This window comes from Protopterus annectens, chromosome 2.part1 (assembly GCF_019279795.1).
Source record: "Protopterus annectens isolate FY-2018-M chromosome 2.part1, PAN1.0, whole genome shotgun sequence".
Taxonomy (NCBI): Eukaryota; Metazoa; Chordata; order Ceratodontiformes; family Protopteridae; genus Protopterus; species Protopterus annectens.
In genome coordinates this window covers 1527528431-1527600519 of record NC_056729.1, presented here as the reverse complement: position 1 = coordinate 1527600519, position 72089 = coordinate 1527528431, and positions in this window count along the sequence as shown.

The window sequence follows — 72089 nt, the reverse complement described above, 5'->3', positions numbered from 1 at the left end:
ATTTACCTACCCAATTTTTTCCCGTCTCCCTGTAACCAGAGAGAGAGAGAGGATACTCCATTCTCTAGATGTCCACAGCCAACTGAGATTTTACCTGGGTAAGACTAAAGGCATTAGGAAATCCAAACAACTCTTTGTATCTTTCCACCCTGTGCATTGGGCAAAGTAGTCACCAAACAGACCATTGCATCCTGGATTAGAATGGCAGTTGTTTTCTGCTACTCACACCATGGAAAAAACCCTCCAGTTGGGGTTAAGGCACACTCCACAAGAGCAGTGGCCACTTCCAAGGCCTTCCAAAAAGGCATGGACACAGCTTCTGTTATGGAAGCAGCTACATGGTCCACTATACACACTTTCACCAGACATTACAAACTGGACCAAATTTCTAAAGCATGAGCAGGATTTGCCAGGGCAATCCTACAAGGCTTTGTGGCATCATCTTCTGCATCCCCCACCCTTTCATGAAGCTAAGCTGTGGTACTCTCCCTCACCAAGAATACTGCAACATAGGAATAGAAGGACATAGAATAGTTGTGTAAAATCTTACCATAACCATAGATGTCCTTCTCTTCCATGTTGCAGTACTCCTTCCCACCCACAATTCCCCCTCAGACACTACTAGTCTTATCTGCTCCCTGATGCCCCTCTCCATTACAGAACACACCCAGGACATTATTCATGTCACCTTTGGCAGCCTATCCTGTTGGGCCGTCTACTTTACCTGCTTAGCTTCAAGTTCTGAGGATTGTGCATGCAGACATCACACACAGGTTCCCTGGTTTAGGGCCCTATGTGTGATGTCCCATGCAGCTGCAACAGCCAAGCTGAATCTTTTGTATAGGAGCCGCCGTACGGGTCGCCTGAAGGCAGGAAGTCCCACACGAAGAATACTGCAACATGGAAGAGAAGGACATCTATGGTTATGGTAAGATTTTACAAAACTATTCTTTACAATGCCATGGAGGCTTCTGCCAGGGCAGCAGCATTAAATGATTTTAAAGCCAGGCTCATAGATGTACCTTTAGACAAGGCTGTATTTGCTCTGCAGCTGATGAGCTCTGTAAAGCCCTTCAGGAAAAGGGAATGAGCTACAAGACCTTGGGCACAGTTTTGATGTCATTCAAGAATGCAACTGCAGTCATAACATATGGGTTGTCCTGCCTCAGGCAGCCCTCGGTCGGCCGGATTCCAAAGTCTGGGTCCGATGTCGGCTGATGTCGCATTTCTCTCTGACGTCAGAGTGGCAGGAGTACATAAGCATCAGCCGACGCCATCTTCTTCAGTCTTTCTTGCCGCGCGGTGCCCGAAGCAGAAGCAGTTCGCAAGTGCCGGTCGGTCAGCTACTGCTTCGAATTCGAAGTCATCAAAAAAGGTAAGTACCCCGTTGGGGAACCTTTTCTTGCCTCAGCCGATGTCAGAAATTACTGAAAAAGTAAATAATTGTTTGTCTTGTGGTAAACAAATACCTCATAAGGATTTCCACTCTTACTGCCTCCCTTGCCTTGGCCCAGACCACGACGTCTCGGCCTGTGCCGCCTGTGCTCGCTTTAACAAGTGCACTCGGGCGCCGGGCGGAGTTCGCTGAAGACTTTTTCGGCGATAAATTTGATTATAAGATGCCGTCGGAACAACCGACAACGCAGACTCCTAAGAAATGAAAAGACCGGGACCGACATCCTCGGCCCGCGTCTTCCACCGACACCACACCAAAATTAACCGCGAGTGCTCCGGTTCCCTCTGAGCCGGTTATTTCACCGCTCCGAACCGAAGACACCGCATTACCGATACCGGAGGCCACTCCGACGCCAGTTATTGACTTTCCTCCGGACACTGAAACCGAGGAAATGCCCGAGACCATTGCTGTGGATAAGGTCACTCCTGCACGTGGAGCGGCTAGGCCTCCCATGTCCATGTCTATCAAGGCCTACACATGGGCCAAGGCAGCCAGCAAGTCCAAGCATCTTTCTGCTAAGACCTTACCTCAGCCTACTCCTGAAACTCAAGTCATGGCTATGGCCGCAGATTTAATTTCCTTGATCAGAGGTTCCCAGGCGCACCCTGAGAGAGGATCCCAGACTCCTCCTGACAAGAGGCCTAGGGTTGAACCCCCTGACCCTCTCCCCACAGATGAAGATTCTGAGGACTCTGTTCACTCCGAAAGCCAGGAAGAGCCCTTTCAGACCTATGAGGATTCCGATGCAGAGGACTGTATCCCCTTGGCTTCTCCTCCTGAGGATATGTCTTTTGGGGAAGTTCTGCATTCCATGAGGGAGCATTTTAAGTGGCAAGGCCAGGAATATTCAGATTCCAGAAAACGCCTTCGAACCTTCCTTAAAAAGCCCCAACACAGACCCTTAGCTATACCTCCTGTGCTTGATGTTTTGGATGATTTATACTCTGACTCCAGTGTTACCCCTGATACTCTACCTCCTGCTCTTGTCAAGCCTGACGGATACTATAGAGTTCCAGAAACCCATTCTCATTTCTTTAGGGCCCATGCTGTTGATTTAGAAACAATTTCCCAGGGGCCTAAAGGGGTTTCAGCTACCACCTCCAAAAACCCTTTGCCCTCCGACAGGGAAGCAAGGTCCTTATAGAGATGGGGGAAGAAGGTCTACACCTCCACTACTTTATCTATGAGAGCTCTCAATTGTCTCTTTCACATGTTTCAATATCAGGATTTCCTGTTAGATGATTTACAGAAAAGATTGGCCTCCCCTGAACCTTTAGATAGGAAGTCTTTGCAGGAGGCTGTACACAATTCTCAGCAAGTTAGCAATCACTTTCTACAGTGTGGATATGATGCATTGGAAGCTTCATGTAGGGCAGCTATGACAGGGGCGGTCATTCGTAGACATGCATGGTTAAAAGATCAACCTTTACCAGATCATGTTAAGGCAAAGCTTCTTGATGCACCCTTGGAAAAGAACAAGTTTTTGGTGCTAATGCTAAAGATGTGTTAAAGTCCATTGAGGAAAAAGCCAAGTCAGTTCAGACAGTCAAAGATTTCCTCCAGGTTCAGCCACCTAGATTCAGTAGGAATTGGCCTTCTAAAAACTGGTCCTTTCCTACTCCTGAAAGATTTCAAAGGGGCAAAAGCAGGCGTGCCCGAGGAAGAGGTCAATACAGAGGATCCTACAGGGGACGACAATGGCAACCAGGAAACCAAAGAAGTGACACAGGGGTTTCTCCCGCCCCACAGGGACATTCTCAATGACTTTCCTCTAGGTCCGCTGACCAAGGAGCAAGCAGAAGCTCCTTTGGGCGGAAAATTATCTCTGTTTACAAGAAATTGGCACAAACTGACAAAGGACAAATGGATTTTGGACATTATAGACCACGGTTACAGGTTCCATTTTCATACCTTGCCAAGAAAACTGAGTATGCCAAACCTGCCACAAAACCAGAGGGCAGAGGCTATCAAGCAAATTTCTCTGCTTGCTCAGATCAAAGCAATAGAAAAAGTTCCACAACAAGAACAAGGTCCGGGATTTTACTCAAGACTGTTCCTGGTTCCAAGAAAAGAAACTCAAGGGAGACCAATACTGGACTTGTCTGCTTTAAACACCTTTCTCATAGTACCAAAGTTCAAAATGCTGACTCTACAGCAACTCCTTCCCATGCTGGGCAAGGGGTTTTGGCTGATTACTCTGGACCTCAAGGAGGCATACCTGCATGTCCCTATCAGACACAGCTGCAGAAGATACCTCAGATTTCTTGCAGGGCCAGAGCATTATCAATTCTCAGCATTGCCATTTGGCTTATCTACTGCGCCCAGAGTATTCACGAAATGCCTGGCTTCAGTAATTGCTCATTGCAGGCTCCAGGGGATTCAAATCTACCCGTACCTGGACGATTGCCTCATACAAGCGGACGACAAACTAACTTTGACAAAAAACTTGAATTATGTCATACAATTGCTACAGGCTCTGGGATACACAGTCAACTTTCAAAAGTCAAGACTTCAGCCATCCCAGCAAATTACCTTCCTAGGAGCCAAACTAGACACAGCCTCTCAAATGGCTTACCTGACAGAAGACAAGCAAAAGAAGCTAACTCTTTACTTCAAAACGTTAGCAAAGCTCACCCAGATGACTGCAAGGAGATTCCTACAGGCCCTGGGTTACATGGCATCCTGCATTCTCCTGGTACCACTAGCAAGACTACACATGAGAAAGCTTCAATGGTACCTAAAAAGCTTATGGTCTCAACACAACAACAACCTAGAAGCAACCATACCACTCATTCCATGTCTTCAAAAGGAATTTCTATGGTGGGCCTCAGTAAGCCAGTCAAACACAGGTATGTCATTAAAAAAACCTCAGATAACACAGACCATGACCACAGATGCCTCAGACCTTGGATGGGGGGGGGCGCACATGGAGGGCAGATGTATTCAAGGACAATGGTCTCCAAAGGAAACACATCTGCACATCAACCAAAAAGAAATGCTGGCAGTAATGCATGCCATCGAGGCCTTCGGACAACAACTACAACTAGGCCACCTACTAATACGGACAGACAACACCACTGTGATATGGTACATAAACAAGCAGGGGGGCACTCATTCTTACTCCCTTTGCAGACTGACAATGAATATTTGGGAAAAATCACTGAGCCTAAACATACAGTTGCAATCCCAGTTTGTTCCAGGCAAAGACAATGTTCTGGCGGACAGTCTAAGCCGGAATTTCCTAGACCCCCACGAATGGAGGTTACATCCAGAAATCTTTATACGACTCACTTCGACATGGGGCAGGCCGGACATAGACCTATTTGCCTCCCACCTCAATCATCAAATACAGAAGTTTTGTTCAAGGACATATCATCCAAAAGCATGGAAAATAGATGCTCTCTCATTCAACTGGAGCTCCTTAAAAATCTATGCATTTCCACCTCTGCCACTGATGACCACAGTGTTACTAAAGATCAAAGCAGAGCAGCCCAAGGGGATCCTAATAGCTCCAGACTGGCCAAGACAGCACTGGTACCCACTACTACGGAGCATATGTCACAACAAAACATGGGCCCTCCCTCAATGGCCCCAACTTTTGACTCAACACAACTTCAGGACAGTGCATCCCAACATCCAGACTCTACAGCTAACAGCTTGGGAGATCCCATGAATAACCTTAACCTACCTCTTTCCAAAGAAGTTCAGCGGATACTGACAGAAGCCCGCCGACCATCCACCAGAAAGGTTTACTCAGCCAAATGGAAGAGATTCAGCATTTGGAATACCCCCAAGGGCCATGATGCATCACTTTTGAGCATCCCACTCATCCTGGAATATTTGGCAGATATGCTACATAATGGACTCTCCTACTCTATAAAAATACATGCTTCAGCTATCTCAGCTAGTTACAACACTGATCCACCTGTGTTTTCACATCCTTTGTTAAGGCAATTTCTTAGAGGAATCAAGAATGTAAAGCCCCCAAGAAAGGCACCAGTACCAGCTTGGGACCTCAACTTTGTCCTAGAAAAATTGACTTTACCTCCCTTCGAGCCAGCAGCTTCTGTGGATTTACAATTTCTCTCTTGGAAGACAGCATTCCTGTTGGCCATTACCTCAGCAAGAAGGGTTTCGGAATTACAGGCCCTAATGGCTATACCACCATTCATAACTTTTCACAGAGACAGGGTTTCTTTACGAACCAACCCTACCTTTCTCCCAAAAGTGGTATCTAGGGTCTCTTTAAATCAAGCAATTCACCTGCCTACCTTCTTTCCCAATCCTGAGAACAAAGGGGAAAGACTGTTGCATACCTTGGATATTCACAGACAGCTTCGCTACTACCTGGACAGAACCAAGACCAGTAGGAAGCCTGATCAGCTTTTGTAGCTTACGCCCCTGGAGTACAAGGAAAAGCAATTTCAAAACAGACAATTTCTAAATGGATTGGACATTGCATCAGATTCTGTTATTCCTTCCATGGAAAGAGTGTGCCAGCCAATGTCAGACCACACTCCACCAGAGCTACAGCCACCTCTACAGCATTCTTAAGAGGGGTGCCTACAAAAGACATTCTAGAAGCTGCTACATGGAGCTCCGTGCATACATTTTCCAAACACTACAACCTTCCTCTATATTCCAGATCCAGAGCAGGCTTTGCTTCTGCAGTCCTGCAGGGATTGATAGCTACACCATCCTTTTCTTAGAGCATTCCACCTCCCCCAGCTAAGCTATGGTATTCAACCCATATGTTATGACTGCAGTTGCATTCTTGAAGGACATAGTGCCGTTTTGTACCTACCATAAATGTAGATGTCCGATAGATATGCAACTGCAGTCGGGTTTTCCCTCCCTCCTTCCCCTCTATGCCTTGGGTCCACTCCTATCCCTGTTACCCTTAGCTGGGGATATCTGTTATGGTGTATCTGTTTATTGCTTATTTATTTGTCTGGAAATCTGTTTTATCTTCCAATTTGATTACAGCCTTCCTTGGAGGGCACCTGGCATCTGGGGCAAGAAACACTGAAGAAGATGGCGTCGGCTGATGCTTATGTACTCCAGCCGCTCTGACGTCGGAGAGAAATGCGACATCAGCCGACGTCGGACCCAGACTTTGGAATCCATCCGACCGAGGGCTGCCTGAGGCAGGACAACCCATATGTTATGACTGCAGTTGCATATCTATCGGACATCTACATTTATGGTAGGTACAAAACTGTACTTTTTTTCCTGTTCCCCGTTTCCAAAGGAATTACCCGTCCAGGACAACCTTTGTGAGAAAGGCCTCTTAAGTACCACTCTCCCAAAGAGAAAAAAAAGATACCAGAAAACAGGCCCCCTCTAGGTCTTCCACCTCCACACCTTCCCAAAAGCAGTCCTTTCAGGCCAACCTCGTAGTCTGTGACTGCCAGTCCCTAAACCCATCTTACCCCTCTCTTTTCGCCTATCCCTGTCCCTCCTAGCTTGGAAATAGATTACCCAGTACTCTTGGGTCCTTACCAATATCAAACAAGGCTATTTCATGGTTTGGTAATCCAGGTCAACCTTTAGAGGTATCCCACAACACCCCCCCCCCCCGAGACCAAATGGCTTTCTTTCCCCCAGATGTTCGTGTTTCACTTGCAGTCATTACTCTTGGGTTATCCTGTTGGCAGGCTACCCGCAGTTGGCCTGAATTCCAAAGTCCTGTTCCGGTGTTGGTTGCTGTCACCTCTTCCCTGACGTCAATGCGCCAGGGGTATAAAAGATGCAGCTGATGCCATTTTCTTCAGTCTTTCTTGCCGCGTGATGCCTGAAGCAAAAGGAGTTCGCAAGTGCTGGTCGGCCAACTCCTGAGATTTTCAAATCCGAATTTTAGAACCGAAGTCTTCATTAAAGCTAAGTACCCCGTTGGGGAAACTTTTTTTTTCTTGCTCCAGACCGATGTCAGAAAAAGGTAACAATTGTATTTCTTGTGGGAAGCAAATATCTCAAAGATTTTCACTCTTGCTGTATTCCTTGCCGTAGGCCCTGATCACAACGCTGCTAGCTGTCGGTTTTGTGCTAGATTTAACCAACACACTATTAAGCGTCGGTTCGATTTTGCATTTCATTACTTTTGCCGAAGATTTGATTATATAACGCCGTCGGAACAGCCAACGACCGGAGTTTCCAAAAAACGCAAGGACAAGGAAAAAGATAGGCATCTGAGGTCCGAAACCGACGAGGAGGCCTCCGCTAGGCCAGTCGCCAGTTTGCCGGTTCTCAGTGAGGCACTTTTGCAGCCCCTGGTGCCAGCTACCTCAGAGCCACAGGCCGCTTCTGACTCCCACGTGGAGCCGACTGGGCTTCTGGATACTCGCGGTATTGGACACACTGAAATCATTCCCTCATGGGTCTGGAGCCGCTGAGCAGGCATTGGCTTCTGAGGGTGTCTTCAGACCTACACAGTTATATGTTAAACCATCTTCAGCTTTAAAGACAAAGACTAAAGCAGCTCTAAAGACAAAGAAACAAGTGCAGCATTCTCCTACTCAAACTACCATGCCTAAAAAACAGATGCTTAAAATGGCCGAAGACCTAATTAGTTTTATCAGGAGTTCCCATCCCTCTCCTGATAAGAGGCCTAGGCAAGAGACAGAATATGATTCTTCTGATCAGGTTTCTATTTTCTCTGATTCCTCTTCTGAACAGGATTATTCTATTCCTCCCTATGAGGACTCTTGATGCTGAAGAATCCATTCCTTCAGCCTCTCCTCCTGAGGATTATTCTTTTGGGTAAACCCTGCAAACCATGAGGGAGCATTTCCACTGGGAGAGCCAAGATTACTCTGAATCTAAGAAAAGGCTCAGAGACTTTCTGCTACTTCCTCAGCACAGACCCTCTGCTTTTCTACCTGTTCTATACATTGTAGTTCATTTTCAGAGTCCAGCCTGTCCCCTGACAATCTACCCCCTGTACCTGCTAAGCCAGATAGATACTACAGGGTCCCGGATTCTCATAAATTAACAAACAGTCAAAAATGAGCAAACAAACTTGTAAAAATGTGTAGAAACAGGCAACCTGATGTCCAGATAGTCAATACTAACCACAGGAAACAAAGTCCAAGTTTCTTCTTTAACGTAAAAGTATTTTATTTTTCAAAGACAACGCAGCCGTGACCCTGTCACAGCTTCCTCAGAAGAAGACAAGTAAAACAGCTAAACTGGTCTGTTCAAATACTCAGTTAACAGGAAGTGACAAATAATTGCACTTCCTGCACTAATTTGACTCAATAAAAATAATGAATAAAATCATGAATAATCATAAAACTCCATTGAATTATCTATAAATATTGTATGATAAAAAACAACATAAAAATATTCTTACTAGTGCATTTTCATTAACATTGAAAAAATTATGCATTAAACCCACAAAATAATGTGCATATAGGCATTACCTAAAGTAGCTGTTGTTTTTTATCATACAATATTTATAGATAATTCAATGGAGTTTTATGATTATTCATGATTTTATTCATTATTTTTATTGAGTCAAATTAGTGCAGGAAGTGCAATTATTTGTCACTTCCTGTTAACTGAGTATTTGAACAGACCAGTTTAGCTGTTTTACTTGTCTTCTTCTGAGGAAGCTGTGACAGGGTCACGCTTAAAACGTGTCTTTGAAAAATAAAATACTTTTACGTTAAAGAAGAAACTTGGACTTTGTTTCCTGTGGTTAGTATTGACTATCTGGACATCAGGTTGCCTGTTTCTACACATTTTTACAGGATTCTCATAAATTCCTATATAAAAATCCCGCTGCTGACCCAGAAACTATATCTCAGGGTCCCAAAGGGGTCAAAGCTTCCACTACAAAAAACCCTGTCCCCTCTGATAGGGATTCTAGAGCACTGGACAGATGGGGGAAAAAAGTTTACACTTCCTTTACCTTGGCTTAAGGGCTTTAAATTGTCAGTTTCATATGCTTAAATATTGGCAATACTTAATGTCACTGCTTAAACAGAAAATGTTGACAAATTCTGAATGTTCAGAAAACAAGGAAATGCAGGATTTATTGCATGCAGCTGAACAAGTGGGAAAGCATACTTTGCAATGTGGTTATGATTCACTGGTGGCCTCTTGCAGGGCCGCTGTTACAGGTTCTGTTATTAGAAGGCATGCTTGGTTAAAGGAACAGAATCTGCCTGATCATGTTAAAGCAAACTTATTAGATGCCCCATTACAGCATGATACTTTGTTTGGTGCTAAAGCAGAAGAGGTGTTGAAAATGGAGGATAAAGCCAAATCCATGCAGACAGTTAAGGATTTCTTACAGGTACAGCCACCCAGATTTAGCAGGAACTGGCCTTCTAAAAACTGGTCCTTTCCAGTGTCAGACAGACCACAAAGAGGCAGATACAAACATCCCAGAGGCAGATCTCAGCCCCAAGGCTCATACAGGCCTAAACAAATGGGGCGCTCCTACCTCCAAAAGTGGTGAAGACAAATCACAACCTTACAGGAAACAGTCCCAATGACTTTCCTCTACCAGATCCAAGCACTTTTCTTTTGGCAGCCCCCCTTAGGGGGAAAACTAGCACTTTTTTTCATCAAATTGGCAAATGGTTACCCAAGACAAATGGGTCTTGAACATAGTGGCCCAAGGCTACAGGTTCCATTTTCACAGCCTACCAAGAGCAAAAGGTATACCAGACCTGCCACACAATCAATGGGCAGAGGCACAAAAGCAAATTACAGCCCTCGTGGACATGAGGGACATTCAACAAGTACAACAAGAGCAGGGGCAAGGATTTTACTCCAGACTTTTCTTAGTGCCCAGAAAGGACGAAGCCTGGAGACAAGTACTGGACCTGTCTATACTAAACACATTTCTGGAGGTTCCAAAATTCAAGATGTTGACTCTACAGCAGCTACTGCCCATGCTGGGCAAGAAGGCTTGGCTCGTAACTTTGGACCCAAGAGGCATACCTGCATGTCCCAATCAGACAATGTTGCAGAAGATACCTCAGATTCATAGCTGGCTCAATGCACTACCAATTCTCTGCACTGCCCTTTGGCTTATCTACTGTGCCCAGGGTCTTCACAAAATGCCTGGCACCAGTAATTGCATTTTGCAGACAGAGGAATTCAAATATATCCCTACTTGGACGACTGCCTTATTCAAGCAGAGAACAAAGCCATTCTTCTAAAGCATCTGATGTTTGTAAAAAGATTACTAATTTGCCTAGGGTACACAGTAAATGAAAAGAAATCAAAACTAGTACCCTCTCAAGAGATAATATTCCTGGGTGCAAGCTTAAATACAACTGCCCAGATGGCTTATCTCACGCCAGACAAACACACACAACTGACTTCTTACTTCAAAAAGTTGGCAACAAAGACACAGTTATCTGCAAGGAAAATCCTGCAGGCCTTGGGTTTCATGGCATCCTGCATTCTACTAATTCCATATGCCAGACTGCATATGAGGAAACTACAATGATATCTAAAAAATATTTGGACTCAACATTGCCACAGCCTGGAGACAGTAATTACCCTCATTCCCTGCCTGCAACAGGAGTTTTGATGGTGGGCACAGGCCTGTCACCACAACAAGGGTCTACCATTCACTTTACCTCCAGACAGACACTGACAATGGATGCATCAGATTATGCCTGTGGGGCCCATATGGCAGGAAAATGTATTCAGGGCACATGGCCTACAAGCCAGATGCATCTTCACATCAATCAAAAAGAGATGCTAGCTGTTCAGAATGCCCTGACCGCTTTCAAGGATCTACTTCATCCAGGACAGCTATTGATAAAGACAGACAATACTACGGTCATGTGGTACATAAACAAGCAGGGAGGTACACATTCCTACCCCTTCTGCAGACAAGCAATGACCTTATGGGAAACAGCATTGACTTAGCAAGTTCACCTACCAGGAAGAACAAATACTCTGGCAGACGAACTAAGCAGAAACATCATGGATCCCCCACAAGTGGAAACTGGATCCACAAGTCTTCAGCATAACCAGGAAATGGGGATGCCCAGACATAGATCTGTTTGCCTCCCCTCACAACTGCCAATTACAGAGATTTTGCACAAGGATTTATCACAAACAAGCATAGAGAGTGGACGCTCTGTCCTTCAGCTGGAAAAATCTAACAGTATATGCCTTTCCTCCACTGCCTCTCCTTCCCAGGGTACTCCTAAAGGTCAGACAAGAAAAGCCAAAAATGATACTGATTGCACCAGACTGGCCACGCCAGCGCTGGTACCCAATCCTGAAGAGCTTGTCTCAAGGTCCAGCATGGATATTGCCTCAAAACGTCTCACTTGCTGACCCAACAAAACAATCAGATCCTGCACAGCCAACTCAGGACCTTAAATCTGGCAGCATGGTGGATAATGTAGCCCTTCAGAACACTCCTCTTTCAAAGGCTGTTATGGGTGTTAACTTGGAGGCCAGGAGGCCCAGTACCAGAAAATCTTATGCAGAAAAATGGAAGAGATTCTGTACTTGGAACCAGAAACAAGGCATTGACATGTATGTGCCAAATATCTCTCAGATTTTACAATACCTAACTGAGATGCTGGACAAAGGCCTTTCCTTTTCAGCGGTTAAGATTCATGCCTCTGCCATTTCATTCCATTACAATACGGAACCACCCTTCTTTTCAGCCCATTACAATACGGAACCACCCTTCTTTTCTCATCCTTTAATAAGTGAGTACCTCAGTGGGGCCAAAAACATCAGGCCTCCAAGGAGAGCACCAATTCCAGCATGGGACCTCAATTATGTCTTGAAAAAACTCACACTGCCTCTTTTTGAGCCGGCCTCAACAGCTGATGTAAAATTCTTATCCTGGAAAACAGGCCTGCTCCTAGCAATAACCTCTGCAAGACGAGTCTCGGAGTTGCAAGCACTCATGGCTGTGGAACCTTTTATCATTTTTCATCCAGACAGGGTTTATCTGAGGACAAACGCAACATTTATGCCTAAGGTGGTGTCCAGTGTGGCCCTCAACCAAGCCATTCACTTGCCTACCTTTTATCCAAACCCACAGAACAAGGGTGAGAAAATTCTGCATTCTTTGGATATACACAGGCAACTATGCTTCTACTTGGACAGAACTAAAGCTTTCAGAAAGACTGAGCAACTTTTAGTGTTATATGCTGCAGGATCACAAGGAAAGGCCATCTCAAAACAGACTATTTCTAAATGGATAGGCCATTACATCCGTTTCTGCTATTCTCAGCATGGCAAATCAGTACCTAAGGGCATTAGGCCTCATTCTACCAGAGCAGCAGCCACTTCAGCAGCTTTCCTCAGAGGAGTACCAACCAAAGACATCTTAGAGGCTGCAACTTGGAGTTCAGTGCACACTTTTACAAAGCACTACCACTTACCTCTTTACTCTAAATCCAGAGAAGGCTTTGCCACTATTGTTCTGCAGGGCCTCATAGCCTCTCCTAATCCTATTTAGCCCAGCCACCCATCCTCGGTTTTGGGAATTCAACTCAAGAGTAATGACTGTAACAGTGAAACACGATGAACATAATACAGTTGTGTACCTGCCATAAATGTAGATGTTCGAGTGTATTCACTGTTGCAGTCCAGGTTACCCTCCCTCCGCCCCCCCCTTTCTTTTGCTGGGGTTTATCTGTACTTCTCTATTCTGTACAGCCTATGTGGTGTATTTGCTTGTAGATGAAGGAAATGTTTCTTTACTGCATGTATGTTTATTGGCATAATATATATTTAGCCTACCCTTTTGGGGGCAACTGACATCTGGGGCAAGAAAAACTGAAGAAAATGGCATCGGCTGCATCTTTTATACCCCTGGCGCACTGATGTCAGGGAAGTGGCAACAGCAACCGATGCCAGACCAGGACTTTGGAATTCAGGCCGACTGCGGGTAGCCTGCCAGCAGGATAACCCAAGAGTAATGACTGCAACAGTGAATACACTCGAACATCTACATTTATGGTAGGTACACAGCTGTACTTTCTGCATTCCATGCTATCCCATGGTACCATCCAAGAGGTGCCTTCAAATCAAAAGGGAAAAGGATTTTACTCCAGAATATTTCTAGTCCCCAGGAAAGAAGGCCCCTGGAGGCCTGTTTTAGACTTTTCACATCTAAACACTTTTCCTCAAGGTCCCTTCCTTTCGCATGTTAAATCTGCCTACAGTCCTTCCCCTGACCCTCCCTCAGGCATACATGGTCTCATTGGACATAAAGGATGCCTACCTGCACATTCCCATCCAGCCACACTTCAGAAAAGTCCTACAGTTCTATGGATTCTTCTAACTTTCAGTTATGTGCTTTGCCATTTGGTCTTTCTATGGCCCCCAGAGTATTCACAAAATGGTTGGCCCCAGTCATAGCCTTCTGCAGAATGCAGGGTATTCATTTCCTTACCTGGACAACCTCATCCAGGTTTCATCCCTAAAGTAGGTGCAGAAGCACGTGGACTACACCATGTCCTTTCTGAAGGGTCTGGGGTTTACCATAAACCTTCAAAAATCTTCTCTGACCCCCTCCCAAGACCATGTCTTACTGGGCTGCAGAATACTACCGGTCCAAATGATGGCCTCCCTACCTTCAGAAAAAATCCCGTCTCTCACCACTTCCTTTCATGGGACTAATTCCACTACAGTATTTCAATGCCAGAGAGTTCCCGAGACTCCTGGGATTCATGGCTTCCACCTTCCCCATGGCACCCTTGGCAAGGCTACACATGAGGAAACTTAAGTGGTTCCTGAGGACAGTCTATAGACAACACCTTAGTTTATGGTCCCCTCTTACCCTGCTTAACTAAAGAAATAAAGTGGTGGATTTCACAAGTTACAAAAAAATCCAGGCATTCCCCTCCAACTCCCCCCCCCCCAACCAGAATCCATACATGGATGGGTCAGACACGGGCTGGGTTGCAACCTTCGGGAATTGGGAGGTGAGAGATGCTTGGACCCCTCCTCAATCGGAGCATATCAACATAAAAGAAATGAGGGCTTTGATTTTTGCTGTACAAATTTGCAAGTCCAGAGTCTTGCCAGGAGTGCCGAGATGGTTCGCAGACAATAACACGGTCCTCTGTTACATCAACAAGCAGAGAAGGACAGTCCTACATCCTTTGCAGATTGGCTCTGTATGCGTGGAGAACTGCTCAACAGAGCCAGGTTTCTCTACAAGCCATCTACATCCCTTCAGTTCAGAATGTGATGACAAGATTCACTAAGCAGATCCATGACTCAGTCTCACAAATGGATGTTAAACAGGAATATGTTCATGGACCTGGTCCATTGATGGGGTACTCCACAGGTAGATCTGTTTGCCTCCCCCATGAACAGCCAGCTTCCCACATATTGCACCAGGATGCACACCCTGGGACATGGAAGGTAGATGGTTTTTCCTTTCTTTGGAAGGGGATGTTTGTGTATGCATTTTCCCTCTTCTCTCTTCAGAAAGTTCTGCTGAAGATTCAGAGCAACTAAAAGTCTTGGTGACCCCCTTTTGGCCAAGACCGCACTGGTTTCCCCTTCTTTGTCATCTAGCCAAGGGCAATCACAAGTTACCCCTCAGGATGGACCTACTCACACAGGATAAGGGAACTCTCATACACTCTCAATTATCCACCCTAAACCGAACCCTGTGGGTGATGGGGCTTTGATTCACTTTAGACACCTTTACACTGAGAACGTGCTACAGGTTCTGCAGGAGGCCAGGAAACACACTACCAGAAAATCCTATCTATCCAAATGGAAGAGGTTTTCTGTCTGGTGTCTAAAACACAACTTAGAACCACTGTCTGTGGTACCTCCAGTGGTTGTCTTACATGTGTGAACTGATGAAATGATGCATGTCATATTCTTCCATCAAGGCATATTTGCCTGCCATCTCGGCATGTTTACCTTTCATTCCTCCCTTGGCATCCAGGTTGGAAGTCGAGCTATTCCTGAAAGGAGTTCTACACATCAGACCACCAAGGAAGCGAATCCGTCCCCCTTGGGATCTTAATTTTTTATTAGAAAACATTACCTTAGCTCCTTTTCAGCAAGTAAAGTAAAAAAAAAAAAAAACACATCCACGGAGACTAGCAACGATAGATTACCCTTTATTGTATAAAATTATTGAGCGCTTTCTTCCCTAGAAGCTGTAAACAAATCACTTAAATATCCCACAAACAGTCATGCTTGGTTAATAGTTCCACCAACGATAAAACAGGCTAACAAGCCACTTGTTTCCTTGTGCAAACTCTAACAAACTAGTAAAAAAAAATAAAAGTGGCCCTGCAGAACACAAGTATAAAACTTTTATTATTTTTCAAGTAACAATACCTTCTAGACATAAATGTATTGATGTGAAGTTGTTCTATCTCGCTGTTCATTCTTACAGATGGTTCGGAGTCGATCCTCTGCTCCGAGCTGACCAACAACAAAGCTCGAGGCCTTCAGACAGCTTGAGGTCAAGTCCCTTTCCCATGATGCACCTTTTGTTACCCCAGATCTAGTTTGCCGCTGTAACAGAGGATACTTCACAGCTCGGGTCAGAACAGTTTTTCTTCTAGAGAAATTTTCTCTCTAAATACCTTTATCTTCCCATTTAATAGCGGTTATAAAAAAATAAACTTTTAGAACTAGTTTGTTAGCTACCTTTTATAAGCCTTCCTATAGCTACTTTTGGCTGTCGTTTTATTAGGCCTTTAGCATTTCCCTTCCCTTTTTTGTGGTGTGCCTTTAGTAGTTTAAATCAGTAGATTAGAAGTGTGTTTATTAGGAATTAGTAGTTTTACAGGGGCGTGTTATTAGAAACTTAATAGTTACACTTAATTGTAGAGCCCGTTTTAATTTAGGGGCTTCTTACTGTTTAAATAGTTGAGATATTTTGGATAGTTGTGTTGCTTGATATATTATTGAGAGTTTGAACGGGTTTTTTTCTGGTGTGTGTTATATTCTAATATGGATAAACAAGAGAAAGAAAAACAACCAAAGTCTGGGTTTAAAAAATGTCCAAAGTGTGGACAGAAAATGTCTGTGACTGATGGTCACGTCAACTGTGTTAATGTTTGGGTGCTTTGCACCTACAAAAGAGCTGCTCCATCTGCCATTCTTTCAGTAGCAGAGTTCTACAGGAAAGAAAAAGAAAGTTGATAGAGGGCTATTAAAATCTTCTTTTCAAGAAGCTTTGGACGATCATGATAAAACATCTAAATCCCCAAAATCTACCAAGTTTTCTAAATCCTCATCTCTGAGCACAGAGTTTTGGATAAGACACCATCAAAAAATTATCAACATCGGCTCCATAGCCTTCGAAGCTGAGTGTCGTAACCTTTTGGAGCCGGTCCCCAGTCCGGGAACCGGTCTCCGCAATGTTGAAATCGCCAGTCTTGCAATCTGTGGCATAAGCGATCCATTCATCTCGGTCCTTAAGTCTATCTGATTTGGATGTGGATCGTGTGGTGCAGAAGTTGTAACAGGCACCGGCATTTGCCAAATTATCAGTTGCGACCAAAGTGGTTTGGAACAGACAGCTGTTCCTCTATCTACTTTTCCTCCTCCGAGCCAAACCGGTCCTTCGAGCTGGAGGAGTTGGAGTTGATTGTGGAGCCTTCGGAACCGATGCCTGTTCCAGTGCCATTGCTGCTGACTATTCAGACTTCCTCTGGTACCTATCAAGGGGTCTAGGAGCTGACACTCGCAGCCCGGATCCAGGGAGGACAGTCTGACCGATCTTTCAGCTTCGACTTTGCCTCTTGGGGCTTCGGCGTGGATGAGTTCGGCTCCCCACCTCTGGATCGGAGCCCACTCTTCTAGTGCCAAGGGAATTACCTGTTTCTTCGGACCCAGGGGTTCCTTCGTATCTGAGCAGGGGGTGCCTTTGATGCCATTACGAGAGTAACTACCTCCTCCCCTAAAGCGACAGTCTACTTCTGCCTCACAGATCCCTTTGAAGCGTAGAGACCATGAGCCTCAGGAAGCCCCACTGGGTTGGAGCCTGCTCTTCCGAGACCATACCAGAAGCTCCCACTGATGAGGTTCCCAGGAAGAGAATTTGCAAGAGAAAGAGGATCTAGACTCCCCTCAGGAATCTGTCACCTTAGACACAGACTTGGATGAGTCAGAAGGGTCCCCACGGTCTTCCTCGGAGGATATCTCATTTGCAGATATTTTGGAAATCCTAAAGCACAGGGGTGGCTGGAAGCCCACCAACCCTACTGAGGATGAGTCAGTCCTCCTGAAAGCTTTTGGGTCTCCATCCTCCACCTCTTGGGTGTCTCCGCCCTTCGATGAGCTTATGAAGCTGGTCTCACGAAGGGCTGGGGAGTCTCCAGACACCATGGAGGCCCTCCCTAGGAGGCCTAATAAATTTATTTCTTCTCAGGAAAATACTTTTCTCACAAAGGGAGTGCCTGTTGATGCAATGGTGGTGGCGGCAGCCACCAAAAAATGTCGGAAACTTCATCTGTCCATCCTCCTAAGAGAGATTCTAGGATCATTGAGAGATACGGAAAGCACATGTTCAGTTCAGTGACTTTTGCCATGCGATCACTGAAGTATCTCACATTTCACGAGACTACAAAGAAGTTGCAGACAAGGTTGCTTCCCAGCTTGCTACTCTTAATTCCGTATTAAACTCTTCCATGTGTCTGATATCATATGCAGCTGATGGAACGAGTAAGGCAGCAGGTACAGGAATTGCTCTTAGAAGACTCTCCTGGATGTGCTTGTGTTCCTTTGCGGAGCCCTTTAAGTCATCCTTTGTGAATACCCCTTTTGATGGCTTGTCTCTTCGGGCCCAAAGTAAAGGAAACTTACAGGTGTGAGGAGGAAGGAAAGACTCTGTCTGCAATCGGAGTCTTGTTTTTCCACCCCTACTAAACCCCACCCCAAAGGTCAAAAGGGGGAGGATAGATGCGGTTACGAAAAGCCCAAAGAGCCTTTCAGGACACACATGAACCCCCCCTCCAGGGGCAGAGGAGGGGACAGTAACGGAAGACTCCACCCTCACGGCAGAGGGGGTCCGCAAAATCAGGGCGACTTAGAAATCAGTTCTTTGGGAAGCCCTACCAGCGCTCCTGAAAGGTGGTCTGACCGTCCAACTCTGAAGGCAGTTGGGGGTTGCTTATCTTTGTATCCAGACGCCTGGCTAAAAATAATGAACGACAACTGGGTACAAAGCATAATATTCAGAGGATATTTTATTCCCTTTGCCACTCCACCTCCCTTGATAAAAATCCGGGACATTCCACCCAGTTACAGGGACCAAGCAAATGTAGAGGTCCAAAGGTTGCTAGTAAAGAGTCATCCAACCAGTCCCGGCAGACCAAATAGGATCTGGAACTTACTCAAGATTCTTTTTTGTTCCAAAAAAGACAGGGGACTGGAGACCTATGTTGGACCTCAACAGACTAAACAGATCTGTCAAGAAGATCTGGATGGTCACGCTACAGTCAATACTTTCCTTTCTAAGGAAAGACAATTGGATGTGCTCGATAGAGCTCCAGGATGCGTACTAACACACAAAAATGGCAAGACCATCTAGGGATCATCTGCATTTCCGTTTGGGAGCCAATCAATACCAGTTTCGAGCCCGCCCTTTGGTCTCACTACAGCCCCCAGGGTGTTCAAATGTATGGCACCTGAGGCTTTTGGGATTCCAGGTGTTTCTGTATGTAGACTATTGGCTCCTCACTGCCACCAACAGGCATCAGCTTATACAAGCCAGAGATACCACACTTAATTCTTTGCAATCAACTGGGGATTACTATAAACTTAAAATCTCCCTTGTCATCGCAACATATTGTGTTTATCGGAGCAGATTTGGACACCACCAACACCACTTTAAAACTTCCTTCAGAAAGGATATCGGTACTTTGACATCAAATTCTGAACCTCATATCCAGAGACAAGGTGCTAGCCTCAGATGTGCTGAAATTGTTGGGGACGATGGCTGCTGCAGTAATAGCAATTCCCCCTGGGTCATATGCACATGCGGATTCTACAATGGCTCCTAGTCACGCAATGATTGCATCAAGAACTCCCAGTCTCTCGCATCTAATCATTCTAGCAAACTCCTGCTAAAAGGATCTTCAGTGGTGGTTGACCTCTCTCCAAGTAACGATAGTTTGTCCTTTTATCCTACCCTCACCATCGACCACTGTGACCACGGACGCTTCTCTGATCGGGTGGGGGGGGGGCATTTTCAGGGAAGAACAGCCCAAAGTACATGGACCGAACAACAAGACGCATCTGCATATCATTTGTCCTGGAGATGAGCGGTACTCTTGACATTGCAGTACTTTCAGGACTCTCTCCCTCTGGGGACAATTGCGATTCAGACAGACATGTCGGTGATCTAGTATATAAACAGACAAGGAGGTGTACCAGGTCCTATCCCCTTTGTCGAGAGGTCCTAAGAGTGTGGCAGTGGGCTACATCCACCCAGCATTTTCTGATAGCAACACACATCCCGGGGAAATCCAATGTGATAGAAGATAACTGAGCAGGGCAATCTTGTTGCCTCAAGAATGGTCCATCAAAGAAGAAATAGTGGAAAGAGTATTCCACAGATGGGTCCAGCCTTGCTGCAATCTCTTTGCATCCCAACTGAACACAAAATGCAGAAGCTATTTTGCCCTAATACCCCCTCTGGGAGATGCACCAAGGAATGCAGTCATACATAGTTGGCCTTCAGGTTTCCTTTATGCCTTCCCACCAATACCCCCGATACAAAGTATTACAGAAAACCAAAGCCCTGGGAAGGGCCATCATTCTTATAGTCCCTCACTGGCCTCGTCAGATTTGGTTCCCCTTTCTTCAACCTCATCTATTGGAAGAGCCTTGGATTCTAGACCCAGTTCCAGACCTTCTGATGCATTTGTCCGGGGGCTCTTCATCCCTCCCTTCAGTCCCTAAAATTGACGGCTTGGCTGCTCCAATTCCCAACATAACCAGGTTCCATAACCTCTCAACTGAAACAGCATATTTTAATATTTTCTCATAAATCATCTACTAGGAAATTATACCTCAGCAAATGGAAGAAATTTTCCATATGGGCTTCTCAAAATAACATTGACCCATACCTAGCCCCGATTTCCTCCATACTAGAGTTTTGACTATGCTTTCAACAAGGGAGTGGCAGCAGCCACCATTCGTGTACAGCTCTCTGAGACCTCTAATTTTCATCTTGGTACTGAAGGTTTTAATCTAATGTCACACAAGCTATCCACAGCTTTTCTCAAGGGGACTTTCCACCTTAGGCCACTCATCAAATCCCCTTATACACCTTGGAATCTAAATTTTATGCTATCACGCATCATTCTTCCACCTTTTCAACCAGCTTCTTCATGTGATTTTAAATTTTTGTCTTAGAAGACTGTCTTTTTAGTAGCCATCACATCTGCCTGAAGAGTTTCAGCTAATGGCCTTGTCTATAAACCCCTCGTATTTGATTTTTCATTCTGATAGTTTCACTACAAACAAATACTTCATTTTTACCTAAAGTTTGTACTGAAGATAGCCTTAACCAAACCATAGAATTACCAGTTTTTTTTCATAGGTTCATACTAGGCTATCTGCCCTAGGGCATTTATAAGCCTAGCCAGAATGTGTTTGGCTTTCGCCACCCATTTTAAATTAATTTTGCTATGCCCTTTTTTTGAGGTTAGTGTACTGTGCCTCTGTCTAACAGTGACACAGAAGTCATACCCGGGGTAAACCTACGATCTCCCATCCACTCATCAAGATTCCTCTTGAAGAGAGTCAATGAGGGTCTCTGCCTAACCTGGACTGGGATTTTATTCCAGAGTGAAGGGAGCCTCTGGGTTATGAATCTGTCCCTCCAGCATGTCCTATTTATTTCAGTGCTGAGGTTCAAGTCTCTCGAGCGTGTAGCTTGATAGGATTTGGATTTTCTGAGGTGCAGCATGTCCATTAATTCCGGGTTGGACATGGCTTTATACGTCAGGCACAGATCGCCTATGAACAGGCGGTATGCCACTGAGTAGAGCTGGAGTTTCTTTAACCGGGCAGCATATGGCATCTGTTTGAGCCCTTTGATCCTCTTGGTGAGGTACTTTTGGGGTCTTTCCAGTTGCTGCAGATGTCTGGTAAGGTACATCCCAAAAGGGGCATTGTACTCAATTATGGGCCTGATGAGGGATGAGTAAATAGGCACTATGACCTCCCCTGATCTAGATGTGAATCCCTTCATGATTAGGTGGGCTATATAAAATGTTTTTCTAACCACTTTGGTCACGTGGTTGTCAAATGAGATATTGCTATCAACTTGGGTCCCCAGGTCCCCAATTACTTCTATACTTAATGGATTACCACCTATGTGGTAATTTGTGGGCACTTTGTTTTTGCCAAAGGGGGCGACTATACACTTTTTTGGCGTTTAGCTTGAGGCCGTGGCTCTGGCACCAGTTGTCTGTTTCTATGAGGCCCTTTTGGAGGATGCTTGTGTCGGCTGGAGAGTCGATTATGGCGCCCAGTTTGCAGTCATCTGCGAACTTGGTCAGCCACAGTCCTTCCGTGTTGGCCTGTACCTCCGAGAAATATATACTGAACAAGAGAGGTCCCAGGACTGAGCCTTGTGGGACGCCACTTGTAACTGGTTTGGAGTCTGACATGGCTCCAGCTATTCTAACCATGTGGGTTCTGTCCTTGAGCCAGTTTGCAACCCATCTAGTGACATAGGGGTTTATATTTAAGCTGGTGAGCTTATCTAGAATGCCCGAGTGGGGTATTGTATCGAAGGCTTTTGCGAGGTCCAGGTAGGCTGTGTGGACCACCTTCCCCTCGTCAATGGCCTTGGTGACTGTTTCAAAGAAATCAACCAGGTTTAAGAGGCAGGATCTACCCTTAAAGCCAAACTGGGTAGGATCCAGTGTCTGTAGGTCCCCAATATCTTTATTTATGAGGTCCATGATTATCCTTTCCATAGCTTTGCAGACCAAGCTAGTCAGGCTTATGGGGCGATAGTTTCCAGGATCCGTTGAGGCACCACCTTTGTGTAGAGGGACCACAGTTGCTGTACGCCACTCTTTGGGTACATATCCTGTAGTAAGGCTGAGATTGAACAGTAGTTTTATGTTTGGGTTTAGCTCTTCTTTGAGTTCATGTAGGATGCAGCCCGGGACACAGTCTGGTCCCATTGATGCTGTGTTTTTTTGCTTTGGAGAGGGCGGCTCTTACCTGAGCATCCGAGATGTCAAGGGGGCAGCACTCTGCTGGAATAGATATTTGCCCTTTTGGTGGGGGGGGGGGGGTTTGCGCTGAACCTGTCAGCTAGGATGTTGGCAATGTCTGTGGGTTGGGTGTATTTTTTGTCATTTTGGACTAATTCTGAGCATATCTGGGAATTAACACCCAGGTTCCTAACATAACTAAAGAAAGCCTTGTGATTATCCTTAGTGTCCTGTGCAGTTTTTCTCTCGAAGCTGGCCTTAGACAATTTTATGAGTGCCCGTAGTTTTTTGCTAATACTGATCAGAGATGCCTTCCCTTTTTGGAATTTTGCTCTTATCATTTAGTAGCTTCCTCCTTCTATTGTATAGCTTGTTTATGGCTGGGGTCCACCAGACAGGACGTCTGCCTTTGGAGGATTGGGTCTTGGTTTTATTTGGGATCGCATGATCCATGCATTCCTGAAGGTGTTCATAGAATGCGTTTATAAAGGATTCTGCGGTCTGGGCCGTATTTTCCACAGGCCCGAGGGCTTTGAAGGATTCCACTTCAGTTTTGAGGAGTGTGAAATTTGCTTTAGAGAAGTTTTTCACTGTGGATGTCCTTCAAGGATGCATCTGCAGTCCTTACAAATGGGTTGTCCTGTCGTCAGGCAGCCCTCGGTCGGCCGGATTCCAAAGTCCGGGTCTGGCTTCGGCTGGTGTCGCTCTTCACCCGACGTCACAGCTGCAGTTATTCGGGTATAAAGGCATCAGCCGACGCCATTTTCCTCAGTCTTTCTTGCCGCGTGGCGCCCGAAGCAGAAGCTGTTCGCAAGTGCCGGTCGGTCAGATCCAGAGATTACTACTACCGAATACTACTTCGAAGACTTCTAAAAAGCTAAGTACCCCATTGGGGACTCTTTCTTGCCTCAGCTGATGTCAGAGAAAGTTAATAATTGTTTAACCTGTGGGAAACAAATACCTCATAAGGATTTCCACTCCTACTGCATACATTGCTTAGGCCCAGACCACGACGTAGCCGCTTGTTTAGCCTGCTCTTCTTTTAACCGACGGGCGTTCAGACGTCGGTCGGAGTTTGCTGAACAAATTTTCGGCTCAGATTTTGCCTACATTATGCCGTCGGACCTTCCGACAGCACAAATTTCAAAAAAACGAAAAGAAAAGGACCGACACTTGCGGTCCGCGGTTTCGGCCGAAACCGCGATTAAGCAAACCACGAGTGTCTCGGTTTCGGCTGAAACAGAGATAGCGGTTCTTCCTCCAGCTGAAACCATTCCTTCTACCGAGGCTTCCTCTAACCTGGTAGAATCCGCTTCTGAAAATCAGCCTTCTGTGGCGGTTTCCCAGGATTTATCAGACACTATCCCACTGGATATTTCCTCCCCTGCACGTGGAGCTGCTAGGCCTCCTGCAGCCATGTCTATTAAGGCCTTTGCCAGGGCCAAAGCAGCCAAAGCTTCAAAATCTGTGCCTACCAAACCAACCCCACTCAGGCCCAGCACTAGCTCCCATATGTTATCTTTGGCTGAGGATTTAATTTCTTTAATTTGTGGTTCCCAGGCCCATCCAGAAAGGTCCTCTCTTCCCCCACCAGAAAAGAGGCCTAGAGCAGAACCCCCTGAACCAGTATCCTCGGATGGTTCTTCTGATGAATCAGAACACACAGAACTTCCTGAGGCTCCTTATTCTCCTTACGAGGACTCTGATGCTGAAGAGTCCATTCCTTCAGCCTCTCCGCCTGAGGAATTTTCCTTTGGGGAAACATTGCATGCTATGAGAGAACAATTCCAGTGGCAGAGCCAAGATTATTCAGATTCCAGGAAAAGGCTTAGAACCTTTCTACATTTGCCACAGCATAGGCCTTTGGCTATACCTCCAGTCCTTTCTGTTGTAGATGATGCATTTAATGATGCTTGCACTGCTCCTGATTCTTTACCTCCGGCTCCTGCTAAGCCCGATAGGTTCTACAGGGTCCCGGACACTCACCATCATTTATACAAGGCTCCCTTGGCAGATCCCGACACCATCGCTCAGGGCCCTAAAGCTGCAGCTATTACTTCCACTAGGAACCCCCTCCCCTCTGAAAGGGAATCCAGATCCTTAGAGAGATGGGGTAAAAAAGTTTACACTTCTGCAACCTTGTCAGCTAGGGCTTTGAACTGCCAGTTTCATATGATTCAATATCAAGAGTTTATGCTTGACCAGTTAACTAAAAAGCTTTCCTCTGAAGAATCTTTAGATAAGAAATATGTTCAGGAAATGGTACATAACATACAGCAGGTTAGTAACCATTCTTTAAAATGGGGCTATGATGCACTGGAGGCTTCCTTTAGATCAGCCATGACTGGCACAGTTATCAGGAGACATGCATGGTTGAAAGAACAAGCATTACCAGACCATGTCAAATCAAAGCTCTTGGATGCACCCATGGACAAGGTCAATTTATTTGGTTCCCCTGCTCAACAGGTACTAAAAAAGATGGAAGAGAAGGCAAAATCTGTACAAACGGTGAAAGATTTTTTGCAAGTTCAACCTCCAAGGTTTAGCAGGAACTGGCCCTCCAAACATTGGTCCTTTCCAGATTCCTCTAAGGCCCAGAGGGGCAGGAATAGGCATCCAAGAGGCAGAAACCAGTCCAGAGGTACCTACAGGGGACGCCAATGTCAAGGTAACAACCAACGAGGTACAAACGCAGCCACCACCATAACAACAACTCAATCGCAGTGACTTGACAGTGGCACCGCCTACCAGGGAGCAACTAGAAGCACCTTTAGGCGGAAAACTAACATTATTCTCAAAAAAACTGGCACTGCATAACAAGAGAAAAATGGATTTTACAAACTATAGACCAAGGTTACAGGTTCCATTTCCATACTCTACCAGGGAAGAGAGGAATGCCAAACCTACCACCTTCTCAAAGGACAGAAGCTCTAAAACAAATATCTCAGCTATTAAAAATGAGAGCTGTGGAAAGGGTACCACCTATGGAGCGGGGAAAAGGATTTTACTCCAGACTCTTCCTGGTTCCAAGAAAAGAAAACAAATGGAGACCCATTCTAGACCTGTCCGCTTTAAACACATTTCTTATTGTTCCAAAAATGCTGACCCTACAGCAACTTCTTCCCATGCTGGGCAAGGAGTCTTGGCTGGTAACTCTAGATCTCAAGGAGGCATACCTGCACGTCCCCATAAGACCAATTTGCAGAAGATACCTCAGATTTCTTGCAGGATCAGAGCATTATCAATTCTCAGCATTGCCTTTTGGCTTATCTACTGTGCCCAGAGTGTTCACGAAATGCCTGGCATCAGTAATTGCTCATTGCAGGCTTCAGGGAATCCAAATTTATCCATACCTGGACGACTGCCTAATACAAGCGGACAACAAAAGCAAACTAGCAGAAGACTTACAAAGAGTCATTTACCTGCTGCAAGCCTTGGGATATACAGTCAATATAAAAAAGTCAAGGTGGACTCCATCCCAAAGAATAAACTTTCTGGGTGCAGAACTGGACACATCAAAACAAATGGCATTCCTGACTGCAGAAAAGAAAGAACAACTACCTCTCTACTTCTTGACATTAATAAAGCAGAACCACCTAACTGCAAGAAAAATACTGCAAGCTCTAGGATTCATGGCATCCTGCATAATCCTGGTCCCTCATGCCAGGCTGCATATGAGAAAACTTCAGTGGTACCTAAGGAATTTGTGGTCCCAACACAAGCACAGCCTAGAAGCCAAAATTCCAATAATTCCATGCCTGAAACAAGAGTTCCTATGGTGGGCTCATGCCTGTCAATCAAACCCAGGACTACCCTACCGCAGCAGCCAACCAAGCCAAACCATCACGACAGATGCCTCAGACCTCGGTTGGGGAGCACACATGCAGGACAAGTGCATACAAGGCTTATGGACTCAAGAACAGATGTGCCTACACATAAATCTAAAGGAAATGCTGGCAGTAAAAATGGCAATTCAGTCATTCCGACCATTTCTCCAAGAAGGTCAGTTGATGGTAAGGACAGACAACACCACAGTTATGTGGTACATCAACAAACAGGGGGGCACACATTCATATCCCCTTTGCCGGCTGGCACTGGACCTATGGGATGTGGCCCTGACCTACAGCATTCAGTTACAAGCAATCTTTGTGCCAGGGAAAGAAAACATTCTAGCAGACATATTAAGCAGAACAACCACAGATGCCCACGAATGGATGCTTCACCCGGACATCTTCAAAGCCATCACAAAGAAATGGGGATTGCCACAAATAGACTTGTTTGCATCTCCGGTCAATCACCAGCTAAAGAAATTCTGCACCAGGACATACCACCCACTTGCTTGGAAGGTGGACTCCCTTTCTTTCAGTTGGAAAAACCTGACAGCATATGCTTTCCCACCACTACCTTTGATGCACAGGGTGCTTCTGAAGAGCAAAGAGGACCGTCCCAGGATCATTCTGATAGCTCCAGACTGGCCAAGACAACATTGGTACCCATTGCTGAGGAGCATGTCTCGAGAACAAATATGGGCATTACCCCTGAGCCCATTATTGTTAACACAGAACAATTACAGAATACTGCATCCAAACCTGAAAACTCTGCAACTAACTGCCTGGAACATTATATGACAACAATTAACCCAAACTTATCCCAAAGGGTTAAAGACATAATCCTGGAGGCTCGCAGGCCTTCAACAAGAAAGAATTATGCTGCAAAATGGAAAAGATATTTCATTTGGAGTACTGCAAAGGGAGAAGATGTGACTCTAGTAAACATGGCCAACATCCTGGAGTACTTGGCAGAGCTCTTCCACACAGGCCTGTCCTACTCTTCCATCAAGATACATGCTTCAGCTATTTCAGCACAGTATACCTTGGATCCTCCTGTCTTCTCTCATCCCCTGCTCATGCAATTTCTGAGAGGAATTAGAAATGTGAAACCTCCCAGGAAACCACCAGTACCAGCATGGGACTTGAATTTTGTGCTAGAGAAATTAACACTTCCTCCCTTCGAACCAGCAGCGACAGCAGAGTTACAATACTTATCATGGAAGACTGCTTTTCTACTGGCAATAACCTCAGCTAGAAGGGTCTCTGAATTACAGGCACTAATGGCAGTACAACCCTTCCTGATCTTCCATCAAGATAGAGTGTCTATGAGAACAAATCCTACATTTATGCCTAAGGTGGTATCCAGAGTGTCACTAAACCAGGCTATTCACCTACCCACATTCTTCCCAAACCCACAGAACAGGGGAGAAAGGCTTTTACATACCTTGGATGTGCACAGACAGTTACGCTACTATCTGGACAGGACTAAGTCCAATAGACAAACTGACCAGCTTCTGGTAGCATATGCCACAGGAAAGGAAGGAAAACCAATTTCAAAACAGACAATCTCCAAATGGATAGGAAATTCCATCAGATTTCGTTACTCCTACCATGGAAAGAAAACTCCAGAAAACATCAGGCCTCACTCCACGAGAGCTACAGCCAGCCACTACCACAGCTTTCTTACGAGGAGTGGCTACCAAGGACATTATAGAGGCTGCTACTTGGACCTCCGTGCATACATTTGCCAAGCATTACAATTTGCCTTTATACTCTAGATCCCGAGCAGGTTTTGCCACTGCTGTGTTGCAAGGGATCCTAGCTACACCATAATCACTACTCTTCCTCATCCCCTTGCTTAGCTATGGTATTCTACCCATTTGTAAGGACTGCAGATGCATCCTTGAAGGACATAGTACAGTTTTGTACCTACCATAAATGTAGATGTCCGAGAGGAATGCATCTGCAGTCAGGATTACCCACCCTCCTTACCCTCTGAGGTACTCCCAGGGTATTTGCCAGCCTCCAGCTAGCTTGGGGGGGATCTATTATGGTGTATTTGTTTGTATATATATGTACATACATGCTTATTTTTATGTTTACCTTCTATTATTTGGAATCATTGGCATTTATCCAAATTTAGCCTTCCAGAAGGGCACCTGGCATCTGGGGCAAGAAACACTGAGGAAAATGGCGTCGGCTGATGCCTTTATACCCGAATAACTGCAGCTGTGACGTTGGGTGAAGAGCGACACCAGCCGAAGCCAGACCCGGACTTTGGAATCCGGCCGACCGAGGGCTGCCTGACGACAGGACAACCCATTTGTAAGGACTGCAGATGCATTCCTCTCGGACATCTACATTTATGGTAGGTACAAAACTGTACTTTTTCTGGGCAGGGGGTGGTGTCGGGATGTGAACATCCAGTGAGATTAGTTTATGGTCTGATCTTACCAGTGAGGGGATACACTTCTGGTCTGGAGCATAGAGTCCCCATGTTGGTGATGATCAGGTCCAGTATGTTTTCCCCTCTTGTGGGAGTGGTAACAAGTTGTTCCATAGCATTTGAGTTTATAAATTCTAGGAACCTTTGGGCTAGGGTGTTGGAGCTAGAGTAATGCTCCCAGTCTATGTTTGGGTAGTTGAAGTTGCCCAATATAATGTTGTTTGGAGAGACCTTCATATTTTCCAGTGTTCTCATGAAGGCCGAGTGAGGTTCCTGGGTTAGGGAGGGTGGTCTGTAGCAGGCTATAAACTGGAAGGCAGTTTTACCCACTGTTAGTTGCACATGGATAGTCTCTGATGCTTCGTGCTGTGCCACCAACCTGGAGGTGTGGGCATCTTTGACGAATATTGATACTCCCCCTCCTTTTGTGGGTGGGTCCAAGTTTTGGGGCCGAAAAGCATGGTATGAGGTATAACCTGGTAGTGCTGGGGTGCTCTCGGGAGCCTTGAACCAGGTTTCTGTTACTGCACAGATATTGATTTTCTCCATGCTAAGGAGAGTTTTGAGTGCGTGCATCTTGAGGTTTAGACTTCTGGCGTTGAGTAGCATTACTCTTAGTTTCTTATCCCTTGTGATACCTATGGAGGTGGGTTTGTCTAGACACACCAATAACTTGGTGTATATGCTGCACAAACTTGATGTTCACAGACAACTTAGAATGTTCTTAGTGTTTCACTGTTGCAGTCAGTACATTTGGGTTATCCTGCTGGCAGGTTGCCCTCAGTCGGCCTCATTTCTAAAGTCTTGGGTCCTGCGTTGGCTGCTGTCGCCCCCTCCCTGACATCAGGTCGTCAGGGGGGTATAAAAGAAGCAGCTGACACCATTTTCTTCCGTCTTTCTTGCTGTGCGGTGCCTGAAGCAGTAGCAGTTCGCAAGTGCCGGTTGGCCGACTCCTGAGATTTTCTTGTTCTAATTTCAGATCCAAAGTCTTCAATAAAGCTAAGTACCCCGTTGGGGAAACTTTTTTTTCTTGCTCCAGACCAATGTCAGAAAAAGTTAATTGTATTTCTTGTGGAAAGCATTAACCTGATAAGGACTTTCCTACTGTATTCCTTGCCTAAGCCCTGATCACAACGTTTCAGGTTGTCGGTTTTGTGCTAGATTTGACAAACACACTATTAAGCGTCGGTATGATTTTGCATTAAATTATTTTGGAAGCAGGTTTAACTATCCAGAAATGTCGTCGGATAGCCATCTGACTACCGGAGTTACAAAAAATGCAAAGAAAAGGAGAGAGATAAACCACCGAGGCCCAAAACTGATGACTAAGCTTCTCCTAAGCCAGTCGCCGGTTCGACAGTTCTCAGTGAGGCGCTTTCACAGCCCCTGATGCCCGCTACTTTAGAGACGCAGGCTGCTACAGACTCCCACATGAAGTCGGCCATGCAGCTGGAAACTCAAGGTATTGGAGCCTTGGACACTGTGTTCCCTGAGATGGATCTGGAGCTGCTGAGCAGGCACCGGCTTCTGAGGGTCTATTCAGACCTAAACATCTTTACATTAAACCGACTTCAGTTTCAAAGGCAAAGACAAAACCACCTTCTAAAGCAAAGAAACTAACTCAAGAGCCACGTGGGCAGGCCTCTATGCCAAAAAAGGAAATGCTCAAAATGGCCGAAGACTTTATTACCTTGATCAGGGGTTGCCATCCCCCTCCTGATAAGAGGCCTAGGCAAGAGACAGACTATGAATCTTCAGATCAGGTTTCAATTTCTTCTGATCAGGAATATTCTCTTCCCCCATGAGGATTCTGATGCTGAAGAAATCTATACCTTCAGCTTCTCCTCCTGAGGACTATTCTTTTGGGGAAACCTTGCATACCATGAGGGAGCATTTCCACTGGGAGAGCCAAGATTTTTCAGAATCTAAAAAGAGACTCGGGGACTTCCTTTTACTACCTCAACACATGCCTTTAGCCATTCCACCTGTGTTAGACATTGAAGATGTGTTTTCAGAGTGTAGTCTGACTGCTGACTCCTTACCACCAGCTCCTGTTAAGCCTGACAGATATTACAGGGTTCCTGACTCATAAATTCCTTTTCAAAAACCCCGCTGCAGACCCAGAAACTATTTCACTGGGTCCCAAGGGAGTTAAGGCTTCCACTGCAAAAAAAGTACCCAGTCTGACAAAGATTCTAGGGCTCTGGATAGATGGAGAAAAAAGGTTTATACATCTGCCACCTTGGCTATTAGGGCCTTAAATTGTCATTTTCATATGCTCAAATATCAGCAACATGTCATGGCATTGCTTAAACAGAAAATGTTACTCTGAATGTGCAGAAAACGAGGAAATGCAGGATTTATTGCATGCAGCTTTACAAGTTGGAAAGCATACTTTGCAATGTGGTTTTGACTCTTTGGAGGCCTCCTCCACGGCTGCAGTTACAGGTTCTGCAATCAGGAGACATGCTTGGTTAAAGGAACAAAATCTGCCTGATCATGTTAAAGTTAAATTATTAGATTCACCTTTACAGTATTATACTTTGGTGTTAAGGCAGAAGAGGTGTTAAAGAAAATGCAGGACAAAGCTAAATCTATGCAAACTGTCAAAGATTTTTTACAAGTACAACCACCTAGGTTTAGTAGACACTGGCCTACAAAGAATTGGTCCTTTCCTATGTCAGACAGACCTCAAAGGGGCACATCCAGATGCCCTAGAGGCAGATCCCAGGTGCAAGGTTCATACAGGTCAAAGCAATGGGGTGCTTCTACCTCCAAAGTTGGAGAAGAGAAATAACCATACAGGAAACAGTCCCAATGACTTCCCCCTGCCTGCACCAAGCCCCTATCTCCTGGCAGCACCCTTAAGGGGAAAGTTAGCACTTTTTTCTCAAAATTGGCACATTAATAACCCAGGACAAGTGGGTTCTAAATATAGTGTCACAAAGCTACAAGTTCCATTTCCATACCCTGCCAAAGGCAAACAGCTGGCCAGATCTGCCAAAAAATCAATGGGCAGAGGCACAAAAACAAGTCTCATCCCTCACAGCCATGGGGGTCATTCAACAAGTACCAGAACAAGAGCAGGGACAAGGATTTTACTCGACTGTTCTTGGTACCCAGAAAGGACAAAGCCTGGAGACCAATACTGGACCTATCTATTCTGAACACATTCCTGGATATACCAAAATTCAAAATGTTGACTTTGCAGCAGCTTCTGCCCATGCTGGGCAAGAATGCTTGGCTTGTAACTTTAGACCTGAAAGAGGCATACCTGCATGTCCCAATCGGACAATCATGCAGAAGATACTTCAGATTCAAGGCTGACTCAATGCATTACCAATTCTCTGCACTGCCCTTTGGCTTATCTACTGCGCCCAGCGTCTTTACAAAGTGCCTGGCACCAGTAATTGCATTCTGCAGACAGGAATACAAATATATCCTTACTTGGATGACTATCTAATTCAAGCAGAGAACAAGGACATTCTTCTACAACATCTGGCGTTTGTGAAAAGACTTCTAACATGCCTAGGGTACACAGTCAATGAAAAGAAATCAAAACTAGTACCCTCTCGAGAGAATATTCCTGGGTGCAAGCTTAAATACAACTGCCCAGATGGCTTATTTCACGCCAGACAAAGGCAACTGACTACCTATTTCAAAATGTTGGCAACAAAGGACCAGTTATCTGCAAGAAAAATTCTGCAGGCTTTGGGCTTCATGGCATCCTGCATCCTACTAATTCCATATGCAAGACTGCATATGAGGAAACTTCAATGGTACCTAAAAAGTGTTTGGACTCAACATTGCCACAGCCTGGAAACAATGATCAACACTCATTCCCTGCCTGCAACAGGAGTTTCGATGGTGGGCGAAGGCTTGTCGCCAGAACAAGGGACAGCCATTCACATTACCCCCAGCCAGGCAAACACTAACAACGAATGCATCAGATTATGCCTGGGGGGCCCACATGGCAGGAAGATGCATTCAGGGCATATTGTCCTCAAACCAAATGCATCTACATATCAATCAAAAATATGCTAGCTGTTCAAAATGCCCTGACAGCCTTCAAGTACCTACTTCATCCGGGGCAACTACTAATAAAGACAGACAACACCACGGTCATGTGGTCCATAAACAAGCAGGGGGACACGCATTCTTACCCCTTTGCAGACTAGCCATGACTTTGTGGGACACAGCATTGATTTACCAAGTACATCTGCAGGCACAATTCTTGCTAGGAAAGGAAAATACTCTGGCAGACGAACTAAGCAGAAACCTCATGGATCCCCATGAGTGGCAGCTGGATCCACAAGTCTTCAGCATAACAAGGAAATGGGAATGCCCCTCACAACTACCAACTAAAAAGATTCTGCACAAGGGCTTATCACAGACAAGCATGGAAAGTGGACGCCCTATCCTTCAGCTGGAAAAACCTATCCGTATATGCCTTTTTCTCCACTGCCTCTCCTCCCCAAGGTACTCCTAAAGGTCAGACAGGAGAAGCCAAAGGTGATACTGATTGCCCCAGACTGGCCCTGCCAGTACTGGTATCCAATCCTAAGGAACTTGTCTCAATGACCAGCTTGGACCTTACCTCAAATACCTCACCTACTGTCCCAGCAAAACAATCTGATCCTGTACAGCCAACTCAGGACCCTAAACCTGGCAGCATGGCAGATAAGATAGTCGTACAAAACACACCTCTCAGTAAAGCTGTGATGGATGTCATTTTGGAAGGCAGAAGGCCTAGTACTAGAAAATCTTATGCTGGAAAATGGAAGAGATTCTGTGCTTGGAACCAGGCACAAGGAACTGATACAGCTGTACCAAATATTCCTCAGATTTTGCAATACTTAACTGAGATGCTGGACAAAGGCCTATCTTCATCAATTAAAATTCATGCCTCTGCCATTTTGGCTCATTACAATACAGAGCCACCAATCTTTTCTCATCCTTTAAGGCAGTACCTCAGAGGAGCCACAAATTTAAAGCCTCCAAGGAGATTGCCAATACGTGCATGGGACCTCAACTATGTCTTGGAAAAACTCACCCTACCCCCTTTTAAGCCAGCTACTACTGCTGATATAAAGTTTTTATCTTGGAAAACAGCTCTGCTCCTAGAAATGACTTCTGCAAAACGAGTTTCAGAGCTACAGGCACTCATGGCTGTGGAACCTTTTATCATTTTTTATCCAGACAGGGTTTCTCTGAGGACAAACCCAACATTTATGCCTAAGGTAGTGTCCAGTGTGGCTCTTAACCAAACTAGTCATCTGCCAACTTTTTATCCAAATCCACAGAACAAAGGGGAGAGAATTCTGCATTCTTTGGACGTACACAGACAGCTTAGATTCTACTTGGACAGAACCAAAGTTTTCAGGAAGACAGAGCAGTTACTAGTGGCATATGCTGCAGGATCACAAGGAAAGGCTATCTCAAAGCAGACTATTTCAAAGTGGATAGACCACTGCATTCGTTTCTGCTATTCACAGCATGGCAAGCCAGTGCCTAAGGGCATTAGGCCACATTCAACCAGAGCTGCAGCCACTTCAGCAGCCCTCCTCAGGGGAGTACCAACCAAAGACATTTTAGAGGCTGCTGCTTGGAGTTCAGTGCACACCTTTACAAAGCACTATCATCTGCCACTGTACTCTAAATCCAGGGCAGGCTTTGCCACTGCAGTTCTGCAGGGCCTCATAGCCCCTCCTAATGCAGTTTAGCTCCAGCCACCCAACCATAGCTTTGGGACTGTACCCAAATGTAATGACTGCAACAGTGAAACATGAAGAACATAGTACAGTTGTGTACACTTACCATAAATGTAGATGTACGAGTGTATTCACTGTTGCAGTCCATGTTACCTACCCGCCATCCCCCTTTTTATGCTGGAACTTGTCTTTCCTTCTCTGATTTATACAACCTATGTGGTGTATTTGCTTGTAGATGAAGGTAAAGTTTATATTGGTGCATGTGTTTTTATATATATAATTTTTGGCTACCCTTTTAGGGGGGCACCTGACATCTGGGGCAAGAAAAACTGAAGAAAATGGCATCTGTTGCTTCTTTTATACCCCTGACGACCTGACGTCAGGGAGGGGGTGACAGCAGCCGATGCAGGAACCAAGGCTTTGGAATTCAGGCCGACTGAGGGCAACCTGCCAGCAGGATAACCCAGATGTAATGACTGCAACAGTGAATACACTCTAACATCTACATTTATGGTAAGTGTCACAACTGTACTTTTTACCTAAATAGAACCAAAGAATTTAGATCTGAACAACTTTTTGTTTCCTTTTCAGACTCCAGAAAAGGTAGATCAGTGCAAAAACCACTCTATCGAAATGGTTATCTGATTGCATCACCTTCTCAGCTGCCAATGTACCTCTGCAACACAAAATAAAGGCTCATTCAACCAGAGCTGTTTCCACATCTTCAGCCTTTACTGCCAGGTTACCAGTAGATATTATTTATGCAGCAACCACTTGGTCAAAGCCTCATACTTTTATCACTCATTACAAAGTCGATAGGGCCTCCAGGGACAGGGCTTCCTTTGGTTCCACTCTCTTGAGAAACAGAACTCTCATGAGACACCCAAGAAAGATGGTGCTTGGGACATGAATGAACGATGATACAACAACTTCACATAAAGAAGTTATGTACTCACCATAACGTTCCATGTGAGTTCATCTCGCCTTCATTCTTACTTCCCACCCTCCAACCCCCTCCAGGTTTTTTTGAGGACAGAGATTCATGTTTTATGTTTGCTTTGTCTTGCCTATGGTTTCATTTCCTAAAAGAGTGATCAAATGGGGGTTCATATTAGAACGACGAAAACTCATTTTGACGAATGTGTTTTCGTCGACACATGGGCGAACAGGCAAAACAGTGATGCGGCTGTTCAGTGAATTCTTTCCCTGGGAAAGAAGTCACTTGACTGCTTCGTTGCTTTGCCTGTTCTGGAGTGTAGTGTGGTCCCATGTCCGGTATAGCTCCCGAGTGTGATTTTGCAACAGTTACTGACCTTAGGGTTAGGGTGTGGGTTAAGGTAAGTTCATATGTACGAGTTGGATGAAAATGCAGATTAATAAAGCGTTTATTCTTGGATTTTTGTACTATTGGTGGAATTTGTAGTCTGCAGTAGTTTCCTGATCCGTTTGGCTTTTTCTTATTTTGTCATATGTACGAGTGTTTACTGTTTTTTTTTTTTTTTTTTTTTTTTTTTATTTTGTGTTTGATGTATGGTTGAGTTACGGGTGTGTGTGTGTTTTTAGCTGTGTACTTTTGTTTTGGGGTGTAGGATTTAGGGTTAAGGTAAGTGTGTTTGGAACTGTTTATGTAAATGTGCGAGAGTTACTGACCTTTGGGTTAGGGTGCGGGTTAAGGTAAGTGCATATGTTTTAAAATGTTTACGTTTTTTTTTTTTTGTTAGATATATGGTTGGGTTACATGCATGTGTGTATTTAGTTTACTGTTTTTTTGGGGGGTATAATTAGGGTTAGGGTATGTGTGTGGGAGTGTTTATTTTTATTTTGGGGGGGGGGGTGGAACAGATTTCTTTCCATAGGAAAGAAATCGCTGTTCTGTGGTTTCGACATTGTTCGCTGAATATGTGTCGATGTAACACAGTTTGCTTTTCAGAGTTCGGTGTTATAATATGAAGCCATAAAATGGCATATGGTATCGTTAGAGGCAACAACAAGATCTGAGGTTACACAAGGTGCATCATGGAATAGGGACTTGGCCTTGAGCTGTCTGAAGACCTCGAGCTTTGTAGTTGGCTGACTCGAAGCCGAGGATCAGCTCCGAATCCATCTGTAAGAATGAAGGAGAGATGAACAAGTCGAATGGAATATTATGGTGAGTACATAACATCTGTTTTTCATCACATTATATATGTGTCATTAGGAAGAAACCAGCATTTTACAGTCTTGTCAGCTTTCTTTTTTAAAACTGGTGTTATAGAAATAGTCATTCAAACCAGGGAGATTATTTGCAGCTAACCTCAGCTGCCATTGCATTTCATTTTTATACAAAAGGTTTTTCCAGTCTCCTCCTCTAGGGTCAATATTAATAGACTCCAGTATGCTAAATCTAAATCTGACAAAATACTTGCATACAAGAGAATGCCTGTACAATGCATTGTTTTCTCTCTTGTTTTTAATTTCATAGGTGTGCTCCTATTCTGGTTTTCAGAGCCTGTTCAGTTTTTCCAACACAGAATCCCACACATCTCACATTTATCCAAATAAACTATCTTAGTAGTGAGACAGTTCCAGGGGAGCTGCGGTGGTGCAGCAGTTAGTGTTGCGACCTCACAGCAAGAGGTTCTCTGGTTCAATCCTCAACTGGGGTGCTTTCTGTGTGGAGTCTGTATGTCCTCCCTGTGGTCGCGTGGGTTTACTCCAGGTGTCCCGGTTTCCTCCCACATCCCAAAGATATGCTGTAGGTGTATTGGATACTCTAAATTGGCCCTAGGAGTGAGTGCATGCCATCCGTGGAAGGTTGGGTGCCGGGCTGGCAACTCGACACCGTAAAAACTCCACTGCCAATCGGGAGCGGATAGGTGTTCCGCTGTGGCGACCTGTAACCGGGTAAAAGCCGAAAGTAGTAGTAGTGAAGACAGTTCCCTTTCTTAAACATAATTTTATTTCATATATTATTTGCCAGGGTGATTTGTGTCTATAATAATGGGGCATTGATTACAACTATCACAAAGTCTTGTACCAGTACCAACATGGTTCTTTGTGTCCACAAGTTTTTTTTACATTACTACCTACATTAACAGTTCATCCCCTACTGCTCTCCAAGTTGACTCTAAAGATGTTCCAGTTTTTCTTTTTTTTTTTTTTTTTTTTTTTTATATACATCTCCCCTGAGATGGGACTATACTGTACAACACATGCTCTTTCATAATTTTTAAACTGTATTGGGTTTTCACTTACATTTTTGTTAGTAAGACCTACACCTAAAAGAGGTTTGTACCTTTTTCCCCACTCGTATACACCCTGAATAATGTCATCCACCATTTTTTTGGGTAATCTCTACATACTACCTAAATTAATCAATTCATTCTTTACATCATCAAAATTGGATGTCATATGGGCCACTTGAATAGCCTGCCTCTTGACGAAACTTTTTTTCTGTGCCAAGGGATGGCAGCTTGAAATTAGTGTGTACTCTTATGGTAAATATTAGATCTAAATCCCTTTTCTGTGTGTGAAATGGTAGTATCCAAGTAATCGATTGTTGAAGCATTGCATTCATATGTAATTTCAAAAACATTAGTGGTACTGTTTAAGTATTCTATAAACCTGGGTACTTTGTCCATCTTACCTTTCCGTAATATAAATATATGATCTAAAACCTAATGTACAATTGAATAGTCTTCCAAAATTCACATCTGAAAACATAACTGAGTTCCCACCCCAGTAGTACTACATTGGCATGTATAGGGGCACATGCTGCACCCATTGCCGCACTTCTGAGTTGCTGAAAATACTGGCCTTCAAAAATATGTAATTATTCACTAGGATTAGAGCCATTAATTCGTATAGTGGTTTAAGGTGGAATGGGCATAAGGGGTCTCTTCAAAAAATTCTAACCCCGCCACCTTGGGGGATAGATGAAAAAAAGATCTTTGATATTCACAGCTATTAAAGTCAACTCCTTGGATCAGATCTCTTGTTTTAACTGCCCTAAAAATTCCCAAGAATATTTGACAAGGTGGAGTGTTTTTTCCACTACGTTTTTAACCAATTTATCAACCATAATAGCCAAAGGGTACATTTTAAAGCCACTGGCTGAAGCAGTAGGGGCCTAAAAGGTGGCTCAGTGACACTTGTGTACTTTTTGTATCCCAAATATCGAGGGAACCATAAGGCTGCTGTTCACTAGAAACTCAGAAACATCATAGTTTATTCACTGATTTAAAACATATTCTTCTAAATAAGAATCTGACTGTAAGAAATATTAATTTGGTTTTTGGACACTTGAATATAATTCTTTTTCATCAAATAGTATGTTTTGCATAACGTTTGAATAATCATCTGAATTGAAAAGGACCATCCCACCTCCTTTGTCTGGTACTATGACACACAGAGTGTCATCTTCCCTTAATTGACGTAATAAAATATGTTCTTTGGTTAGATTATTATGGAAACTTCTCCCATCTGCCCAGTGATAGGTATCCTCCACCACCGCTGCTTCAGATACATTAACTAATGGATGAAGTGGGGGGGGGTTAAATAAACTTTTTTCTTTGTTTTGTAAATAGGATGGCCACATTCAAAACAAAAACGTATTTGTTTGGCGTTCATGCTGTGTGTTTGTGTTCCTATTAAATTTGTTTGGAGTGGATTTCAGTTGTCCATTGGACTTTGATTCACCTTCACAGTTGCTTTTTCCTTGGTTAGTGGTATTTTTTGGTGACTACGTGGACTTATTTTCTGTTTATAGGATGGCCACATTCATTTAACTCACCCTTGCTATCAGAAAATAAAATGCCAAAATTTAATTTAATTTTCTAATGTAAAGTTTCATGCCAAACTATCCACTTTATCTGGTATTTTTGAAAGCACGTACTTGAATATTTTAAAAATAGGGTGAAAAAATCATGTTATGTTTTTGTAACCTTGATAATGTAAAATGTGGTCGTTAGAACATGTTAATTCCTGATGTTCATCGTGCATACAGCTGCAGTCATAACAGATGGGTTTTCCTGCCTTCAGGCAGGTCCTCGGTCGGCCGAATTCCAAAGTCTAGGCCTGGCGTCGGTTGTCGTCGCTTCTTCCCTGACGTCAGTGCGACAGGGGTATAAAAGAACCAGCTGATGCCATTTTCTTCAGTCTTTCTTGCCGCGCGGTGCCCGAAGCAGAAGCAGTTCGCAAGTGCCGGTCGGCCAGCTCCTGAGATTACGAATATTTTTCAACCGAAGACTTCTTGAAAGCGAAGTACCCCGTTGGGGAAACTTTTCTTGCCTCAGACCGATGTCAGGCAAAGTTAATAATTGCATTTCATGTGGGAAGCAAATACCGCATAAGGATTTCCATTCCGTCTGTATACCTTGCTTAGGCCCAGACCACGACGTCTCGGCCTGTCGTTTTTGTGCTACATTCAACAGACGCACTATTAATCATCTGGCGGAGTTCGCCCAGCACTATTTTGGCAAAAAGTTTAATTACAACATGTCGTCGGATACTCTGACTCCAATTTTGAGTAAACGACGTAAAGATAAGGACCGATATATGAGGTCCGCGACTTCTACCGACACCACGCTAAAGCCAACTACAGGTGCTCCGGTTCTCAGCGAGGCGCCTACAACAGCCCCTGACTACCGATGACACTTCATCATTAGCGGTGTCTTCTGTGCCCGAGGTCGCAGGCTCTTCGGCCCACACCCCGACTACAGATACCGAAGTCACACTTGGTGGGGAAACTCAGAGTTCAGACAGGCCTGCCACCTCTCAAGGTGTCTTCAGGCCTTCTTCCTTTTCCATTAAGGCTTACACTAGATCTAAAGCAGCCATGCATTCTAAAAGACAAGCTCCACAGGGCCCCTCTCAAGGCCCCATGCCTAAAAAGCAGATGCTCAAAATGGCTGAGGATTTGATTACACTTATCAGGGGTTCTCAACCCCCCTCAGACAAAAGGCCCGGAGTGGAGGAAGAATACCCTTCCTCGGACCAGGCCTCCATTACTTCAGAACATTCTGAGGACCAGGAACATTTTTACTCCCCTTTCGAAGATTCTGATGCAGAGGAGTCCATTCCCTCTGCCCCCCCCCCTCCCCGAGGATTACTCTTTTGGGGAAACCTTGCATACCTTGAGGGAACACTTCCACTGGGAAGGCCAAGAGTACTCAGACTCCAAGAAAAGGCTCAGGGATTTCCTCTTGCTCCCTCAGCACAGGCCCCTGGCTGTACCTCCTGTCTTAGACATACTAGATGATGTGTATTTAGAGGCCAGCCTTAACCCAGATTCTTTACCTCCAGCTCCAATCAAGCCTGACCGGTATTACCGGGTTCCTGATTCACACCAATTCCTATACAAAAGCCATGCGGCTGACCCAGAAACTATTTCACAGGGTCCCAAGGGAATTAAGGCCTCCACTGCCAAAAATCCATTACCTTCAGAGAGGGATTCCAGAGCTTTAGAAAGGTGGGGGAAAAAGGTATACACCTCGGCCACTTTAACCATGAGGGCATTAAACTTCTCCGTTCCATATGTTAAAGTATCAACAGTTTTTGTTATCTCAGTTGAAAAGCAAAATGTCACAACCTGAACAACCAGACTTGAAGGAGTTGCAGGATTTGTTGCATAGTGCAGAGCAAGTGGGTAAACATACCTTGCAATGTGGTTTTGATGCTTTAGAGGCCTCTTGTAGAGCTGCTGTTACAGGATCAGTCATACGTAGACATGCTTGGCTCAAAGAGCAAACCTTACCAGATCATGTCAAAGCTAAATTACTAGATGCACCTCTTCAAAAAGATGTATTGTTTGGTGTTAAAGCTGAGGAGGTATTAAAGAAAATGGAGGAAAAGGCAAAATCAATGCAAACAGTGAAAGATTTTCTACAGGTGCAACAGCTACGTTTCAGTAGAAACTGGCCTTCAAAAAATTGGTCCTTTCCAGCCACAGACAGACCTCAAAGAGGTAGATACAGGCACCCGAGAGGTAGAGGGCAATCTCAAGGATCATTTAGAGGCAGACAATGGCAAACACCTACACCAAGAGTGGGAGAGGATAGTTCACAGCCATTCAGAAAGCAGAACCAATGACTTTCCCCTTTGCATGCCAAGCAAGGCTCAAATGGCAGCGCCTTTAGGTGGAAAACTGGCATTATTTTCAAAAAATTGGCATATTGTCACAAAAGACAAATGGATCCTGGACATTATAGACAGAGGCTACATATTCCACTTTCACACCCTTCCAAAAATGAGAGGCATGCCAAACCTGCCACACAATCAAAGGGCAGAGGCACAAAAACAAATTTCAGATCTCATGTACATGAAAGCTATTCAAGAGGTACCTGCGCAAGAACAGGGTCAAGGTTTTTATTCCAGACTATTCCTGGTACCAAGGAAGGGCAAAGATTGGAGACCTATTTTGGACCTATCCATCCTAAACACATATTTACTCGTACCAAAGTTTAAGATGCTCACATTACAGCAGCTTCTTCTCATACTGGACCTCAAGGAGGCATACCTGCATGTCCCAATCAGACAAGATTGCAGAAGATGCCTCAGATTTCTTGCAGGTTCATCCCATTATCAATTCTCTGCATTGTCCTTTGGCTTATCTACTGCACCCAGAGTGTTCACGAAATGCCTGGCATCAGTAATTGCCTTCTGCAGACTTCAAGGGATACAAATATACCCATATCTGGACTGCCTGATCCAAGCGGACAGCAAACACACTCTTCTGAAACACCTGGCATTTGTAATAATGTTGTTAAAATCTCTGGGATACACAGTCAACAAAAAGAAGTCAAGGCTAATACCCTCTCAGACAATTTTCCTGGGTGCCAGCTTGGATACAAACACCCAGATGGCCTACCTCACGCCAGAGAAACAAGGGCAATTAACTCAATATTTCAGAAAATTGGCAGCCTTCACCAGGCTGACTGCAAGGAAAATCCTGCAAGCTCTGGGTTTCATGGCATCTTGCATCCTGCTAATCCCATGTGCAAAACTGCATATGAGGAAACTTCAATGGTACCTAAAAAACGTATGGTCTCAACACAGCCACAGTTTGGAAGCAGTCATACCACTGATTCCATGTCTTCAAAAGGAATTTCTGTGGTGGGCTCAAGCATGCCAAAGAAACATAGGTCTCCCATTCTGCAAGCCTCAAGCAAATCAAGTCATCACAACAGACGCCACGGACTACGCCTGGGGGGCACACATGACAGATCGGTGCATTCAGGGCAAATGATCACAAAAAGAAAAGCACCTACACATCAATCAAAAGGAAATGCTAGCAGTAATAAATGCTATTATGGCTTTCAAAGACCTACTGCATCCAGGACAGCTATTGATAAGAACAGACAACACCACAGTGATATGGTACATAAACAACCAGGGAGGGAACTCATTCATATCCCCTGTGCAGACTAGCCATGTCTCTTTGGAACACGGCTCTGGAATTGCAAATCCAACTTCAAGTACAATTCCTGCCAGGAAAGGAAAACACACTGGCAGACAACCTGAGCAGAAATATGACAGATCCACATGAATGGAAGTTGCATCCTCAAGTTTTTACGATGATAATTCAAGCATGGGGAAGGCCAGACATAGATCTCTTTGCCACCCACATAAATTACCAATTGACAAAATTCTGCTCAAGGACCTTTCATCCACAGGCCTGGAAAGTGGATGCACTCTTTCAGTTGGACAACAATGACGGTTTATGCCTTTCCACCTCTTCCACTGCTGGCCAAAGTTCTATTAAATGCCAGAGCAGACAGACCAAAGATGATTCTCATTGCTCCAGACTGGCCAAGACAACACTGGTACCCACTCCTGAGGAGCCTGACGCATTTCCCACCATGGATTCTGCCTCTAATGCCTCTTCTACTGACTCAGCACAACTTCAAAACTCTTCACAGTCAGCTGAAAACACTCAATCTAGCCGCATGGAGGATTCACAGCAGACCCTACTCTCCAAGGAGGTGCAGGATGTCATTTTGGAGGCCAGAAGGCCTTCTACTAGAAAAGTCTACTCCGCAAAATGGCAACGGTTTTGTGTCTGTAATCAGAAAAAGGGTCAGAATCCTGGAATACTGAATTTACCTCAAATACTACAGTACCTAGCCGAGCTGCTAAGCAGTGGACTTTCATTCTCCTCCATCAAAATCCATGCCTTAGCCATTTCTGCAGAGTTACAACACTGATCCTCCTTTATTCTCTCACCCTCTCTTAAGACAGTTCCTCAGAGGGGCTAAGAATATAAAACCCCCCAAGGAAGCAACCAGTATCTGCTTGGGACCTCAATTTCATTCTAGAAAAACTAACCCTGCCTCCTTTTGAGCCAGCTGCTTCAACAGATCTGCAATATTTGTCATGGAAAAAACAGCCTTCCTTCTAGCTATCACCTCAGCACGCAGGGTTTCGGAACTACAAGCCCTCATGGCTGTGCAGCCTTTCATAATTTTCCATCAGGACAGAGTTTCCTTACGAACCAATCCTTCATTTATGCCACAGGTAGTATCCAGGGTAGCCTTGAATCAGGCTATCCACTTACCTACCTTTTACCCTAATCCACAAAACAAAGGGGAAGAGGCTACTACATTCCTTGGACATTCACAGACAGCTCCGTTATTATTTGGACAGAACAAAGCCTTTCAGAAAATCAGAGCAACTGTTTGTGTCATATGCTACAGGTGCTCAAGGGAAGCCTATTTCTAAACAGACAATCTCAAAATGGATAGCCCACTGCATACGCTTTTGTTACTCTTTTCATGGTAAAACTGTACCTACAGGCATCAGATCTCACTCCACAAGGGCCACAGCTACCTCTGCAGCTTTCCTCAGGGGGGTTCCTACCAAAGATATTTTGGAAGCAGCCACTTGGAGTTCTGTACATACTTTCTCCAAGCACTATCACCTACCATTATACTCCAAAACTAGAGCGGGCTTTGCCACTGCAGTCTTGCAGGGCATCCTGGCTCCACCTAGTTCCACTTAGTGCCTACCACCCCTTTATTAGCTTTGGGATTCTACCCATCTGTTATGACTGCAGCTGTATGCACGATGAACATAGTACAGTTTTGTACCTACCATAAATGTAGATGTTCGAGTGCTAATAGAGCTGAAGTCCAGGTCTCCCTCCCTCCTTCCCCTCTTGGGACAGGCCTTATGGCTAACACCTCCTCATACAACCTTATTGGGGTATTCTTTTATGGTGTACTTGCTTGCAACTACTGTTTTTTGATTATATTGCATTTGCTTTATTACATAAATTCATGTTTTGCCTTCCTTCTGGGGGCACCTGACATCTGGGGCAAGAAAAACTGAAGAAAATGGCGTCTGCTGGTTCTTTTATACCCCTGTCGCACTGACATCAGGGAAGAAGCGACGACAACCGACGCCGGACCTAGACTTTGGAATTCGGCCGACCGAGGACCCGCCTGACGGCAGGAAAACCCATCTGTTATGACTGCAGCTGTATTAGCACTCGAACATCTACATTTATGGTAGGTACAAAACTGTACTTTCCTTCCCCTCAATAAAACGTATCCTTTCTGGACTTGTGCAGCATAACTGTCTGATACATAATTCTTCTCTCTGTTCCTGTTCGCTTTTCTCTCTGAGCGTTGGACTGGCTGAAAATCCTGCTGATACATACCCTCTAGCTGATGAATATTCTCTGTATAAACATGATTTTGTACAGTTCCCCTCCCCATGTCTTCCACTTCATTAAGTCTATAACCGTTTTAGTGCTTGTTGTTCCTAAAATTGTTGAAAAAAGATGAGTGGTCGGATATGCTGTTTTGTTCATGTACTGCTTGATGTCCTTGTCTAACTTGTTTCTTTTTATAAAATAGGGCATCACATCTCCTTTTTACCCTACCAGTTACCTTCTTGTAGAACCCCTGGTATTTTCAGCCAGCTAAGGATTCTCCTCTATAACACTCCACGTGGAAAACTGTTCTGATGGCTGTGGACACGGGTAAACCTGTAAGTGGTTCATTTTCTAGGTACATGTTTACACTTATGAAGGGTATCAGAACTTGTCAGAGAATTGGGATGCATGCCTAGGCTTAAAATGGCCCTTGTGGTCATTAGCTTAGTAAAAACCTGTGAACTTGTTACCTCAGCCAGAAGGGTTTCTGAACGGCAAGCCCTCGTGGCATCATCTCCCTTCAGTTTTCCATCTGGACAGGGTATGCCTAAGTACCAATCCATCTTTCATGCCCAAGGTAGTGAATGGGCTATCACTAAATCAGGCCATCAATCTCTTTCCCTTCTCCACAGTCCTGCAGGGAAAGGATCCTTCACTCTTTGGATGTGCACAGACAGCTCGGATATTACGTGGTAAAGACCAAACCTCTCCATAAGTCGAATAAGCTCTTTATTTCCCATCACCCAAGAGCCCTGGGACATCGGCTTCCAAGCAAACTGTTTCCTTCTGGAATTCTAAAGCCATTTCCTTCTGTTCCACTGCAACTGGGAAAGATCTCCTTTCTCCAGTTAAGGCACACTCCACTATGGCTGTCTTCTTTTGGGGCCTTCTTTAAGGGTTTGGATACAGCTTCCATTTTGGAGGCAGCTACATGGTTATCTGTTCACAACTTCACTAAACAGTACAAATTGGATACCGTCTCCAAAATTGTCAAGGCTATTTTGCATGGATTTATGGAAAATATCTCTCTTCCTCCTCCCAATCCTTTTGTTGCATGAACTTTGGCATTCTCCCCCACATAATGGATACTGCAGCATATGAGTAAAAGGACATAGAGTAGTTGTGTAAAATCTTACCATAGACATAGATGTTCTTCTCTTCTATAAGCTGCAGTCTAGATGTTCTTCATAAGCAGATGAAGAAATCAAACGGCTGCTAGGTCTCCAAAAAGATCCTTTAATGTAACCAGGCAAAGTAAAAATCCACAATATCTTCCAAGCGCTTTCACTCGACCACATGCGAGCTTTCTCAAGGCAAAGAACATTGCTGGAGGTTCATTTACATTAAATACTTCCAGAATCATCACATGACTTCCTGTGAACTTTTCCCAACAGGAAAATCACCGTATAAGGAAATTCTAAAATACATTCTTATTATCATTAAAAATAATTCATTTTCTAAAAATAATTCATTTTCTAAAAATGTCTTGGCGACTGAATAGCATAATGAACTTAAAATTGAATACAAACTATTAAAATGTGTCATAAAACAATTCTGTAAAATGTTTTTATAGTTTTATAATACAAATAAGTGCAGTAACCCCTTTTAACCATCGGGGGTGAAATCAAAACTCCAATTTAAAACCTAGAGTTGCTAACTGGCATTGTAAAACATTTCTTATCTGAGTTGCCAATGTATAACATTCCATATATCATATAAAATCTTATGGATTCAAAAGTGAATAAAACAATAGATGTCATGTTCTGCTAAACTGTGTTATAGACTAGCTTGTCTCAATTTCAAAACACTAGTGATGTTAAGGGTGTCATTCAGACCTGGGTATCTAGTAGCGTCTAACCGGAGCTGCCAAAATAGCTCACGGTATTCTAATTTTGACTCCCAACTACCCCCTCTTATATCCGGTTGTACCTGTTCCAACACCATAAACTTTATGTCCATGTCCTTACACGTCAAGGAGTGTTTATAAAAGGCATTACTTTCCTTCCTTACATTGATGTCATTGAAGTGTTGAACCCTTCTCCTAAACACTTCGGTTTCCCAATGTAAAAGCATGGCAAGTAACACAGCAACCAAGATAGACCACACCCTTGGATCCACAGTTAAAATGTTTGTTGGAGCGGAACTTAAATCTTCTAGAAAGGTAGTAGGACCCAATTTAGCATAGCGTGACATTGCTTGCACATCCCACAGGGATAAGTGCCTAATTTCTTTCTATTGTGATTCTGTGGATCCTCTAACCTAATATCTAAAATTTCTTTCAAATTCCTGCCCTTTTCCTAACAAAGAGGGTAACTGGGCATAAATTCTTAAGATCTTCCTGAAGTCTGAGAATGGGCCAATATTTCTTGATAATCTTCTCGATTTGATCTGAGTTGTTGGAGAAAGTGTGTATGAAACTATTTTTCCTTGTAAAATGTGTTTTGAAGGGTTTGGGGACATCTCATTAACCCCACCCTCAATAAAGGAGGATATTTATTTGCCCTCTTCTCAGAAATTTCTACAACTAGTGCTTCTACCAGGGCTTCCAGATATTGTTTGTCCATAAAGAATCCCTTTAAAATGGAAACTTCCTCATTGAAAAGTTGTCCGTGCTGGACATTTGTGAAGCCCTAATTAGTTGACCCTTCACTATCGCCTTCTTTTGATAGAAGGGATGTCCACTGTGGTAATTCAGGAATGCATTTGAAAAAGTGCTTTTCCTGTAAATCTTAGACTGAAAACAACTATTTGAATAATCCTTCACTAGTGAAATGTCTAAATAATCGAGTTGGTGTTTACTGATATTATAAGTAAAACTAAAAAATGTGGTCGTCCTGTTGATGTAATCTATGAATTCCATTAAACTTCGTTCGTTTCCCATCCACATAAAGGAGATATCATCCAGAAATCTTCTATAGTATAAGATGTCCTGATACCATATACTGGTAAAAATATGTTTCTTTTCCCATTGGTATAATACCAAATTTGCGTACATGGAGGCACAAGAGGCACCCATGGCCACACCTTTTTTCTGACGATAAAATTCCCCCTTAAAATGAAAAATCTAAAATTTAATGTAAAATAATAAAATAAAATTTTAAGGGGGAATTTTATCGTCAGAAAAAGGGTGTGGCCATGGGTGCCTCTTGTGCCTCCATGTACGCAAATTTGGTATTATACCAATGGGAAAATAAATATATTTTTACCAGTACATGGTATCAGGACATCTTATACTATAGAAGATTTCTGGACGATATCTCCTTTATGGATGAAACAACAGTTTAATGGAATTCATAGATTACATCAACAGGACGACCACATTTTTTAGTTTTACTTATAATATCAGTAAACACCAACTCGATTATTTAGACATTTCACTAGTGAAGGATTATTCAAATAGTTGTTTTCAGTCTAAGATTTACAGGAAAAGCACTTTTTCAAATGCATTCCTGAATTACCACAGTGGACATCCCTTCTATCAAAAGAAGGCGATAGTGAAGGGTCAACTAATTAGGGCTTCACGAATGTCCAGCACGGAACTTCAATGAGGAAGTTTCCATTTTAAAGGGATTCTTTATGGACAAACAATATCCGGAAGCCCTGGTAGAAGCACTAGTTGTAGAAATTTCTGAGAAGAGGGCAAATAAATATCCTTCTTTATTGGGGGTGGAAGTTAATGAGATGTCCCCAAACCCTTCAAAACACATTTTACAAGGAAAAAATAGTTTCATACACACTTTCTCCAACAACTCAGATCAAATCGAGAAGATTATCAAGAAATATTGGCCCATTCTCAGACTTCAGGAAGATCTTAAGAATTCTATGCCCAGTTACCCCTCTTTTGTTAGGAAAAGGGGCAGGAATTTGAAAGAACTTTTATATATTAGTTAAGGATCCACAGAATCACAATAGAAACAAATTAGGCACTTATCCCTGTGGGATGTGCAAGCAATGTCACGCTATGCTAAATTTGGGGTCCTACTACCTTCCCTCTAGAAGATTTAAGTTCCATTCCAACAAACATTTTAACTGTGGATCCAAGGGTGTGGTCTGTCTTGGTTGCTGTGTTACGTGCCATGCTTTTTACATTGGGAAAACCGAAAGGGTGTTTAGGAGAAGGGTTTACGAACACTTCAATGACATCAATGTAAGGAAGGAAAGTAATGCCTTTTATAAACACTCCTTGATGTGCAAGGACATGGACATAAAGTTTATGGTGTTGGAACAGGTACAACCGGATATAAGAGGGGGTAGTTGGGAGTCAAAATTAGAATACCGTGAGCTATTTTGGCAGCTCCGGTTAGACGCTACTAGATACCCAGGTCTGAATGACATCCTTAACATCACTAGTGTTTTGAAATTGAGACAAGCTCGTCTATAAGACAGTTTAGCAGAACATGACATCTATTGTTTTATTCACTTTTGAATCCATAAGTTTTTATAATATGATATATGGAATGTTATACATTGGCAACTCAGATAAGAAATGTTTTACAATGCCAGTTAGCAACTCTAGGTTTTAAATTGGAGTTTTGATTTCACCCCCGATGGTTAAAAGGGGTTACTGCACTTATTTGTATTATAAAACTATAAAAACATTTTACAGAATTGTTTTATGACACATTTTAATAGTTTGTATTCAATTTTAAGTTCATTATGCTATTCAGTCGCCAAGACATTTTTAGAAAATGAATTATTTTTAGAAAATGAATTATTTTTAATGATAATAAGAAATGTATTTTTGAATTTCCTTATATGATGATTTTCCTGTTGGGAAAGGTTCACAGGAAGTCATGAGATGATTCTGGAAGTATTTAATGTGAATGAACTTCCAGCAATGTTGTTTGCCTTGAGAAAGCTCACATGTGGTCGAGTGAAAGCACTTGGAAGATATTGTGGATTTTTACTTTGCCTGGTTACATTAAAGGATCTTAGACCTAGCAGCTGTTTGATTTCTTCATCTGCTTATTTTGAAAGCCTTTGATGTTCTTTGTCTCCCATTGCTGCAGTCCTTACATATGGGTAGTCCGCTGTCCACAATCGGCCCGAATACCAAAGGGCTAGAACCGGCGTCGGTCATCGGCGCCCGAGACTGACGTCAGTACGTGCCAGTACAAATGCGCATGACCGATGCCATATCCTCGGTCTTTCTTGCCGCGTGGTCCTAAGCAGAAGCAGCATTTGCAAGTGCCGTTCGGCGTTCTGGAATTGTCGGTTTTCGAGTTTCAGACCGGAGACCAAGTTGGGCTAAGTACCCCGTTGGGGACACTTTTGTCTTTTTCTTGCCTCAGTATTGACGGATGTCAGAAAAAGTTAATAACTGTATTTCTTGTGGGAAACAGATTCCTCATAGGGATTACCATTCACTCTGTATTACTTGTTTAGGGCCTGAGCACGACGTTGTTGGGTGTCGCTTTTGTGCTACTTTTAACAAGCGTACTATTAAACGTCGGTTGGACTGTGCTAGGCTCGTGTTTGGAAAACGTTGTAATTACAACATGCCGTCGGATTCTCCGATGCCTGGTTCTTCTAAGAAATGCAAAGAGAGGTCTTTGCGGTCCAAACAGGATGAGTCGTCCGCTCCGGACGCCGGTTCTGTAGAACCACCGACTACTTCAGCAGCTCCTTCTGAAAGTTTACCTGAGTCTCAAGGGGAGCCTTTGTTACTACAGGAAGTGGCTTCTCCTGTGTTAGGCCAGGCTGAGGGTGCTTCTCAGATGTCGGTGGTTCCCTCCCCTCATAGGGTAGTTAGGCCTCCTCCTTCTCATAGCAAAAGCCATTCTAAGTCTAAGTCTGCCCCTGCTGGTGCTAGTCCCCAAGGTCCAGCTCCTAGGAAGCACATGTTAAAGATGGCTGAAGATTTGATTACTTTAATTAGGGGTTCTATGCCCCCCCCTGAGAAGAGGCCCAGGGTAGAGACAGAGTTGGAGGGTTTGGTTCAGTCTTCCAATGAGTCAGATTCCTCTGTGGAAGAACTTCAGGATTTTCCTCCCTATTCTGATTCGGAGGCTGAGGACACTACTCCCTCTGCGTCCCCTCCAGAAGATTTTTCTTTCTCTGAGACTTTGCATTCCATGAGGGAACATTTCAAATGGGAAGGCCAGGATTATTCTGATTCTCGTAAAAGGCTAAGAGAGTTCTTGTTTTTGCCTCAGCATAGGCCCTTGGCTATTCCCCCTGTACTGGATGTTGTTCAGGATGTATTTTCTGAGGCTGCTCTTAACCCAGATTCTCTGCCTCCTGCCCTGGTTAAACCAGATAGATACTACAGGGTTCCAGAAGCTCACAAGTACTTATATAAGAGTCCTAGGGTGATCCAGAAACTATTTCTCAAGTCCCCAAAGGTGTTAGGGCTTCTGTGGTTAAGAATCCAGTTCCTCTGGACAAGGATGCTAGGGCCCTGGATAGGTGGGGTAAAAAACTGTATACCTCTTCTACTTTGGCTATGAGAGCTTTAAATTGTCAGTTTCATATGCTCAGGTATCAAAATTATTTGCTGGGACAATTGAAATGTAAAGTAGATGCTTTAGCTGAAGGTATTGACTGTAAGGAGCTTCAGGATTTAGTGCATGCTTCAGACCAGGTTGGTAAGCATTCTTTGCAGTGTGGTTTTGTTGCTTTACAAGCTTCTTCCAGGGTGGCTGCTACTAGTTCAGTTGTTCGCAGGCATGCCTGGCTTAAAGATCAGACCTTGTCAGAGCATGTTAAGGCTCGAATTATGGATGCTCCTCTGCAATCTGATGTTCTTTTTGGCCCTCCAGTAGAATCAGTTTTGAAAAAAATGGAGGAAAAAGCTAAGTCTATGCAGACAGTTAAGGACTTTTTACAGGTTCAGCCCCCTAAGTTCAGTAGGAATTGGACTGCTAAGGGATGGTCTTTCACCTCTTCGGATTTTCATTCTAGGGGCAGGTCGAGGCGAGGTAGAGGTAGGGCTTCCTCTCAGGGCCCTGTTACTTCTAGGACTTTGAGTTCTTCTACCCCTTCTTCTGGGGAGGGCAGGGGTCAGTCCTTTCGGAAACAGACCCAATGACCTGTGTCTTCAGCTGCCGGACTCTGCTTTGCTGGCAGCTCCTCTAGGAGGAAAACTGGGACTTTTCAAAAGGAATTGGCATTTGGTTACCCAAGACAAATGGGTATTAGACATAATAAATCGAGGCTACAAATTTTATTTTCACACATTCCCTCCTTTCAAAGGTATGCCGGATGTGCCTCATCAGCAAAGACTGGAAGCGCAGGCACAAATTTCTTCTCTGCTTCAGTTGGGAGCAATACAGGAAGTTCCTTCTGTGCAAAGAGGCACAGGGTTTTATTCCCTTCTTTTCTTAGTGCCAAAGAAAGGAAATACTTGGAGACCAATTCTGGATTTGTCCATTCTAAACACCTTTCTGGAAATTCCAAAATTCAAGATGTTAACACTGCAACAGCTGTTACCTATGCAGAGCAGAGATCACTGGATGGTGACTCTGGATCTCAAAGAGGCCTATCTTCACATTCCTATCAGACCCAGTTGCAGGAAATTCCTGAGATTTCGGAATGGGAATTTGCATTATCAGTTCTCTGCATTGCCCTTTGGCTTGTCTACTGCGCCCAGGGTATTCACAAAAGTCCTGGCTCCAGTAATAGCTTTTCTCAGACTAAAAGGAATTCAAATTTATCCTTATCTGGACGACTGTTTGATTCTGGCTCAAGGCAAGCACGAACTTCTTCAACATCTGCAGTATGTGATGACAGTTTTAAGATGCCTAGGGTATTCTGTGAACGAAATAAAGTCCAGTCTAGTACCCTCACAAGACATGTGTTTTCTGGGTGTAAGACTGAATACAGCTGCTCAGATGGCATTTCTTACCCCGGACAAACAAAGAAATCTTCACCTATACTTCCAACAGCTATCAGTAATGTCCAGGCTGACTGCAAGGACAGTCCTTCAAGCCTTGGGGTTCATGGCATCTTGCATTCTAGTACTTCCCAATGCCAAACTGCATATGAGGAAGCTACAATGGTATCTCAAAAGCGTTTGGACTCAACACAGCCACGATTTGGACACTGTCATTCGGATTCTACCTTGCATTCAGAAAGAATTTGTTTGGTGGGCTCAGGAATGTCACCTAAACAAGGGACTCTCTGTGACCCAACCAGAGGCAAGTCAGATATTAACGACAGGCCTCGAGTCAGCCTGGGGAGCTCATTTCAAAGGAAAATGGATTCAAGACCTTTGGCTCCCAGAGCTACTTCACTTGCATATCAACATGAAAGAGATGCTGGCAGTTCAATTTGCTTTGGAAGCATTCAAGGACCTACTTCAACCAGGACTGGTGTTGATTCGAACAGACAACACAACTGTCATGTGGTACATCAACAAGCAGGGGGGAACTCATTCTTACCCTCTTTGCAGACAAGCAATGCTGTTATGGGAAACTGCTTTAAATCTGCACATCACTCTTGAGCACAGTTTCTGCCAGGAGCACAAAATTCTTTAGCAGATGTTCTGAGCAGACAGATGGTGGATCCTCACGAATGGAAGTTGGACCCTCAGGTATTTCTTCAGTTGACCATGGCTTGGGGAACTCCAGACATAGATCTGTTCGCTTCTCCTCTGAATTTCCAACTGCCTCTGTTTTGCACAAGGCTGTTTCATCCAAAAGCCCGGAAAATAGATGCACTATCCTTCAGTTGGAGCAACCTTCACGTGTATGCTTTTCCTCCTTTGCCTCTTCTTCCAAAGGTACTGTTGAAAGTCAGGAGGGACAAACCTTGCATGATCCTTATAGCACCGGATTGGCCTCGTCAGCATTGGTACCCTCTGTTGAGGAGCTTAATTCATGGGACACCTTGGCCATTACCACGGATTCCTCACTTATTGTCTCAGGAAAACAATCATTTTCTCAATGTCAGGGTGCAATCCCTACACCTGACAGCCTGGCGCATTCTGTTTTAAAGAAGGAGGGCCTTCGGCTCCCTCAACAAGTTTTGGATGTTATTTTGGAAGCCAGGCGACCTAGTACTCGAAAGGTTTATGCTGATAAATGGAAGAGATTTTTTCTTTGGGGTTCAGCTAAAGGCTTTGATGTCAAATTGCCTAATTTGAGTTGTACATTGCAATATTTGACTGTTTTATTGGACAAGGGTTTCTCCTTCTCTTCTGTAAAAGTGCATGCTGCAGCTATTTCTGCTCACTATGATTGTGACCCTCCTTTGTTTTCACATCCATTGGTTAAACAGTTTCTTAGAGGGGCAAAGAATATAAGACCCCACGAAGAGCTCCTACTCCTGCCTGGGATCTTAATTTTGTTTTGGAAAAGCTGACTCTGCCTCCTTTTGAACCTGCAGCTACAGCTGAATTGAAGTTGTTGTCTTGGAAGACTGTTTTTTTGTTGGCTGTTACTTCTGCTAGAAGGGTATCTGAATTACAGGCCCTCATGGCAGTGGAACCTTTTCTGATTTTTCACAAGGACAGAGTTTCCTTATGTACTAATCCTACTTTTATGCCTAAAGTGATTTCTAATGTGGCATTGAACCAATCTATACATTTGCCTACTTTTTATGCTAACCCCAAAATAAAGGGAAAAAGTTTTGCATTCTTTGGATGTACATAGGCAGTTAAGGTATTATTTGAGCAGAACCAAAGAGTTCAGAAGATCTCAACAATTATTTGTTTCTTTTGCTTTGACTTCACAGGGGAAAGCTGTCTCGAAACAAACTATTTCCAAGTGGATTGGCCATTGTATTGCTTTTTGTTACTCTCATCATGGAAAGGTTGTTCCAGTTGGGATCAGGCCTCATTCTACTAGGGCTACGGCCACTTCTACTGCTTTTTTGAGAGGGGTAGCTACTAAAGACATTCTAGAGGCAGCTACTTGGAGTTCTGTACATACCTTTACAAAGCATTATCATTTACCTCTTTATTCTAGGTCTAGGGCTGGGTTTGCCACTGCGATCTTACAGGGCATGTTAGCAGCTCCTAATGCTATTTAGCCAGCCTCCCTTTTTTCCGTTGCTCTGGGATTCTACCCATATGTAAGGACTGCAGCAATGGGAGACGAAGAACATAGTACAGTTTTGTACCTACCATAAATGTAGATGTTCGAGGATCTCCATTGCTGCAGTCCAATTTTCCCTCCCTCCTTCCCCCTTTTCTTTTTTAGGTTGGGTTTTGGGTGGTGTTTTTTGCATTCTGACGTCTGAGGCAAGAAAGACTGAGGATATGGCGTCGGTCATGCGCATTTGTACTGGCACGTACTGACGTCAGTCTCGGGCGCCAATGACCGACGCCAGTTCTAGCCCTTTGGTATTCGGGCCGATTGTGGACAGCGGACTACCCATATGTAAGGACTGCAGCAATGGAGATCCTCGAACATCTACATTTATGGTAGGTACAAAACTGTACTTTTACGTGCTTCCGGGTCCTGTGGTGCCAAGTGATTTTCATTCTTGGTTTGATTTTGCTTTTAGTTTTGGTGTTAGATGTTCTTCATGTTTCACTGTTAGTCATCACAACACTAGAGTTATCTGCCTGCAGGTAGCCCTTGGTCGGCCTGAATACCAGAGACTTAGTATTTCTGCGTCTGATGCTGTCACTTCAGATCGTCAGGGGTATAAAAACAGGCAGCCGAGATCATTACATCAGTCTTTTATGCTGAGGAGCCAGAAGCAGTTCGCAACTGCTGGTCGGCCGCTACCTGAATTTTCATTTACGAATTGAATAATCCTAAAGTCTTCTAAAGCGAAGTACCCTGTTGGGGATCCTTTTTTCTTGCCAGAAAAAGTTAAACAATTGCCTTGCCTGTGGAAAGCAAATACCTCAGAGATTTTCATTCTTACTGCGTCACGTGTTTAGGCCCAGATCACAGCGGACCTTGCTGTCGGTTTTGTGCAATGTTTAACGCCCGAACCATTCGTCGTCTGGCTTTGTCACTAAATTTTTTTGCTCTCTATCTCCGTATTCCAAAATGGCTTCGGTAAGCCATCAGACTAACGATATTCCAAAAAAAAATAAGGATAAAGACAGACCGCATAGGTCCAAAGCTGCCGATGACGCTTCTGTTAAGCTAGTCGCCAGTCCACCGTTACTCAGGTGCTTTCACAGCCCCTGATGCCCACTTCAAGTGGATTCGCAGGCCTCTACAGAGACCCATTCGGAGTCCGGTATGCCACAAGACTCTTCAACCTGCAGATGTCTCTACCTTGGATGGGTCCGGAGCTGCTGTGCAGGCACTGGCTTCTGAGGCAGTTCTTCGCTCAACTGATGTTCGACTCAAACCAACGACTTATTTTTTTAACCAAAACTGCGAGTTTCTTAGGACCAGAGTACCAGCAATCAAAGTGCATGTACCTGCTCCCATGCCACAAAAACAGATGCTTAGAATGGCCAAAGACCTTATTACACTGATTAGGGGAAGTCAGCCTTCCCCTGCTTCGAGAAAGAAACCAGTCCCCCACAGCTTCTACAGACTAGGAGTCCGATGACTCAGAGTTCTGATTATGAAGACATGCCCATATCTGCTTATGAGGATTCAGATGTAGAGGAATCCATTCCCTCTGCCTCCTCTCCAGAGCATTTTTCTTTTGGTGAAATCTTGCATACCTTAAGAGAACATTTCCACTGGGAATGCCAAGACCATCCTTAGTCCAAAAAGAGACTCAGAGAATTCCTAGAGTTGCCTCAGCACAGGCCTTTAGCAATACACCCTGCCCTGGATTTTGTTGAAGATGTTTTTTATGAAATCCAGTCTTACTCCTGACACTACCTCCTGCCCATAGGAAACCAGACATGTACTACAAAGTACTTGATACTCACAAATTTATTTTCAAGAATCCTAGTGCTGACCCAGAGATCATTTCCCAGGGGCCTAACGGTTTCAAGGCAGCAACAGCCAAGAATCCCACCCCTTTGGACAGGAATTCCAGAGCTTTGGACAGATGGGGTAAGAAGGTATATACCTCTAACTGTTGCTATTAGGGCATTGAATTGTCAGTTTCACATGCTGAAGTACCAGCAACATGTTATGGAACTTATTAAATAAAAAGTGGCAACCTTTACAGACTATGCAGAAAATAAAGAATTGCAGGAGCTTCTGCACTCTGCAAACCAAGTCAGCAAGCATACTTTGCAGTGTGGCTTTGATGCCCTAGAAGCATCTTGCCACGCAGCAGTCACCGGTTCTGCACTGAGAAAACATGTTTGGCTCAAGGAGCAGACCTTGCCAGACCATGTCAAATCAAAGTTACTAGACGCTCCTTTGAACAAGGCTAGCTTGTTTGGCACCAAAGCAGAAGAGGTTCTTATTAAGATGGAAGAAAAAGCTAAGTCTATGCAGACTGTTAAAGAATTCTTACAAGTGCAACCTCCTAGAGTCGGTAGGCATTGCCCTTCCAAACACTGGTCCTTTCCAGCCCTCCAGACCTTCTCAAACCAGACCCAAGGGAAATAGACCATCGAGACTACAGTCTGAGTATGCAGAGATCTAAGCAATGGAGTGCCTCCACCCCTGAAGCATGGAGTGGTAATCCACCTCCTTACATAAAAAACTCTCAATGACTTCCTGACTCCACTCCCCAGCCCTGCCCAATTGCTTTTGCCCCTAGGAGGAAAACTTGACCTTCATGCAAAAAACGATGTCCATCGCACAAGACTGGTGGGTCCTCAACATTGTATCCCAGGGGTATAAATTTTATTTCCACTCACTGCCAACCCCCAAGTGGGTTTCCAGACCTTCCTTCAAACCAGTCAGCAGAGGCTCAAAGCCAAGTAGTTTCCCTGCTCAATATCAGAGCCATTCATCTGGTTCCAGTAGAACAGAGAGGGGTCAAGGATTCTACTACAGACTCTTCCTGGTACCGAGGAGAGAGGGCTCTTGGTGCCCAATCCTGGATCTTTCAATTTTCAACACCTTCCTAATGGTACCAGAATTCAAAATGCTTACCCTGCATCAGCTTCTTCCTATGCTAGCCAAGGATGCCTGGTTAGTCACCCTATTGTTAAAAGAATTCTATCTGCACATCCCCATAAGAGAGTCATGCAGGAAGTATCTACATTTCAGGGCAGGATCGATGCATTATCAGTTCTTTGCACTTCCCTTTGGCTTATCTACTTCTCCCAGCATTTTCACAAAATGCACAACTCCAGCCATTGCATACTGCAGGCAGAGAAATATCCAAATTTACCTATACTTGGATGACTGCCTGATTCAGGCAGTCAGGAATTGCTGTTGCAGCACCTGACTTTTGTCAAACACTTCTCACTTCCTTGGGGTACACCATCAATGAAAAGAAAGCAAAACTAGTATCCAGTCAAGATTGTATTCCTGGGAGCAAGCTTGGACACAACATCCCAGATGGCATTCCTCACTTCAGAAAAACAAGTCTGACAGCCTACTTCATACAAATTGCCACTAGAACCCAGCTATCCATAAGAAAAATCAGCTATCCATAAGAAAAATACTGCAGACCCTAGAGTTCATGGCCTCGTGCATACTGCTAATTCCATATGCAGGACTGCATATGAGGAAACTTCAGTGATGCTTAAAAAGTCTTTGATGCCATCATTCTCAGGACCTGGAAACGGTCATTCCTGTCATACCCTGTGTAAGGAAAGAGTTTCTTTGGTGGGCAGAAGCATGCAACCACAACAAGGGACTGACCTTTTCTCAACCCCACTCCACCCAGACCCTAACCACAGATGCATCAGACTATGCCCGGGGAGCACACATGGACAGCAAATGCATTCAGGGCCACTGGAGCACAAGTCAACTTCATCTGCGCATCAACCAAAAAGAGATGCTAGCTGTGCAGAACGCCCTGACAACTTTCAGATCCTACTCTTTCCAGGACAACTGCTAATAAAAACAGACATCACCACCATTATGTGGTACATCAACAAGCAGGGGGGGGGGGACCCACTAGCCATATGGCCCTGTGGCGCACAGCCTTGGACATGTAAGTCCATCTGCAAGCTCAATTCCTACCAGGCAGAGACAACTCAGTGGCGGATGACTTGAGCAGAAATCTCTTAGACCCACACGAGTGGCAGTTGAGCCCAGCACCTTCAACCTTCTGATTTCAGAAATGGGGTACCCCAGAGGTGGATCTCTTTGCTTCCCCATACAACCACCAGCTCAGCAAATTCTGCACCAGGAATCCTCACAGCAAGGCCTAGAAAGTGGATGCCCTATTTTTTCCAGTGGGCAAATCTCTCAATCTATGCCTTTCCTCCTCTGCCCCTTCTCTCCAGAGTATTACTCAAGATAAGACAGGATAGACCAAGGACAATTGATTGCCCCAGACTGGCCATGCCAGCACTGGTACCCACTCCTGCACAGCCTGTCACTGGTGCCACCCTGGCACCTGCACCAGAACCCAACCCTGCTCTCTCAGCAGGAAAGGACAGAGTTTGTAACCACAGCTGCAAACCCTAAATATTGCATCCTGGATTATTCCTTGAATTCTCCCCAGCAACCCTAAGCAAGCAGGTGCTGGACGTCATTCTTGAAGCCAGAAGACCCAGTACAAGAAAATCCTATGTTGATAAGTGGAAACAGTTGTGCTCCTGGATTCAATCTAAAGGAGAGGACCCAACTCTGCCCTCCCTGCCTCTAATCGTGGATTACTTAGCAGATCTACTCCACAAAGGCCTGTCCTCCCTCCTCCATTAAGAAACATGCCTCAGTCATTTCGGCTCATTACAACACTGAGCCACCTCTCTTCTCGCACTCTCTTATCAAACATTTCCTGAGAGGGCCAAACAACTTAAGGCCACCAAAGACAGCACCCACCCCTGCTTGGGACCTTAACCTTGTACTGAAAAAGCTCACGCTTCCCCCCTTTGAACCTGCTGCATTAGCTGAATTAAAATTCCTCTCTTGGAAAACAGCCTTTCTTCTGGCCATCACTTCAGCCAGAAGAGTGTCTGAGCTACAAGCACTTATGGCTGTGGAACCCTTCATTATTTTACATGCTGACAGGGTTTCCCTCAGGACTAACCCTTCCTTTATTCCTAAAGTGGTGTCCAGTGTGGCTCTCAACCAATCCATCAATTTGCCGACTTTCTTCCCTAATCCTCAAATAAAGGGGAAAGGATCCTTCACTCCTTGGACATGCACAGACAGCTCAGATTCTACCTTGATAAGACTAAGCCCTTCAGAAAATCTGACTAGTTACCAGTCAGCTTTGCAATAGGGGCAGAGGGCAAGGCCATTTCAAAACAATTTCCAAATGGATAGCACACTGCATCCATTTCTGCTACAAGCACCATGGGAAACCATCCCCTTAGGGGGTCCGAACACATTCCACTAGGGCAATGTCTACCTCTACAGCATTTCTCAGGGGAGTCCCTGCCAGGGACTTCTGGAAACTGCTACCTGGAGTTTTATACACACCTTCACCAAGCATTACCACCTGCCTATCTTTTCCGAATCCAGGGCAGGTTTTGGAACAGCAGTCCTGCAAGGCATACTAGCCAGCCCTAACTCTCTTCTTGACTGCCTCCACCCTTATTCAGCTTTGGGAATCCACCCAAGTGTGATGAATGCAACAGTGAAACACGAACATAGTGCAGTTGTGTATACTTAATGAACGTAGATGTTAGTGTATTCACTATTACAGTCCTAGTTTCCCTCCCTCCAGCCCCCTGTTTTCTCTCCCTCCAGCCCCGTTTTCTCTCTCTCCTCTCTATGGCTATTACTCACTCCTTTCAGGGGTATTGGTATTTACTTTTTACTGGTGGTGTTTTCCCCACCATAATTTAGCTCCCTATTTGGGGGGCTCCTGACATTTGGGGCAAGAAAAACTGATGTAATGGCGGCTGCCTGTTTTTATACCCTTGATGACCTGACATCCATCCTGGAGCGACCGCATCTGATGCAGAAATACTAAGTCTCTGATATTTGGGCTGACTGAGGGCTACCTGCAGGCAGATAACCCTAGTGTGATGACTGCAACAGTGAATACACTCGAACATCTACATTTATGGCAAGTGTGCACACCTGTACTTTTCCCTCCCTGCCTTACCCCTGGTACTTGCTTGACTTCTGGATACTTATTCCCTTTAGGCTGGTGCTTGGCGGGATTCATTTCTGAGGTAGGTGCATGCTGAAGTCCACTTTTTACCTGACATATGCTGTGTCATGTGGGCCATCGCACGTACCTTTGCAGTAGCATTTTAACTTTGGTATAACGGATGGATGTACGAATCAACCAGAGGCGACTCCCTCCTGTTATGGATACTTCAGCATATAGAAGAGAAGGACACATACGGTCATAAGATTTTACACAACTATCGTCTTTCAATGCCAATGTGGTGGAGAGAATTGTCCGCTAGTGGGGCCAGCCGTGCTGTGACTTATTCACTTCTGTCAACAAATGCAACAGGTTCTTTGCCCTGATCCAGCCAACAGGGTCATCACCGAGAGATGTTGTAGTCCAAGATTGGCCCTCCAGTCTTCAGCACTTATCTAATGTTACTTCTCATTCACAAGTTCCTACAGAAAGCATTCCAGCTAAAGAGCACAGTTATCCTTTTGCATCCATTTGGCCTCGTCAGATTTAGTTCCCCTTCCTCTGGCCTTAGCTTCATCAGTCATGGATACTGGATCCCTCTCCTGAACTTCTGTCTTAACTTAACAGAAATTGTTCATTCGCAGTTAACAGGAGTAAAACTGACCACATGGTTTCTCTAATTCCAATGATTGTCAGACAGCCCAGACTCTCCTCCCCAGTGCGCCATATCTTGGTATCTTCTCAAAAAGCCTCTGCTAGAAAGCTTTACAAAAGTAAATGGAAGTGATTCATTTTCTGGGCCCTCAGCAAGGATCTGGCTACCTCTTCAGCACCTGTGCCATCTGCCCTTGTATTTTTTGCTTCAATTTTCAATAAAGGAGCTGTTTTTTCCACTATTAAAGTTCAATTGGCTGGCATTTCTAATTTCCACCTGGGTGAAAGTAAGGCTACTTGCTGCTTGGGAGAGTTATCTATTATACTTCAGGCCTCAACTCAGAGTCCCTGTGAACTGTCAGCCAAGATAGATCTAAACTTTTTGTTTTGGAAAATCATTTTTCTGGTTGCCACTGCACCAGTATCTGAACACCAGGATCTATCTTCTAAACCTTCTTTCTTGATTTTTCACAAAACGCAGGGTGTCTTTGTGGACCAGCCCATCTTTTTTGCCTAAGGTAGCTTCTGAGGGGTCTATATTATATTTTCGAAAGTTTCAAATATCGAACACCATATGGTCGACACCATATGAGCGATATTTGAAATTTCGAAAATATAATAAATAAACTATACTTACCTAAAGCTGTAGGCAGGGGGGCAAGCCCCCCTGCACCCCCATTTGTGGGGACCAACACCCCCACTACTTAAATATTCCTACTCCGAGATCGCACTGCATTGAAGTAAAGGGAAAATATTCCCTACGATGATTTCCGTGTTACGCTCGTGATGTTTCGACCAATTGGGTTTGCTCAATATGCATTCGCCATTTACAATTTTCGATCATGCGATAGGAAACTGCTTCTGAGTCCAACATTAATCAGGTCATTCACCTTCTAATTTTCATACCAAACTTATCAAATAAAAGTTGAGTACATACTCTGTCTTTTGGATGTGCATAGACAATGTTTTTATATCCATAGAACCAAAGACTTAATGAAATCAGATCAGTTGTTTCCTTCTCTCCTTACAAATTGGGTAAACCAGTTTCCAAAGTTATCTTGGCCAAGTGATTAACTGGATGCATCTCTATTGTCTGTGGTAAAAAAGGTTTATGTTCTATTCTCATGTTGCAGTATTCATAACCTTAGGGAGTTACTGCCTAAAGCACCGGACATCCGGCCAGTATACCAAAGTTTTAGAAGCTGGGGTACATGCAACGTTGCATGCAGGGGTCATTAACTGAAGTTTGACTAAAGCTGATGTCTGCATGTACCCAACTCAGAACTTTTCTACCACAGCAAGATTCAGATGTCCAATCTACAGTTCAGAAATCCGGCGTTTGCTCGATATCTGCCATCCGATTTTGATTGTTTCCTGGCTGTCTGCACTGAGATAAGTACCCTTGTGGGAATTTTCTTTGTTTTTTTGCTGTTTTTTCAGACGTACATGTCTTCTACTAAGGGAAATTGTGCTTGTGGTAGGCAAATCCCATATAAGGACAACACGAGCAGTGTTTATTTTGTCTAGGGAAGGATCACTATTACAAAGCCTGTAACATCTGTCCATCCTTTGTTCTGAAAACCCTTAGGAGCTGATTGGTGGCTTTAAAACTTTATTTAGAAAATCAGCACCTCCGTTTGTCCTAAATGGAAGGTGGAGCAGGCCCCTCCACGAAGTCGCCTAGGAAGAAGGCCAAGAAAGTTAGGCCTAACACCCAAGCTGCCCCCTCAGTTGTCTGGTGAGATCCTTGAGGCGAATATCAGCCCAGGATCGCTCCAGATGTCTGGTACCAAAATGGAAGCCGGTTCTGCGGATACCCAGAGTACATCCTCTGAGGTTTTCAACCACCAGAACCTGGGGTGGTGAGGGGGAAACATGGCTCATGGCTTCGGAGGGCCCTGCTTCTACTTCAGTCTTGACATCCACTGTAATGTATGCTCCTAGGCCCACTTCTACTCCCTCCCCTCCTTTAAAAAGGAAGCAAAAGGAGAAGCACAGTTCAAAAGACCCTAGTCCACTCTGGGAGACCTTCGCCCAGACTCTCTAGGCCTTTCAGGTTCTTCAGACCCAGATTCCCCAGACAGGCCTACCAGTTCTTCAGGTACTATCTGAGGAGAAGTCTTCCTGCTCAGATCAGTCCTTAACTTACTGCTCTCAGCTGGATTCACCCAAAGATTTTGTTAACCCTAAAATAAGAGTCGTCTCTTACTCCTGACTTCCCTAAAGAAGATTTCTCCTTTGGGGATACCGTTTCCCTGCTTAGACAAAATTTAAAGTGGGAACTCTCAGATGTCTGACACAAAAGAGATACTTTGAACTTTTGCAGATGGAGCAGCCCTCACCATATACAGTCCCACCTTTACTTTAAGCATTCCAGGATGCTTTTTCTGTTGCCTCACAAATCTCAGTCGCACACTCCTGCTTCTAAGAGAACAGACAGATTTTACAAAGTGTCTGCTAAGGAGCAGTACCTTTTCAAAAACCCTCCAGCAGGTCCTGCAGTCATTGCAGTTTCACCAAAGTCCTCTAGGCAACTACCTTCCTTTTCCCTGTTTCCACTGGATAAAGATCGTAAATTTATGGACAGATTAGGGAAGAAAGTATATACTACTACTACTACTACCTTGGCCATTAGGGGTATTAATTATCAGACCCATATGGCCAAGTTTGCTTTAGATTCCCTGACCAAGGCCTCTACTGTTCTGTCAGAGGTTCCATAGTCTCCTGATATGAAGTTGTTCTATCTCGCCGTTCATTCTTATTGATGGGTTTGGAGCCATCCTTCTGCTCCGACTTTGCCAACTGTAAAAGCTCGAAGTCTTCAGCTCGAGGCCAACTCCCTATCCCATGATGCACCTCGTGCTTCCCTCATCTCATTTGCCGCTGCAACAGTTCATGCATCTCAACAGCTCAGACAGTGAAATTTAAGTATTTTCTTTATACATATATTATCTTTTTTGCTGTAGTTAGTGTTATTGTGGTTTAGGGTAGTGGTCATACTACTTAATAGCTAGACTTTTTGAAGTTTCTTAGTGTAGTTAAATAACTCCCTTAATTCTTCCCATTGGTGCCTGGTGTTATTAGGATTAACATCTTTGTACTAAAGCCCTTTTTTCCCCCCCAAGGGCATTTTTTGTGTGTGTGGTGTAGTTATAAATCCTAGAATAGTTATTCTTGAATTTTTACAGTTTTAATAGTGTTTTTTTCCTGTAGAAATTGGGGCCCAGTTTTATTAGGCCATTTTATTATACTGTTTTGCTTCTTTGTGGACTGTCGGCAGACAAAACAACGTAACCCTGATTCACTAAGTATATAGTGTATATATAGTTTTTTTTCTGTGAGCCTGTGGTTTCTTTATAAGGGTGTTGCCTTATACTTCAGACTTTGCTAGATAATTGATACGTCCTGTTAACTAATTTCTGTCATGTCTCAATAAGAGATGGCGAAGTCAGGATTTAAAAAATGTCCTAAATGTGGGCAAAAAATGTCATTAACAGATGGTCGTACAGAATGTGTCTATTGCATAGGTGAAGTTCACCTACAAGAGAACTGCGCCATCTGTCATTCATTCAGCTGTCATGTTCTTCATGAATGTAGGAGTAAACAGATAGCTAGGGGACCATTAAAGTCTTCCTTCCAGGAATCTTTGGATAAGGATAGATCACCAGGCAAGACTTCAAAATCTTCAAAGACTGTCTTCTAAGTCTTTTTCTGAGCCAGAGCCAAAAAAGGGTTCATCAACCTTAAACCAGATAAGACTTCTACCTCTGCTCCATTGCTTTCGGAACTGGAGGTTGCTACTGTTGGTAGGAGCTGGTGTCTCCTACTCTAAAGTCTCCAATTCTTCAGTCAGTGGCCTCTTCTATAGCTTTTTCTCAGTCCTCAAGACTTTTGGATAAGGACATGGGTTGTGTGGTGCAGAGGCTTCTGCAGACACTGATGTTAGCAAAAATTTTGTTGGGGCTGAACCTTGGGGCTTCAGAACCGACTAGGACCCAGCCCATTACTTCTCTTCCTCTTCCAGTTCGACTTGAGGTTTCGGAGCCGGAGTGTTCGGAGCTGATAATTGTGGAACCGCCGGAGTTGACACCCCTTCCAGGTCTGTCTGTTCTGACTGCTCTGTCTTCCTTGGCACTGACCTTGGAGTCTGGGGGCCGACACTCACCGGGCGGGTCCGGAGAGGATAGTCATACTGATTTTTGGTTCCAACTTTGCCTCTCAGGGCGGGTGAATTCGGCACCTACCTTGGGCTCAGAGCCCACTGCTTTGGTGCCAAGGAAATCACCCGTTTCTTTGGATCGGAGCTGGTGGGCCTTTAATGCCATGAGGAGAGTGTTGTCCCCTTGGCACCCACATCATTGGTACCAGCAACCTTCTCCCCTAAAGTGCCCGTGCTTCACTGGCCCCCGAAAAGCGTAGCAACCCAGAGCCTCAGGTCTCCCCACTGGGTGAGCCCTGCTCTTCTGAGACCTCCCCAGAAGCTCCCACTGAGGACATTCCCTGGAAGAGGCTTTGCAAGAGGAAGCATCTGAACTCCCCACAGGAATCCATCACATCTGATACTGACTTAGATGAGACAGGAGGGTCCCCACAGTCCCCCTCTGAAGATATCTCTTTCAGGGATATTTTGGAAATTCTTAAACAGAGAGGTGGCTGAAAGCCCATTAACCCTGTTGATGAGTCAGTCCTCCTGAAGGCTTTTGGGTCTCAGCCCTCCACCACTTGAGTGTCTCCACCCTTTGATAAGCTGATTGAGCTAATCTCTCAAAGGGAGTGGGAGTCCCCAGATACCATGGAGCCTGTCCCTAGGAGGCCTAATAAGTTTATAACTTCTCCACAGGGCAAGTCCTTCCTGACCAAAGGAGTGCCCGTTGATGCTATGGTGGTGGCAGCGGCGGCATCCTCCCAATAAGGATTTTAGGGTCATGGATAGATATGGTAAGTGTAAAGTGAATGGAAACCAATAAAAACAAGAAGCAGATAGAAACAAAACGTATTTTACTTAGTGCTTTCGGTAAAACTGTGCTTCACCTTCCTCAGAGGAAGACAGCTGGGTACAAAGCATCATATCCAGGGGATACTCAATTTCCTTTGCCACTCCCCCACCCTCTTATAAGAAAAATCCCAGACATTCCACCCAGTCACAGTGAACAACCACCCACAAAAATTCAAAGGTTGCTTGAAAAAAGTCATCCAACCAGTCCAAGCAGACCAAAGAGGATCCGGAACTTACTCAAGGTTCTTTTTAGTTCCAAAGAAAACAAGGGGACCGGAGACCCATTTTTGGATCTCTGCAGACTAAACAAGTCTGTAAGAAAGACAATTCCGGATGGTCACTCTACAGTGAATACTTCCCTTTTTTAGGGAAAGACAATTGGATGTGCTTGATAGATCTCCAGGATGCATGCTACCACATAAAAATACAGGCCATCCAGAGATCATCTGCACTTCCGGCTGGGAGCCAGTAATCAATTTCGTGCTCTGCCTTTTGGTCTCACTACAGCCCCCAGAGTGTTCACCAAACGCATGACAGTAGTCACGGCTCATCTGAGACATTTGGGATTCCAGGTGTTTCCATACCTAGACAACTGGCTCCTCACTGCCACCACCAGGCATCAACTCGTACAAGCAAGGGACACAACTCTGAACCTCTGCAGTCAGTTGGGGATTACTATAAATTCAGAAAAATCTGCCTTGTCACCATCGCAGCATATCATTTGTATAGGAGCAGAGTTTAATACCATTACCATGACCTTAAATCTTCCACCAGAAAGAGTTTGTGTCCTACGAAAACAGGTCCTGGACCTTGCTCCCGAGAGAAAAACCCCCAGTTTCAATGGTACTCAAATTGTTAGGGACAATGGTGGCAGCGATCATTGAGATTCCTTTAGGTCAGATGCATATGTGTGTACTGCAGTGGCTCCTGTTCCTGCTCAAGAACTCCCAGTGTCTCTCAAAATCCTAATTCCTGCAAGAAGGACCTTCAATGGTGGCTGACATCTCACCAAGTAACTCTAGGTCGCCCCTTTGTTCTACCCACTCCCATAGCCACGGTGACCATGGATGCCTACCTGATAGGGTGGGGGGGGCATTATCAAGGAAGGACAGCCCAAGGCATGTGGAATAGATACAAGGCTCATCTGCATGTCAGTGTCCTGGAGATGACAGCGGTACTTCTAGCGTTGCAGTCCTTCAAAACTCTCTCCCTCTGGGAACTATTGCAGTTCAGACAGACAGCATGTCAGTGGTCTGGTACATAAACAAGGAGGAACCAGATTTTATCCCCTGTGTCAAGAGGCCCTAAGAGTATGGCAATGGGCAACCTCCACCCAGCACTTTCTGATAGCAATGCACATCCTGGGGAGATCCAATGTGATAGCAGACAAAATGAACAGGGCAATTCTATTGCCTCACGAGTGGTCCCTAAAAGTAGTAGTGGCGGAAAGGATATTCTGCAGATGGGGCCAGCCTTGCTGCGATCTCTTTGGAACTCAAACACAAAATGCCACAGCTACTTTGCCCTAAGTCTCCCCCTCTGGGGAATGCCCTAAGGGATGCACTTGTACACAATTGGCCCCTGGGTCTCCTTTATGCCTTCCCTCTGATATTGAAAGTTGTCAGAAGGACCATCATTCTAATAGCCTCTTACTGGCCTTGTCAAATTTGGTTTCCCTTCCTTCAGCCTCATCTATTGGAAGAATCTTGGATTCTGGACCCAGTGGCAGATCTGATTCGTTCATCAGGGGCTCTCCAGCCTTCTCTTCAGTTCCTCCAACTGACAGCTTGGCTGCTCCAATTCCCAACATAGCCAGGATTCACAACGTCTCCACTGCGGTTTGGTATATTTTAACATCCTCTCATAAAGCGTCTTCCAGAAAGTTGTATCTTAGTAAATGGAAAATGTTTTCTACATGGGCATTTCAGAACAATATTGACCTGTACCTGGCTTCAGTTTCATCCATTCTGGAGTTTTTGAATAAACTTTTCATTGAAGGGGTATTGGCAGCAACCATAAGAGTAAAATTGGCAGCAATTTCCAACTTTTATCTTTGTGAACAGGGGTCTGCTATCACGTTGCATAGACTCTCCAAAGCCTTCCTCAAGGGTGTAGTTCATTTGAGACCACTTATCAAGGCTCCAGCTATGCCATGGAGTCTAAATTTTGTTCTTTCCCAAATAATCCTACCCCCTTTCGAACCAGCCTCATCTTGGGACTTGAAATCTCTCTCATGGAAAACCATACATGTTATGTAGTCCTATCTCACCTACATTCTTACCTGTGGTTTCGGAGCCGAATATCGGCTCTGACTCAGCCGATTATACTAGCTCGAAGTCTTTCATTGGCTGGGCTAAGCAGGTATCCCAAGGTGCACTGCTCCATATTCCCAGATCTCATTTGCCGCTTGTGTAGCTCGGACGTGGTTTCGCTTGGCTGTGGCCAAGTACCCTCTTTTTCTTGACTATAAAAAGTCTTGATTTATATATAAAAAGCTATTTTCATAGCTCTTTGTCTAGTGTGTCTCAGATTGCCTAAAGTTGTTAGTTAGGATTGTGATTGTTGTGTGGTATCCCTCTTCTATTCCCTCAGGCTAGGCCCGTTTCAGTTAGAGGGCCTAGTTCTCCTCTGTACCTTCTGTCAGACAGATCCAAACCGTTTAACTTGGAGGTTTCGGCTTCCCTTCATAGTGATTTGCTATCCCTTGTTTAAGTGTGTGCTAGTTTTGGTGTGGTTTGATCACTGCTTTAGTGTTGGTTACTGTTAGAGTCGTTCCCGCCTTTTGAGTGAACGCCTGTATTGGTTTAAGTCTTGGTTTTTGGTTTGTGAGTGCAGTAGTTATGTCTAAGGATGCCAAAGAGCACAAACCTTCCGGTTTTCAAAAGTGCTCGAAATGTGGGTAGAAAATGTCCATTACGGATGGGCATTCTTTTTGTGTCTACTGCTTAGGAGCAATTCATCTGCAGGAATCATGCAGTTTTTGTCACGCGTTTAGCCCAAGAGTTCTCCAAGAGAGATAGAATAAGCTAATCTTAAAGGGACTTTTAAAACCATTTTTTGAAGAGGCTATGGATTCTTCTTCTAGCGGTAAGTCTAAATCTGGCAAATCAAAGAAGAGATCTCTGGCTCCGTCAGCTTCATCGGAGCCCCTGGAGAAGATATCTAAACCTGCATCGACCTCCTCAGCTCCACTGTTCTCGGGGCCGCAAGAAGGATCGATATTGACAGAACTGGTGTCTGCTCCAGTTGTATTGCAACCTCCTAGGAGCCGATTGCCCAGTATCAGACAAGCTTCTCCTGAGAGATCATCGTATTCTCCATCCCTATCCTCCAGGACCCTTTTGGATGTGGATAGGGTGGTTCAGAGGCTCCTACAGTCACCGGTGTTGGCAAAATAATTTTTGGCTGCGACCCAGTCGGCGCCGGAGCCCGTCCCAATACTGTCTTCGATCATTCCTCCTCCGGGCACATCTCTGTCTTCGGAGCCGGAGTGTTCGGCGCCGTGTGATGTATCTAGGCCAGCTCCGATGCCCCATTCGGCTCTATCGGTGCCGGCATTGGCTCTGACCCCATCGGCTCCGTCCTCGGGGTTCGGGACTTGGGATTCTTCGGTCGGTCCCGAGGGGGACATCTCGGGGTTTACTTCGGCTCCGAGCCTCCCTCTTGGTGCATCGGCTCGGGGAACTCCGACCCCCGTCATGGCCTCGGAGACTGGCCGCTCCTCTGATTCAGGGGAGCTGGCCTTTGAGGCTGTGCGGACTGTGCTGGCCAGATAGTCAGCTACATCAGGCGGGTCTGTCGCTCTGTCCCCCACCACTCCGGTGAGAGCTTCTGATTACCATCCATCCATGGACAGCAGAGCACCAGGGCCTAGGGATACCCCCATGAGTGGTGCCCAAATTTCTGAGGGTCCCTCAGAGTTCATGCCTGAGGAGCCCCCCAGAAAGAAAACTTGCAAGAGGAAGCACATAGATTCCCAAGATGAGTCCCTCACCTCTGATACTGACCTCGAGGAATCAGAGGGGTCCCCCAAGCCATCCTCTGATGATGTTTCCTTCTCTGATATCCTGGAGATACTGAAACAGAGGTGACTGGCCTTCCAAAGCCCCTTCCAAGGAGGAGTCAGTGCTCCTTAAGGCTTTTGGTGCTCAACCCTCCGCCTCCTGGGTGTTTCCACCCTTCGATGAATTCCTTGACCTCATTTGTCGAAGGGTGTGGGAGAACCCCGATTCTGTGGAGCCTGTGCCCAGGCATCCCAACAAGTTTCTTTCCGCCTCCCAGGGCAAAGAGTTTCTATCCAAAGGAGTCCCTGTGGATGCCATGGTGGTGGCGGCAGCCACGCAGAAGGAGGTAGCAGAGTCTTCTTCATCTGTCCATCCTCCTAACAAGGAGTCTAGGACCATGGATCGGTACGGGAAGTGTACCTTCTAGTCAGCAACCTTCACATTACGGTCGCTGAATTACTTGTCTCGCTTCACTCGGCTCCAGAGAGATCTCCTCAGAGTTAGGAGATGCTCTTGCAGGTAACATACCTGAGGCTGTGGCTCAAATGGTTAACGCCCAGGTCTCTACCCTCAAGTCCATCGTTAACTCATCCATGCAGCTCATTTCATATGCAGCCGAGGGAGCGTGTAGGGCAGCAAGCTCAGGGGTTGCCCTTAGAAGGCAAGTCTGGCTGCGCCTGTCACTTTGTGGAGGCCTTCAAGTCTTCCTTTGATGGTTCCTCCTTGTTTGGGACCAAAGTGAAAGACACCCTCACCAGGTGCGAGCAAGAGGGAAAGACCCTGTCTGCCATAGGGGTCCATTTTTCCCTTCCTTCTAGGCCTTATCCAAGGCCCAGCGGGGGGGGAGATGTGGTTCAAGAAATCACAGAAGTTTTTCCCTGCCGCACAAGGTGAACCCCCCCCCCTCCAGAGGCAGGGGAGGGGGGAGGTTATTCAGGGAGACGTCACCCCAGAGGTAGAGGGGAACCCCGCAATTCGGGAGACCATGAATCCTTTTGTGGCTCTCCATACTCTCGTTCCTGAGGGTGTGCCCGACTGTGCTTATCCGGAGCCAGTCGGGGGGTCGAATTTCCCTATATCCAGAAGCCTGGGAAAGTATTACCCAGGACTGATGGGTATTAAGGATAGTTTCCGGAGGTTATCTCATTCCATTCTCATCAGAACCCCTGCCAATCAGAAAAATCCCAGACGTACCACCCAGTCAA